The sequence below is a fragment of the Myzus persicae genome, unplaced genomic scaffold (assembly GCF_001856785.1).
Source record: "Myzus persicae strain clone G006 unplaced genomic scaffold, MPER_G0061.0, whole genome shotgun sequence".
In the NCBI taxonomy this organism is placed as follows: Eukaryota; Metazoa; Arthropoda; class Insecta; order Hemiptera; family Aphididae; genus Myzus; species Myzus persicae.
In genome coordinates, this window is record NW_019102620.1 from 524,272 (window position 1) to 596,360 (window position 72,089).

Below are 72,089 nucleotides of genomic sequence, written 5' to 3' on the forward strand. Positions count from 1 at the left end.
ATCGAACTTGAATAATACTTGATAAATTGGAAAACCAGATAAAGAAAAAATATATTTGATTTATAACATAATACTCTAATTACTCATAAATTATAATGAATATTAATTATTAAACTTTATCAGAGTGAGAATATTTGTATCTACCGTCTATAACATATAATTATGTTTTTGAGTCAAATTACAGAAATTCCACTCTCACTTAGTTGCATGGTAATATGTACTGCCTGTCTACCCATGTAAGAGTCCACACAACAACATATTATTTTGTATTATATTACTTAAAAAAAAGTAACACGATGATAAAAAATTCATTCTTATATAATTATCTCTTACACTTTAATTAGTGATATGGGATTATATTTTAACTCTCTACAAGTCCTTTTTGGATTTTTGACATTGTTTGATTATAACTTGAAGATAATCAATTTTATTATTTATGTATTTTTTGCATTTATAAATAGGTAATTTTTACATTTTAGTTTCGTTACTTCGTGAGTATAATAATATTTATCTATCACCTATATTACGTAGGTACCTATTCTTTTTTTTTTTTTTTATTTGAAATAAGCCTCGGCAACTATGGCCATTGGCAACAAAGCGTTTAACTCTAAATTGTTTACACGATATATGTTACATATTAAATATTATCGATAAGGTTGAATTTAAAAATAAATGTTATAATGTGTTTTATGTTGTCCGGGTGGAGGGCTTCTGACAGAATGTTTAAGATGCCTGCTTCTCGTCTATCCGTTTCGTATGAAAGGCATTCAGTTAAGATGTGTTTGATTGAGAGGGGGGGGGGTACCGCAGCTGGCACATAGGGGTGGGTCTTACTTCTTCATCAGATACTGGTGTGTTATCGGTACCCATTTTTATTTCAGCTTTACTTAGTTGTAAATTATTTGTAATATCCACAGACGCTTCTATAACCTTCATGGATGGGGTCTGTGGAGACGGATAGAATATTTTTAGGTTTTCAATACATTTGGAAGTACGAAGTTGTGAGCACAGTGTATACCTACCACGTTCATGACTTCATTACTATATTGATCGTCACGTTTTTATATAAGTATTACAACATGAATTGATATTTGACGAAAAAAATCCCAGTAACGAAATTACCATAGATATAGGTATAATTATTATAGTTAACTATTAATTTACGATCATTTCAGAAATCACCTTCCACGGTAGGTAATTATTAAAATATAACATATCGCATGTCACAAATCTCGGTATGCAGGCAGCTGCGCCCACCTTTTCACCCCCGTAGAAACACTTATGGACTAATAACTTATCTTTAAATGTATGTATATTGAGCATTGGTTAGGTTCTCGTTTTGGTGTGACGTGTTCTCTAAATTATTGAAAATGCGTTTCTCCTTTGTAATTATAAGCTCCAGTACTCGGTACACATACTGACTTTTTCAAACATCTAAGGTGATACTATAAAATGTTGTATACTTACTTAGGTCTTACAAACGTACACCAGAACCAAATTTGTCCTCAGCGATTTTAATGTTTTTAATGTAAGAGGGTAAGAAATTATTTAATTATCTGTATTATATTGTGGATTTTTAACAATATTACAAATTATGATAATTGTTATCGAGCTGGCAACATTTTTAATTTGTAATATTCTACATACCTACTCATAACTTGATTAAATATTAAAATATCGTAAGAAACTCACAAGTAAACAAAATAATGTTTTTATCTTTAGGTTTTATAATGAGTACAATTAAACTCAAATAAACTCTATACCTATTAAAAACATCGAAACTGCTGAGTACAAGTTTGCTATGTAAGATGGAGACATCACATTATACAGCCCCTTTGGATCAATTAAAAATATAATATAAAAAGAATTTGTCTTACTAAATATTAGTAACTATCTGTTTAAAATAAAATTTAGCGTACCTATTTTAAATAATATAAATATCATGATGTTTAAGCGTTTAAGGGCATTTGAGATTATATAAATTGCCTATACTATAGCTATTATATTAGTACAATATAGTATAATTATATTATAATAAAGTGATAATGATACATTATAATATAATGTATATTATGAGATTATAGTTGAATACTTGAATATACGTATTAGTAGGTGTGCCGTGTGCCTACTATAGAATTATAAATTATAATACACTAGTAGTCATATTATTATAATTATTATTGTTATAATATTATGCACTTATACATATTGCATTAGGTTCAAGCGGCCGTGTCAAGTTGACGCGTGTGCGACGCCCAGTAATTCAGTTTACCTACCTATTTGGTAAAGGTGACACTCACGCCTTACACACTCACATATTATATTATCTACACGTACTATATATATATATATATATATATATACATTTACTGGTCGGATACGGTCACCGGTAGGTATAGCAATATAATTACGTTTCTATATTAATTAATGATTCGATTGGTGTACCTACATTGGCTACATAATATGGAGTACCTATCACATAGCGCGGCTTTGTGACGTTAAAATATATATGCTATATTAATTAGCTATATATTTATGTATTACCTATATATATATATATATATAATAGTAGACTGTAGTATGCGTATATAGGTTACTTATTTATCGTGAAATGTCAAAATACCCCTCCCCGACATCTGACAATCCATGACGATATGGTTGAGTAAGTATGTATAAGTTTCTATACGAGTCACAAGGCATATCATATGCACTATAGTCATATATAAATAATACAATATATACTTATAAATATTATATATATATACATCGATTATAGCCAAGTAGGAAACTGGTAATCAAAAAAAGCAGCTCGTATAAATGCAATTCAAATCGTATATGGCATATCAGGTTACCAGATTTCGTATTTACATTATCCAATGCTTATATTATTATAGAGTATAGACTATACCTAGGTACCTAAATACTGTAATATTGTAAGCGTGCCATTAACTTCGGGTATAATTTAATAATAGCATAAACTTAATAGAATCTTTTCATAGGTACCATGAATTATCTATGGGTAGGTAGTATTACATGTATTAAACTCTAGTGAGATATCATCGAAGTCGGACAATGGTGAGTAAAAAAGTTAATTTTATTTTTTACTTTTTAACTTAACTAGTAACAGTTAATTGTTTAATAGGTAGTACCGATATAACTTTTAATTAGGTATAGGTAGTTAAAAAAACCATTGTAATTTGAAACAAATTAGATTTTCCAAGTTAATTTGTTGAAAAAAATAATAAGTTACCTAAGTTAAAATCATGTTTTATACAAATAATATCTATTATCTATGATTGGAGTTAAAACGAAGGAATTGATTAATTAATTTTCTATTTATAGATTTTATACAATGTTTTTAAAATTTAAAAAACACCAAATAAATATTTCTCCGTTCAATAATTTAGTTGATAAAAAAGTGTGACTTCCCAAAGCCTAAGCCAATTCGGCAATGACTAAGGTGATCTGGGTGTTTTGAAAAAAAATTAACATGGGCCAAAAAAATATTGCACTTATACCTATGTTATGAAAAATGATTTTGAGCAAAGATGCTATTATAACTATATAACCAATAATACCAAACAATTATTTTTATAACATAGCATGTTTGAGTTTATTTTTTTTCTCGATTATTTTCAAAAGTATTGATACATTTTTATTTTTGACCCACCTAAGTACAAACTAGATTCAATTTTCTACCAGAAACCTTGATGACGTTGATAATCGGAGCATTTTCATTACTAGAAAAAGTGTCTTTAAACACAAAAACAAATGAAAATAAAATACACGTTTATTTTAAAACCTTAAGCCAACATCTATTTTCTTATTTCCCCTCAGAATTTAAAATTCTTTTAAAACTAGTTACATAGACATTAGATGTTGATAATAATAATAACTACATATTATTTATTAATAATTTACTACTTATAATATTATAATGGTGCTTGTACCGTATACTAATTTAAACCACAGTAGTATGTAAGCTACAGCCCGAGGCGCAAATGGTGTTTGAGATTGCCCTATACTATAAAATAATATTGAACAATCTTTAAAAATCTTTAAAAAAATATAATACGAGTAAATGTCTATGGGCGCGCAACAGTCCTAAATCGTAAGTCTGAAAAGGTGAGAAAGGAAATTGTACAACAATATATTGTATCTTATAGTATAAAAATCAGGCTTACTTGCACACTTGCACCCAATAAAAACTTATTCGCGATTTCACTCAAATGTGTGACTATTAGCACGCGGATGCAGCCAACAATACATTGCACCTATAGCTGGTTAGGTTAACCTTAACCTATAGGTCCTAGACACCTTGTCGCTTGTAAGTTCAAACGCTATTATAGTCACTATTCGAACGAGTGTCAATATTATGCTAACCGCATTACACGTGTCCTTATAATGTTTATACCGAGCAAGTATTTTTTAATTTTTTCATACCTAGGTACATCTATTCACAGTTTCTAATCCACACTCGGGTATATGAATGGGAACGTCGTACCTATTCCATTACACAGTGGCGCATATACTGAGATGGGTGTTGGAGGTTAACCCCTCCGAAATTAAATCCTTATTCGTCACCGATATTATAGGAGACGTCTCGCGGTGAAACAAAGTGTGCGCGCCAATGAGGCGACGTATGCGGTCCCCCGACGGTTCGCTCGCGTATAATAATATATTAATGTACGGTTGAAAATTCTATTTTCGGCGGATGCCACTGCCCGCTTATTATACGGACAGGATGGAATAAATATTTCCGTGGATATATTATAATTACGGCAGTGCGTAACTCCACGATGACAGCTCTGCAGCGTCGACAAATGTACATGATAATAATAATAATGCGGTTATACCTATACATGCGTCATGGGCGATGGGCGTGTTTTCGAACAGGATTTTTGGATTACAGAGAGAGGACACGATGAAGTATAATGTGAGCTTTGAACTTCAAACGGGACGAGACCAAGGAAATAACATACCCATTTTCCATGCACACAGCTGTTCAAATTCTGTTTCCGATCTGCAGTATCTAATCCCCGTGCGTGGCCGCACCCTAAGTTCCTGACCTAACAAAAACGTATTTTGTTGCTATCAAAAATAGATGTATTAAATATTTTGTACAGTTATAGTCTTATATCATACATTTTGAAGAAGTATAAAATATCTCTTGATTTAATATTATAATGCCATTAGGTACCATTGGATTTAGGTATATATATAGGAAGTTTAATTTTTATTTGTAAACGAACGCAACATGCATTATGCTAAGTTAACTTTATATCAAATTGTATATAACATTGAATAATAACATTTTAGAATTCACTAAAAAATACAATTTAATGGACCAATCGTGGGCCACTAAATCATGTTTAAGAGATTTATAGCTCATTACTGCATTATATTATACAGGTTTAGTGATTAGGTAATTATGCATCACGGCCAATTTACAAGATAAAATCATCATTGCTGAAATATTTGTTAGGTAATAAATATTTGTTGATAGAAAATGATAATTTAAGTAATAGTGCGGAATGTTTTGAAATAATTAAAATAATATTTTGGAAAATATAATCCCTATGACACATTTGTTTATTAAGGGGTTTGATGTAGGCAATTTTAGTTTCACTTTGAGAGATAGATTTAAAGTTTATGTAGGGGGAATTAAAATAACCGACAATTTAAAATTAGTTAAATACAGAGAATTTCTTAATAGCGTTTCCTAGTCGTATAAATGTTTAAGCAGTAAATGGTCATTGCTTGTATAACAACTTTAATTGCGGAACTATTCCGAGCACTCGTATATAATATATATTTACACTTTTTTCTGGACTTTTTTTAACTAAGAGGACTGTCGTTTTTTCTCTTTATTTTGTTTCTGTTTTTTTCGTTCATGTTCCTCATGTTGTTCGAAAATAACACACATGGCTTCAACTTCGTTAAATATTTCCATATTAAAAATAAATAAATAAACGAAATAAAATGAAAAATAAAGTACAACGTGAAGTACAGTAACATCAGGACTAGTATCACGAAATACAAAGTATTCGATCACTTTTTATCTTTGGGATTTGAGAAACTCGAGGAAATGTGGTTAATGTGAAAGCGAAGCGCGTTTGCATCTTAAAATAGTAACGTTCGAAACCGTTAACGAATTTCGTTCGGTTTCTTTTTTTTTTAAATAAATATAACTAGCGTTGTTCCTTGTTTGATATAATATATTATAAATCTTAATTTTCGACATATTCAAGAATGCATATTTTATTATTTTTTTACATAGTTGCATTTAATAATTGTCATCAAAAAATCGCATTTTGGATAAAATCATATTTAAATATAATAATTGTAAATGTCAGTTAGTTTTCGCTACACACGATTATGTGGTCCGTGTCCCTTATCTTTTCCGGCTGCCAAGGTAAAGCTGCCCATCGGAGCTGAGGTCAGTATTCGGATTTCTTCATCGAATTTCTTCATTGTTTTCATTTTTTGACTGTACTGCTTCCATGCAAGCGACGTCCGTGATATCATTGGACGCATCATGGTACATTTCTGGTGATTCTATAGGCATATGTTGTTGATCACGACACCTTCGAGGTGGTGACGACATGCCGTAATCGATTTCTGGAAGCCTTCGTTTGTTATTCGTTGTTGTGGACTTTGGGTGAGATGGATTACCGAAATCTCGTAACACAACCGACTAGAGCTGTACATTTTTTTCATACAGATTTTGTAATTGTTTATTTTCTTAAATTTTTTTAAATTATTGTTATTTAAACACAAAACACTTATCGACGATACAGTTTTACAATATTATAGTCTGTATATTATTGTTATTATAATTTATAATAATGATCACAGTAAGTTTTTGTTATTATTACTAAATACTTAATATTCCTCATTTTTTTACTATTATTACATACCCTGAATAAGTTGGAAACTTGACTACGGTCTACGTCTACCTCAACTGGTGTTCATGTAAAAAAAAAGAAAAAAATTAAAAAAATTGTTGAAAATGTTCCTGATAGAAAAATATAATGATGGCAGTATCAATTATATTTTGATTTTTTTAAATTTTATTTAAAATTGTATTAGTGTAATCTACATCAACGTAATTGTATTATTTAACATTTTAACTTATAAATCTTGACTTATTTTATTTTATATTATTTTAGTATAGGTAACGACATTTTAAAATATTGATGGTTATCCAGATTATTTATAAAAGAGTTTTTCTAAATTTTTAAATTTGAATATTTTGTTTATGGATATTTTGACCAGTTACCGCACGTCGTGCATCATTTAGTCCGTGATGCGATATCCCAAAGTGTTGTGACCATATAAATAATATATCATAATATATTTATAATATTATGTACAATGTACAGTATTATGTACAAGATAGATTAATTAATTTAATTCTGCACTATAGACTATTGAGTGAGGACACCAACGACAGCCGGTAGGAGAGAAAAAAGTTAGTCCGAATTCGTTGGTACAATCCGCCAGAGTGCACAGGTAGTACTGTTTATACAATATGAACAGTATAGGGTGTTGTTGGATTTTTTTATTTTTTTGTCCTAAACTATAAGACTAATGAACAATTAGTAATACATAACATTATTTAAAGAGCATAATACTGTTTTAAAATTACTTGTTTAAAGTTTCAAATGTCTACATTTTTAAAAAATATAGGTACGAGAAAACTAGAGACCACTTATGAAAACATGAAGTATTACTCTGTTCTCATTAAATATTATGATATTAATTGTATAGATCGAGGCTGCAACGCTAGGTAAATGTTTTAAATGAAGAAGGGGTATACAGTGAAGTATTATTTAAAATTTGTTCTTAACTGGAACTCAATGCCACAGTTGGATGTGATATCCAAACAGATATTTTAATATGATCATTAGATAATTTTTTATAAAACCTAACTTAGAGTACATTTTATTCGTCACCGAAACAATTTTATTGAAAATGCAAAGATAAATCAAAACATCACAGAAAGTCTGCAAAGTCAGTTTTAATAATTGATGGAGTAATTTAGTACGTACATCGCATTATTATATTTTTGGCTATTCATATAAAAATAATTCAAGTTTTGTTACTTATATAATACATTAATTCTTACCTATTGAAAAAAACTGATCTTCATGTGATGACGTCACATATTGTTAGTTGTTCATAAGTCCTACTATTCAGGATAAAATTATCAATAAAAATAAATAAATACAAGAAGGCAAATACTGTGTTACAAGAGCATCACGCCTGTTCTGCAGCACTCTCGGGAGGCCCTGAAAATATTAGTTTGGAAATATTGGTTCAAATGTAACTGAGTGGATGCGATTCCTTTAAATATGAGTATAAATTACTACTAATTTAAAGAAAATTAGGAACAATAGTGAATCTATGTTGCCAAGTCGGTTTACTTACTGTTGCGTAATTACAAGGATATAATATTGAAAATGGTTTTAGGTACGCAATGAAAAGCCACTTAAGCAACAGTTGGAAAACCCGATAGTGATTGTTCAGAAACCAAATTTATGGACCATAAGGAAGACAACATGTTGATGTGTCATAACGGTTTTTAGAGTTTCGATATAAAAAAAAATTATTATTGTTTTAGAATTAGTTATATTTATGTTATTTAGTAACTTAGTATCAGTTTTTCACGTGAAACAGTTTTCACAAAAAATGTAAGCGTGTCGCGTGTGTATAGCATTGTCCTAGAAAATCTAGAAAAAATATCACACTGGACCAATTAATGCATTATACATATTGTGTCGTGTGGTACATACCTATAACATGGTCGTAAGAAACTGTAATGGGGTCCAAACTGTATTTAATGTTGGAATAACCTCAGATTAAAAGTACAGTTTATAATTGTCGTACATAGAATACGAAATACGATTATTATAGCGAAGACAATAGTCTGCCTATATAATTTATATTAGTAAGTAAATATATTTATATCATCATTTTAGCTATTTAATTTATAGTTTGTTAATTATTTATTATTATCAAATACAACGCTATAAAAAATTGAATGGAAAATCCAATTTGGCAAAAACTTCAGACGTTCATAAAAATAATTTGTGGAATTTCAATATTATTCCCAACTTTTTTAAACTAAAGTTATAACCTAATTTATACTTCACCCAGTACCTATTACACTTTCAAATATAAGGTATGAGTATTACATTTGTCTGAATATTTAATTACTTACTAATTAATATCCAAATTTTCACGACTTTTACGAATACTGTAGATTTATATTCAAGTTGTTTTTAATTACACCATTAATATTTGTTTACGAACCTTGTATAACATTTTCAAGTTTTTCGACTAAATAAAAATATTTATCAACATTTAAAGAAAAAAAAGTAGCTCAAGAAGAAACAAAATATTTTTAAAATTATACTACTTACAGAATAATGAAATTATGAAAATTTCAAATAAAAAGTGTCTCCTAATACAGAAAATGAAACATTTCATTGTAAAATCTGTTGTACGTTTTCGCTTCATTCAGAATTCAAAGAGAAGTTAATAAATACTCATAAACGACATAAAGTATAACATTTTCAGTATAAATCGTATAAAATATTTGACTGCATTCTGAAAAATAGTTCCTATACAAATCTAAAATTCGGTATCGATAATAATTTATGATTAATCACACTTTAGCAAGATGGTATTTACGATTAACCTTGATTTTTAATTTGTATGGCTATGCTTCTCCCAAGCTTGTGCCTAATGCCTATTTATTATAATTAATTCGTAGGCACTAAATCAAATAATAATCAGTGTTTCACATACTTTTTGTTTCTTATTTGCGTGATATTTTTGTATTTTACCAAAGTTTGTAGATAAGTTTGGGTGTATTAGAACATTAACTGTATTACTGTACTACACGTGTTTAGTCTTAAAACTTTTTAGGTTAAAATATCATTTAAGTCTTACTCTCCCTTAGTCCCTTGTAATTATTAGCTGTGTACATGATTTTAAATGCGATTAAAACGCCACCGAATGTAATTATAGTACCCGTTAATTTACATCATTATATCATGTAATATCATAAATCATAATCTACTGGTGAATATATTAAGACCAGCTATTCTAATTTTTCGGATTAAGGTTAACAATAGTAAGTCTGTATAAACTACCACATACCTACACATCGTACAACTCCTGGTAATCCTAAAATTCGATTAGATATACATACATGAACTATGATTATTCAGACAAGCAAGCTTCTCATTGAGAGAAACCACGTTTTTCGATTAGATATGAGATTATATCGTGCCATTACAGTACCTATTTTATAAACAAACACGACGCGTATTGAAACGACGGACGAGACGGTTCATATAATAATAATATTATCATCATCGTATTATTATAATAGTATTAACTATATACTATAACTATATTGTTATAATGTTGATATTTTCTAAGCCATATACGTAAGACGTAAACCATATTTTATATTATATAATATGTATTATTATGATGCGTAATCACTCAGACCTATAATACATTATATAGTACCTATGTGGCTATGTATAATAATATATGCCATATGGTATAATATACTACCATATACTTACTTGTCTAGTCTTACAGCTGTGTAAATGGATACAAAAATAAAAATGATAAACAATAATAATATTATATTATGTAGGTGACCTCCGGGCGAGACACGATTTTGCTGTTAAAACAATATAGTTCATGAAAAAAAATTGACTTTGGTGAATTGGATATTATTATTTTAGTGTTGCTATTAGAATTCTCGAGGAGAGAAAAATACATTGTGTGTTATTCGACATTTCTATTGGTATAAACGTAGAGTGTTAAATAGCGATACATAAACTTTAACTTTTGCAGCTGGGTAGAGCTTTCAAAAGTCTGTTTAATTTAGGGCTTGAAACCGATATTGGATACGGATTTTGTTTACTCAGTTAAAACCTTTAAAAACCGAAATCAATATCGAAAATGATAGCGAAATTGAAAAAAATTAATATCCGTAGTCAAACCCAAAATTGAAATCGTAAAATCGTAATAAAATTAAATACCGATGACCGAAACTGAAATCGAAATAGGAAAAAATATTTTCGGTATAAAACAATTGCTTATAAAGTTATTAAGAGCCAAGGAGACACCCATTCAGAAGTACCTATATATCGTTGTAGGGAACAGGATGGATGATTTCCATAAATACCCGAAAGTAATGTGTTGTAGATATGGAAATTTGAATTTTGTTTTGTTTATCGATGGACAAAATCAACCCTTGACAGCAAAGGGGCCATTGAAACCATTGATACTTTAATATCAATATCATAAATAACTATAATTAGATTGTAAGTAATTCTTAAATATTTCCCCGGAAGGGATTTTTTCCTGACTTTGGTTGACAGTCATGTAATCGTAATTTATTTTTAACAACATTTGAATTATGATTTAAGAGTGTTATGAAGTTTGGCATATATAATTCTGGTCGACTAATAAACGTCGCGGCGATAGTGGTTACAATCGGACTAATTGTATTTTATACACACCAAAATTATCACTTCAAAGTCACACCATGGACATTAAACATAATAAAGCATAGGTACATATTATAGAACCACAAAACGCTTTATTATAGCATTTAAATGTATTACTCAAAAATAAATTTCACACACATTTTATAATTCTGCGCTATACGAGAACGTCGAGAACGCACATTAACTTTTTAAGGGGCTTAAATAGGCAATTTTGGCAATTTAATGAAAAAGCAAAACATTTTATATTTTAATTAATTTTAAAAGTAATTAACAAGTGTAAACAAGTCCCACAAGCGTCATAATATATTCGTTGTCATGTAATATTACAACATTTAATAGACAATTTATTTCGCATGGAAAGTAGAAAATATGCTTAAAAAAATAAAAATTATTAAAACAGTGGCATTTTGATTCTAATACACATATTTCGACTCAGTCGAATTCAAAAATTAATAGTTTTAATTAATATTAGTTGTAGGGTTTACTATACTGTATAATTAAAAAAAATATTTTGGCTCTTTTTGTGGTATAGACAAATTGTCTACTTTTTTTTGTTGCTAATTTTTTTATTGTGTAAGTATATTATAATATGTATACTAGTTGTTGTCGTGATAATAAGAAAAATACATTAATACCCATGTAATTCTGTTCTAAGTTTTATCTAATGGTGAAATAATTATAACTATAGTTCGGAGGACTTGTAGCATTTGCATATTTGTTTTGAAAGATCACAAAAATAGCAGGGTAAGAAACAAATGTGTTTCATGCAATCATGCTCAAACAACGCTAGTTTTGAAATTTTATTTTGCATATAAATGCATATTTTGAGTTTTTTTTGGTTTTAGTTCATATTTCTTCGATTCTGTACTTTAAGATGCATATTTTCAATAATTTACCAATATTTATCAATATTTTTACCATCGACGTTTTTATTTAATTTAAATATTTAATATACAACTAAAATAATGTTGAATTTTAAATTATTTTAAATTTTGATCATATTAATATAGTTGTTGACTGTTCCCACACGCATGCTTTTACTTACACGTCTCGAGGATTGCCGATTAGATTTATTTTCCGGTTATTAATTTTATTTATGAACAGATATTTTTCACTGCATAAGTTATTATCAATACGGGTCATGGAGACGTCGGTCGCAGACATTAAAATCTAAATAAAATATATTCATACCTATAATCTTATTTTTTAATGCATATTTTGCACATTTTAGTGCTAATTTGTTGAATTTTTTAGAACAAGTAATGTGCTCTACTTATAACCAAAAATTAAAATAAATTTTGTTCAAATATTGTTATAAACACAATCGGCTTATCTTGATTAAGACATACTAGCTAAATAACACAGTTTTCAACAAAAAATCTGGCTTTATTTCCGAAATGAAAAACTGTTGTAACAACCTTGGCAAAAGGTGATACACAATAAAAATGGCACAATATGTTATGATATGGGAAAATAATGTTTAAGCATGGAGTATACTCTATATACTAAAATATATTATATTTTCTAATCGTCTTAAGCCGACTATATCGTAGTCCATATTGATATCACTAGTGAAAATATGGTTTAGCACACTGCACTCATACAGTGCGAATAAAAAAAAGAATATTGACTATACTCAATTCCTTAGAAATGGCATGCTAAAAAAAATCACTTAAAAAATATAAAATACTTTTATAAAAGCATGATAAATAGTCAAATAGATATACCTATAGGCTATAGTACTTAGTAGCCGTAGATATATTATACGCAATATTTGAATGAGAAAGCGATAACATATATATAATATTAAACAAAAGTTCAAACTCTTGAATGCGTTTTCATATCAAAAGTTTTAGTTCAATAATATTAATGTAGTATAAATATACATTTATTATATACATATTATATACTCAATAATATGCAGTGTACTATAATCCTTCATCCTTGTGACAATCAGTTCTTATTTTGTTTTACCCAACGCTCGTAAAATCCTCGTATAAACAAAAGTTTGATTACTTTTTTTAAAATTGCTTTTGACATTTTATACTTGCCAAATAATAAAAATTGCGATGTTGTGATAAGGTATAATATATTATATTATATTGTATAAACAAAAAAAGGTATAGGAAGAATTTATGATGATGGTAAAGTTGTGTGTCTATGACGTAAAATGTGTAACGTTGTTTTTATATGTTTGATTCTTAAGTGTTAAGGACGTAATATAGGTATAGAATATAGAGTATAGTGTGATGGGTGCCTATAATATAATAATGAGTGTGGTACTAAGAATTTTTGATTTTTCTCTTAATATTCACTTCATATTATCATCTTCACTAATAGGTACTATTTTAAAATAAACATTGCATTTTATGGTTTTGTTTTAAAGAATTTTTATATCAATGAGCTTGTCGACCTACAAACAATTTATTTTAGTTCTACAAAAATATAAATAATAATAGCTCCGACAGCATCCACTTCAGTCGGACACTTGGCCTAATATTAGAACAAAGAAAGAGGGTAAGTGGGCGACTGTACATTATGTGTCTAGTAGGAGTCTCAGTAATAGATGCGTTTTATTTGAATTCAATGATATAAAATCATTGTATATGAAAAACGATTCTAAGCGAAGACGGTCCGTTAGACTATAATATTATTAAGTAGGTATATTGTATGATATTATTGTGAATAAAGTAATTAATTTTACTATACAATATAATAGTCATTAGTACTAATATATTGTAAGTTAAATTAATTTTTGTTGAAAAAATTGCATTTCAAAATATCATTATGTATATTGTATATAAAATATAATAATATACCAACTCTAAAACTTTCAAATACCTACCCACGGAAAAATATTTTTAAATTACAACAAAGTAACTAAAATCTTAATTCTTGGTTTTAATATGTAATTTCGTAGACATTTGAACTTCAAATAATTACAAAATAAAACTGTGTTTATATTTATTTTGCGATTTTTGGTAACGATTATTGGGAAAAAGTAAGTAAATACAATATTCAATAATAATAGTAAAAAAAAGACCATATTGAATATAATATAATTATGTAATTATATTATTATTTAATTCAAAAATATGCTTTCTAACATCAGTTCCTCCTCCGGTTATCGATAACAAGGAGAAAAAAAAGGGGGTAGAGGGATGTCCTATTTATGTTTATTTATGGTATCTACGGTTATTCATTTTTTAATAACAACAAAATAAGAAAATCATTCCAAGAGAAAACGAGTAAATACCTAATGTTGCAAACATTTGAACTTCAAACGCTCATCAAAATTTAATTTGAGTTTCCAGTTGACAATTTTTGTTTAAGTTAGTTAACTTATGAGGAATCTTGTAATAAATTTTAGGTTTAAAAATACATTTTTTAATAAACTTCTAATTCAAAATAATTTGAACATTTTTGTAATTTACGAATTTTGTCAAAATTCGAAGTTCAGACGCTCATTTACAGTGGATTTTGGCTCAACTTGTCTTAATTTTCTCTAACTACGTATGAGAAAACATATATTACATTTTACAAATTTTTGACGGAGCGAAAATTTTGTAATCGGCATTAGTTTGGAAAAAACTGATAATAATCGAAAATTTCATATAGGCTTATAAATAGTTCAATATGAATCAAAATATTTTGAATATGGTGTATATTAATACTATTATAAACATTAATTTAATAATTATTTATGTATCTACTGTCATTTGTTTTAGAGTTATACCAAAACCGATATCGATGTTGTCAAAAAACTGATTTTGCGTATAAATTACCATTTTCTTTAATTCTTTTTTTCGTTTTCCCGGCGTTTTTAAAAACTACTTTGAATTTTAAATTTACAACTCCTAAATAGATTCATATTACCACCGGAAAAGATACTGAAGTTAAAAATCTAATCATTAGTTCGACTACTTATCGTTATCGTGTACACAAACACAATCGAAAAAAAAACACACTATTGTATATCAAATACATTCATCGCTTCTCTCAGAATCTAAAATAAAAACATATCTACCGAATCGCTACTCGAACACAGGTCATAGTTTACAAATAATTCATTCGGTGTTGTAAATTTGATCATAGAATTCTCGTTGGTAAAAAAAAAAAGACATTTACCTACAAATGTTATGTCCAGTTGTATACATACAGTTCATATTTTATAAATCAAATTGCTCACGATACAATTAAATGAGACAATATTATTTATAGTTTAGTGATTTTAATGAGTGACTATTAAGTGTTTAATAGTCTGTTAAATTCCAAAATGGATATTAATTGTGCTATCAGACACCATCAATATGCATTTCACTGTTTACCTATGTGTTAGGATAATATGGTGTCATTGCGACAATATGTCAACCTTTTAGGGCATTACAGAGGTGAAACTTAATATCTTGTGATGCGAAACATTCTCGTAGGTCACCATTATTAATGAAGGTCATAAGTCCGGCGAGAAGATATATTATGTGCATCTCTTAATAAAAATATACTTTCCAAGACAATATTTTTGTGTTAAAATTAAAAAATATACACATACAGACATCAAGCAGTATACTTTGTAGGTACCCACGAATTATAATTTGACATAGTGTATCGTAAAATTACGACAGCGTTGTTATGTGAATAATAATTAATATATTATTAAAACCATGGTTATGGGTAGTTATTAATTTCACGACAATCGTATGCTCGAATACGGGGACTAGCATATGCAGCATATGTTGCATCCCAACCTTTATCGAGGGTCACCGTCGTCAATCACGGAGCTGCTACGCATTTTACGCAAATGAAAAATTAAAAACAATCGAAAAAAATCACCCACAACATTTAGCAGGTACTGTTACAAGTAATTTGTCGCAATGACGTTGTATATTTTAACTTCTATCGATATTGCTTACCTACGCATTCTTTGTTTAAACTGTCCGACAGTATTATTTTATGACACTGGATAAGTGGTTGTAATTTTTAAAAGAGATTGATTTATGATTAATGTTCTGTGTTTGAGTATTTGTATTTCTTTATCTGAGTATCAGACCGGAAACCGAATAAAAGGTTGGTTCTAGACTTTATAATTGTATGCAGGCGTGCAGTATACGATGTATGCATAATATTACGACTTTTGCGATTAAATATTACAATTTTATGTTATCATAAAAGTAGAAACTGTTTATTAATTTTTTAATTTATGATTCAGAAACGATAAAAACTTCAGAATTCCAAATAAAATTGAAAATAAAGTCAATATAAAATTTACTATTGTTTACTATTGTTTGCTATAGTACAATATTAATATTACATTATTTCACCAAATTACAAGTTAACAGAGTTATTATAAAATCTACTTAGTGATATAGGCTGACAGTCTGTCTTCGCTCAGGACCGTTTTAGTTATAAGCAATGATTTATCATAGAATTCACATTTAATAGACACATTACAAAAGTAATTTACTCCTCAGTCACTCGACACCTACTGTAAGTCAAAAGGGTTACATATTTTCCCTCTTTTTTAGGGGTGCAAGTTCATTTAATGATTAGGCAACTGCCACCTATAGGTCAGTCGAATATTTCTAGTCTAGGATATAGTATCAATATATGTTTACGCTTGCGTGATACAGTGTATTCAGTGTCTTCAGATGATCATCGTGTTTGTCTAAGTGATATTCAAGACTCAACCCTCTCTTTAATATTTATTTATATCTAAATAAAAAAAGAAACCTATTCGTTTTTATAATTTATAGTTTAAATAGCATATTTGTTCAACATCACTTTTAATGGGCAATTATGAATGTTACAGTTTTTTTCTTTTACTTGCAATCGACATAAGTGTATATAGAACGTATAGTATATATTATAATCACCCAACCGTGGTTTGTCGAGAGGAGCTTTGTGAGCCAGAAAATAATATTGTATACACAATTATAATAACTGGGTTCAACAGTTCAAGTGTGGAATTATAAATAATAAATGTTGGTGGGGGGATAGTTGACCACTAAAAATATTCGGTATAATGAGGCAGATAAGAAAATTTTGCATGCAACTCGTGGATATGTAATTCGTATAAAAAGTTTTCCATCTAATTTCCAATGACATTAACAAAGAAATCGGAATCGATAACATTTAACATTTGACATTTACTATTTTTCTTAAATTACACTTGGCTGCGTCTATATATGTATAAAGTAAAAATTAATTGCTTTAAATATTAAAAACATACGAAACGATTTAAGCCATAATGATAATAAATAAAAATTACACAATATAATTTAAATGGTTATTCAGTATAAACTAGTGTGGTAAAATTACTCTGTAAATGTCACTGTAAAACAAATTTAAACTAAAATATTATATTCTTGCGACTTATATACAGGCTCTCGAAGTCTCATCCTTATATATAGGAAGGTACTGAAGAGGTCTGTACATAGAAAAAGTCTGCTCACTTTAAATATTATTTATTTCTAAGTAATAATATTTCATATAGACCATATTTTAAGTAGTTAATATCAATGAACTATTGATCAGTTGTATACATAATATTATACAGCAGTACAACAGTATCCACATTAACTTTTATTACACTTTTTAAAACTTTTTTTTTGAAACACAAATATTACATTGTGCCTATATACCTACACTTATACTCAATAATAATATTTAAACAAAAGCATAATGTCGTAAAGAAATTGTTATCTGAAAATAAAAACGATTTATTTAGTTCAGTTACAGACTTCTATTTATTTGTATTGTTGTGCTCAAAAAATGGTACCTATGTGTAGTGTGTACCTATTACTTACACGTTAATCACTGGTCAAAAATATCTCCTAATCGGCTTCTATGTGGTTATATTTTAGAGCATGCTCATAATATCTATAACGAATTCGATTATCTTTCCTTGAGAATTAATATAATATTGTGTTTTGACAGTTTTTGATGAGTTAATTACAACAGTCAACTTCGGTATATTGACATGTCATGTGCATGCACGTCAGTAAGTTGATTCCCTTTCCCTAGACACGCGTACGACTCATATTGTCGTGGTACATAATGTGACAATAACGATAAGTCTATGCGAAAGTCACTAGGGATGAGTTAGAAAAACATTTCGGTGCTGGAAAACCGTAAATAATGTATAGATCAGCGGACGGTCGTCTGTTAACCTCTTGATGAACATATTTTTTAATTTTCTGATCATTTTTAAATTTAATTTTTGCTCCAGTTACAGAAAAATCTTACAAAGAACTATTTGTCTATAATGTATATGCTATCTATCTATATTGGGTTTTGAGTAATAATAGTATTTGAGTAAATATGTTGTTATTATTATAATAAATAGCTTCCACATTTTCAAAAATGGTTTAAAATATTTAATAAATAATAATAATAATAGCTTTAATTTATGTAATCGCGTTTAATTTTTACTTGAAAAATATAATATTCTTAAGCTTGTACAGACACTAACGGCAGGTAAGCAAAGATAAAATAAATAAATATTTAACTTAAATGCTATTTCAAAAACCATTCTGGAGAGGTTGAGGTCGTGACATTTTGTTAAACTATATTTACAATAAAATGCATTAAATGACATAAGTTAATCACATGAAAAATAATCTTTAATAGTATTTTCAATAATTTATAAATTACCTGCATAAATTATATATTATAAGTATTTCTATACTATTAATCGTTTCATACGCTTTGCGCGTCCGAAATTGCAATTAGTGGGTTAAAAGAGTCAATTTTCCAAAGCTGTATGCTAACGTTAGAACAGGTGACATATAATTACCCTTCCGAAAAGCAAGGTTTTTCCAAATAAATATCGGTAAACTATATTTATATCAAGTGTCGAAGACAATTACCAAACATAAAGTACAATACTAACATTTTCATCCAAACATAATAAATATTATATTTTCTGTAGGTAACCACTAACCAATGACAATCGCCAACCATACATATCACCTATATACATAGAAATAATTGAATTTTTATTCGCCGATACAAAATGCCCGTGTGAGGAGTTCTCAATAAAATGTGAATTTTTGAAAATCCTTCCTCAGTGTGCTCCTACATTGTGGTATAGGGGGTACCACGAAAATGTCAAGTCTCTAACAATCATAATAGGCGTACAACCTACGTGTATTAACCAGTCAGGACATCTTATTTTGTGTATACAAATGGTATTATAATAAACCTTAAATATATTATATCGACGTTGCTCCCTAAAATGTGCTATACCCGGCGAATGCAATTATTCCGCAGCTGCCTCGCCGGGGTTCAATTATTGACCCTCCTGCCGGTCGAGGGTGCAGCTAAATTCACGGCGAATACATTATTACGAGGGTTGGTATCGCCGAGAACCAGAGTAATAATAATAATAATAATAATAAAATCAGTCGTAATAGTTCCGAAACATCGGGGAACCGAACACGAGACACGCGTAACCTGTTGGGTAGGCAAGCGCGTGTGCGCGCGGCGAGTGGGAGGCGAACACGCCGTGGGCGCGTCAAGGCCGATCTAGGGATCCGTCCGCAGCGATATCGTTCGACCCCTCTGACGGCTGGACATCTACACCCTGTTTAAAATGTCACCGCGCAGCGATGATGCGGTTTCAAGGTCAACGCCACCTAACCAACCGGGCACGCGTGTGGACATGGGTCAGTCTTATCTCATCTCGTTCTGCGCGCCGAAAAATAATATGTTTCCGGTGACGCCGACGACTGCGACGACGACAACGACGACGACGACGACGATGGCGACGGCGACGACGACGCTCTGTGCGGCGCGCGCCGACTCCCCGACATGACCGCTTCCAAACACCACCGATTGCCGTGTTCCTATATTCTGTTATTCTGTTCGGCACCGCACTGGCAATCGCGCGCCGTACGCAGCACGTTTTTCGTAGTCTCGCTGCCGACCGCCGTCGATCATCTATCCCCGCTCGCATTCCCTTGCGGCACGATGGCTGCAGTGTTTGACATTTATTCTTCGGACTCGGATGAGCCGCGGCCCAACATGTCGGCTTTCTTGAATCGCAGACGATATTGTGAGTACGACATACCGTCCATATACACCGGTGTTGTCGTGGATATTTTATTGTATAAATAGTATTAGTATAATAATTACGTAGTATAAATAGTATTAGTATAATAATATTATACATAGTATAAATAGTATTAGTACAATAATTATACATAGTATAAATAGTATTTGAATAATAATTATATAGTATCTATCACCGACGAAGTCGGGTAAGACAATAATTCATAACTATTTTTGGATCACCTTGTATTCTATACCCGGTTGGTTATTGTTTAATAATTTTGTTACAATATTATTGTTTAGCACTCTCGCGATAATGATATAAGCACCATGGTACCCAGCTACGACAATTTATTGCGCGTACTCGTACACGTTTGTTCATGTTCCCGAACAGATGTTTTTAGGTAAATAAGCATGTCGGAGACTACCACGGTCGACTATAATAATTCATCATTATGATCACTGTATAATACTTATTATATCATTTTTATTGATCCTGTATATTGATTATTCCAGATTTATTGCATATTTATGTTATTTTACTTAAGTTGGACATTGGTCGACTTGTCCGTGACATCGTGGCTTGCGTACTTCTAAGTCTATATTATTGTTATATTATGGACTCTAATATTAACGCATTGGCTCAAATAGGCAAAATTCTTCTTAGGGGAACCAGTACCATCGTATTTTTTATAAGTATAGTATAGCTCTGTAAGACCAAGTTAGGAATAATGTACTTATTAAGTATTTATAAATACATTATAATTTGTTACTCTTATGTCTTATTGTATTGTTTGAGAGGGCTTGTTAAGATTTTGTGACCGGCGCCTAGCCCTCCGTCTTTCCCGCATTCCACATTGTGTATATTTACTATATTCTTCTATTACATAGTAACTTCATGTTGTTTTTTTCATTGCAAATGTTAATATAAATTTTATTTTCAATTTATTTTCAAATGAATTAAGTCAATTTTGTTATTTAAATCAATGTTTAAATCGAATTTCTTCATGCGTACTTTTGCGTATCCCAGAAATTTGGGTCAAACAATTTTAAATACTTAGGCATTTGTTTTGATGTGATGGTGCAGGGGCATTCCATTTTCATAAAATGTTACAAGCTTGTGTCAATCTAAAATAGACGGTAAATAATAATGGATGATCTTTTAATGTTTAACTTCATTATCTAAAAAGAGTTATGGTTTCTTAAAATATAATCTTTTACATACTTGCAACATTTTTTATTGTTATAATTTTTATTTTTAAATGAATTCATGCATTTGTTATTACAAAGCAGATGCAGAATATTATTCTGAGAATCTTGTTAGGTACATAAAATCGATTTTGAACCTGCAGTAATTACTTAATTTAAAGTATTTAAGTATTCAATATTAAAATCAGTGTATCCTGTTGGAAGATTCTTCGTCCTATGATGAATGCCTTTTTTTCACTACATAACTGATATCAATGTATCATTGTATCACATTCCTTATTATTATTCTTGTAATTGTAACAGATTCCGACGTAAAAATGAAAAGATGAGAGGAATACCGGCAAGTTTTACAAGTGAGACTGATGGAGGGTTTCTTAATCACGTAACTTTAATTACATGTTTCTTCCCTCATTATCAAATAATATGCACATTGCTGTGTGTTGACACTAGACAGTAGACACATAAATTATATAATACAATTTCATTGAAATAAATAATAAAAAGATAACCGTAGTTGTGAACAAATATTTTGCTGTTCCACTCTATCTAATTTTCATATAAACATTCTTGGAAATACAGTAGAGTCCCGCTAATCAGGTCATCGCTAATCCGGACAATTTATGTTTTGTACTTAGTACCTTGTATAATATATATATTCGGGAATACCCATAATTAAGATATTATCGTTTCGATTATATACATATTGTGATATTTTTTGCTAATATTATGAATTCGTATAAATACATGAGGTGTTTTTTGACAGTATATTTATTGTGTTATTATTTATAGTGTTTATTAATGAGTAAGTTAAAAAAAACGTCATTTCGTTTAATCCAGATTTTCGATAATCCGGAGAGAGTCTGGTCCTATCTAGCCCAGATTAGCAGGACTCTACTGTAGTATATTGTATATCAAAGGTGGAAGTGAGCTATTTCACGAGCCGCACGCGAGGGCCGCTTTTCACCAAAGACTTAAATTGCCTTCCTGCACGAGTCACACATACGATATTTTGCCATGCCTCTGCGTTCATCGATCACGGCAAAGGTGATGCAGGGATCTATGCAACAGCCAAACTATTTGACAAAAATAATTTCACAAAAGAAAAATGTTTACGCGTCATGCAAAGTGATGATTTTATGAACATACAGGCGGATTCACAACTACGTCATGTGTCGTGTTGTGCGAGAGAGTGGTACTTAATGGTAACAACTGGTGACCATATTGATTTAAGTTGAGATGTAGTAAATTCTTGGTATACTTGGTAATTACATGATACCAAAAAAGTGACGTCCAATCACAATTCACGACACGACACACGACGTAGCTGTGAATGCGTCTTAAGATGTAATCAAAAGTTTATGTTTTTTATAAGGACCGTGGTATAGATTTCAGTGTCGGTTGGGCAGTGAATATCGTAGCACTTTTGAGATTTCCATTTTACAGCTCGAAATTGTATAGATTCCCACTTTACCGCCTGCTGGACGGAAAACGTCGCTTTCCAACGCTTCAACCGTCACCAAAAACTTAACTTTCGGTACAGTCGTGACAAAAAATATTTTATCTAGGAAAAATAATTATAATGAGTTATATATTAAATAGAAGTTTTTTTTTTCATAAATGTATTAACATACAACTTTTCAGGAAATTTATTTTCAACTTTTCGAGAGGTTAGGTTAGGTTAGGTTACTGTTAATAGGATCCTGTAAAACTATTGTGTACCTACATAAATGGTTTAGTTTATTGTTATATAAATTATAATTAGAAAAATCGTACCCGATCAATACAAAAAGTTAACAGGTTACAATTGATTTCAAAATATTCTTTGTATCTTTATTCTATCTTTATCATTATATTATGAGAAAATTCAATATTAGATTTAGAAGTACCTAAATAGTCATTGCGAAATGTAATTTAGTTTTCTAGTTGTTCATTTATTAGATTGCAGCGTAATTAAACCAATTATCAATTCTTACTGTACAAAACCGCTATAATATGCTTTGTATAATATAATTTGTCTAGTGTCATATTGTATGTATTTAATTACAAAATATAAATTTTCCTTATTAACAATTTACGATCCACTGTTAATCTCTATTCAAACATATTTGCATAATTAAAGAAACATAGACTTATATGTCTTTCAATAATAATTATTGAATTTATATGAATAATGAAAGCATATATAGTTTCGAGTTTATATATATTAAAAAATATTTATATGATATAGGTATCTATGCTTGATACAATAGTAATGTATACTTGGTAACAGAAATGAAAAGAAAGAAAGTTATAGTTATAGCAATTAGCAGGTAGCTTATGCATACAGGTGGCTGTAGCCAAAAATGAGATACCTCAGTATACTTCTACTGATGCTTTCCTAAAAAAAAGCTAGCAGAACAATCTAGACCAGCGGTTCTCAAACTTTTTTTTTCGAATATCACTTAAGTATAAGTATATTATCAATCAGTAATCTACCACTGATGATTAAAAATAAAACGGTATAAACTTTATATAGTTAAATACATTTATTTTAAATAAAAATGCAGTAAAATACTACAATATATTATTATTTATTTATTTATACAAATTTATTAGTGTTTAAAAATTAAGATATGAATTAAATAACGTCTAATTATCAATCTAACATGTATTTTTAATTTTCCATTCTACTATCATGCGGCCTTTCACGTACCACCATGTAGTCTTTCGCGTACCACAGTTTGAGAACCGCTGATCTAGACCACTTTCCTCGATGGTCCATGAAGCACCATTTTCAAAATAAGAAATTGCCACCCTCTTATTAATTTGAATATCTACCCATCATTTTCGGGCATAAAATATTTGATGTATCTTATGTATAGCCAAACATCAAGTATGAAATACATTTAAATTAAAATCATTGCAATAAAATAAAATAAAGTAAAATATTATTTTTATAACAATTTCGAACTACAACAACTTCAAACTAAAGTATAATATACTAATTCATCATCGTCAATTTTTTATGTTAAGTATCTAATGCGGTGGGTGAGACCGGCTGTTCGTCCTGGCGCGCAACGGGCATAAACCACAAAGCTTGAAACAGCTAATGCGCCCTTTAATTAAAGAATAATTTTCGATGTTTCACATCTGCAAGATATCCAGCGATGGCTCATTTTTTCATTGTTTATTTACTATAATACTAAGGATTTTATACTATAACGCTGTGTCCAATGTGACGCGGACGACGCGGCAAAAAACCAAACAGCTTGTATTTCGTCGTTCGCTCGCGTCAGTATAAAATTCGCTCGCGTTCGCCGCGTTCACCGCGCGTGTTCACGTTGGACACAGCGTAAGAATACATATTATATAATTTCATAGGTACCTACATACATTATTAATTTCCAATGAAAATGTAAAATCGCACCGCCATTTATTTTCTGACTTCCCTAAAAGCATTTAGTACGAACACCAAATTAATATAATTCTCTGTAATTTTTAATTTTAATATTGTGGAATATACTCAAACATTTTTATAATACAACTCGTGTTTATAAAATGAATGTAGATACACTTTTTTTTTAACTGTAATAATTATAAATTCACTTATAATTAATATAATTTTTCAGATTCGAAAAGAAATGCGGCAAACATGACTGACTTCGATAAAAAGAACGAATTAAGGTAATAGTTAAAAATTATTTTGTTTTTGGATAACATTTGTAACATGATCATATGGTTATAAAGTTGTTTAAAGTTTTTTTGTTGGTTTATAAGTAATTTCTATTGAAAGAAAAAGAACAGTTATCTAGCGACTTTTTAGTCGCATTGTGGCCAATAATGAGGTACATTTAAATTTTTTTTATAAAATATAGGTATTGATGTATTAATTTTTTTAGATGTTATTTTCGTAAATCAGAAAGAAATAACCGTAAAATGACCTGATATACTAATAAGTATTTTGATTTGTTTGGGCTATCTTTAGACGTATGAAATTGTTTCTTTGTGTTAATAACATTTTTGTTTCTGAGTTTAAAAATTTAAAAATTGTATATAATACTTCTTATAAGTAAGTTATTCCTATATACACAAATATAAGAAGTTTATATTTTCATCAATTGAACATTCGCTAATGTTCAGGAAAAAAAAGCGTGTGAGTGGATGTCACTTTGCTGTACCTACAGCATAGGTTCAAGTGGGTAACTGTCATGGATGGTTTTAAATTTGAATTCAATGATACGATATGATTATTGATTGTACACGAAAAACGTTTCTGAGCGAAACGGTTTGTCGGAATTGGATATTTTATATTTATATTGTTATTATTACGACTGTATAGCCGCCAGCCGATTGGTTAAATTAATATTATTTGCGTATTATCATATAATTCGTATGTAATAATATATTTTAGAAGTTTCAAGTACCCACGAATAATATTTTTAAATTACAATAAATAAACTTAAATCGTTATTCTTGGTTATTTCAAATGTACTCGTAATTTCGTCCTAATTTAAACATAACATAATAGATATATCTAAAAAATCTGTTTATATATTTTTTAGATTTTTTGGTTACAAAATAACCTACTTATGCACCCCTTGTTATTAATTTTCAATCTTTAGCTATATAAGTGTTCAGCTTTTATTTCATATATACTTAATTACAAAATAATTTTTACATTTTTTCAAAATTTGAATTTTAAGTGCCTATAAAAAAATCGTGCCTAAGCATTTTAATACTATACATATTTTAATAGATATATTTTTCAACTGCCATTGTAATAATAAATCAGAAACGTTGTATTCAGTGTTCAAGCTTTTCGCCCCAACAAATCAAATTGTATTGACATTTGCAGAAAAAAAACTAAAAAAATTGAAAATTGAAAAACAGTTAAAAACAAGTCAAAATATTTTGAAAATATTATCGAGTAAAGTATATTATAACATAAACATATGGTGTCGATTTCAGGTATCTACAGTTATTTGTTTTTGAACCACAATGAAATAGAAAAATCGTTCCTTGAGGAATGTTGTATTCAATTTTCGAATCTCAGATTTAAAAAGAAAATTTTTTATGAATTTCTTATTCAAAATAATTTGCAAATTTTCATGATTTTTAAGTACTTTATCAAAATTCAAACTTTAAATGCTTATAAAAATATTGTGACATTTGTATTTTTAATATTTTGCAACTGCCATTGCAAAATTATATATATTATATAAGTATGATTGTATTCATTTTTCAAGCTTTTTGACCAAAAGAATACAATTTTATTGACATTTATAGAAAAATAAAAACTTAAAAAAGGATACTGGAAATGTCCCTAAACAGCTCAAAACAATTCAAATTGTTTTACAATGTATGGAAAATTCTAATATAAACATTTAGTGAAAATTTCATGTATGTATTTCATGTAGTCATTTGTTTTAGAATTACACCAAAAATCACTGAAAACCGGTTTTGAGTAAAAATTCCCAATTTTCCTTATTTTTTTTTTGTTTTCCCGGCGCTTTTGAACGCCTACTGCTAATTTTACATTTTGACCTCTACAATACATCAACTAGATCAACGTTACCATAGAACAATATACTGAAGACGATAATCGAAGTATTATTTCGACTACTTATCACACATAAACAAATTTAAAAAAATAATACACATCATTGTAAAATCAATATATTCATCGCTCCGCTCAAAATCTATAACACGTATTGTTTCACGAATGATTAAAATACATATGCATGATTGTGCTTGATTATTGAACTTACGATTGTATACATATACCTATACAACTTACTGCATAAAATCAAAACGGCATGATCCCATGAAAGCAATACTTTGCGATATAACTGGCTTAATGGCCGTCTGGAAATGACGATGTGTTCGTTTGGTCTAGAGACACAAGTATCCGAGACAAGTTATCGATGGTATTGTTAATAATCTATTTTTAATCACTTTGTACAGGTATAATTCGACTTTGATGGCCTGGTAGTAATGATGGTCACAACACATTTTTTTTAAACAAATATGACTCTGCAGGTACCTAACAAAATAAAAACAAAGCATCATAGTGCCAACACTTCACAGCGAATTCCGTTAACATGTTCCATACACATACTAAATTCTAAGAACCATCTAATTTCCAAACGTAATTTAATTATTAATAAATATCAATTTTTTGTTGTATTTTATAGTTTTACATACGCCATGTAAGTATGTAAAAAGAAAATAGTTTAGAAGAATAACAAAAAAAAAAATATAACTATTCATTATTATTTGTATATTTAATTAATTATTTGATTATTTATTAGTTTATCCGAACAGATAAATGATTGGAATATCTTAAGAACCTCTATCGAATCTACAGTACAAAAGTTAAACCCAGGCAATATAAGGTACACGTGTACAAAATTGTTTGAATTAAACATTATACGTGGTAAAGGCCTGCTGTGTCGGGCTATTATGGGAGCACAATCGAATTCACTTCAATTTACACATATTTATGCAACTTTGGTTTCCTTTATCAACTGCGAAGTAAACAATTTTTATTTGTCTATTAAAAAAACAATTTCACCCACTAATACTTACGATCGTTTTTATGTACATTTAGTTTCCTAACATAGTAGAATTGCTTCTGGTGCGATGTGTTTGCTTATTTACCAATGCCTACAAAAAATGCGAAGAAGAGAATAAGCATGTACCGCCGGTGATATTCATTGCACATTTAGTGGATAACAATGTTGTAAGTTATGTTAATTCACATAATAATATTGGATTTAAATAATGTATACATTTTCCAATGATGCATGTCCATTGTTCATCTAGGTCAAAGACTGGTTGGTATTAGACATACTAAAAGTGTTAATAAAAACTCCGAATTTAAATGCAATTTCCATGGTTGACAAAATTATGAAAATATGTGGTAAAAAATTGAATTCGAATCCACACAATAAACTGGACTTAAAAAACATTTTTGATACTTTGCAAAATATTTCGGAAGATGAACAGATCGATAAATCGGTAAATTAATACTTTTTATACTTAATATTTAAATGAAAGATAATATTTTACCTAATTCAAATATCAATACATTATTACAACACATCAACATTTTTTACTTATAGTTTTCAAGCTTAATTTAAAAATGTTGATTCCTTATTTGTGTATTCATTTTTGAAACTAATATTTTTTTTTAATACATATTATATTTTAAAATATTATTACCTATTTACAACACGATTTCATAATATACCTATTGTAAGCTAGATATTATAAATTAAGAGAATTTCGAAGTGGAATCTACTTTATTTGTAATCTTTAATACACTTACTTAAAATGATTTTATATGTATGACCTTTAGGAATTTCTAAAAAAGAAGTGGTGAAGTACGCCAGTTTATTTTAAATAATATATTCGTATTTTAGGTCCAATGTTTAGCAAAAGTTATTTTATTGACAAAAATAAATTACTCCGAAGACGAACCGGAGTTTTATTTAGTAAATCCTAATAAACAATTCAGTCATTCATTGCATTTAAATCATAATTATAGTCCACAATACGAACTAGGTAATTATTTATTATTCACATTAAAATAATGTTATTTTCATTTTCATTTTCATATTTTTTTTTCTTTAGATTTTTTCGTGTATGATCTAGACTTCAAATCTAATGAAATAATTTATAAAACTTATGCCAAGCAAATATTAAAGTTAAAAAGTAAAGTTTACTATTTTGCAAACAATGATATTGATGAAATGGCTGATGATGAAGATGATTGTGGTAAGAGTTTAAATAATAGATAATAGGTAGTTATACCCCTAACATAATATATTTAAAACAATATTTTTGTTTCTTTACATTTAAAATATTAATTTCTACAAACATCATATTTAAATCATATTATACACATGGAATAAGGCTCATTTTAAGCTCATATAATAATCTTTGTGACTTAGGATTGACAAAATAGCAGTTAACTTATAAAACAGTGTAACCGATTTATTAGAGAGTTATGTTAGAGATTGTTAGAGAACTTTCTAAGTTTCTAAGTGTGTTCAACTTTGTCTTCGACGGTACAACATTTTAACTTTTGGGCTGCTAGTTTCACGCCACAGCAGTACAACAGTTAGGAAAATTGATAAAGTAAAAAAAAAAATGAATATTTATTTTATGGTGTGAAGATTAGTATAAAACAATTGCATAAGTTTCAGATTTGTTGTAGTTATATGGTATATTTCGTACGAGTTTAGTGAAATGAGTCAATATGCATATCACGCATTAATGGCTGGTGGATTTTGGAAAATCTATGATGACTTCTAACGTAAAACTAAACGAATGCATATGATAATCAAAACATTTTAATAACACCACATTTGATATTTTATACATCACTGTATTTATTAAAATATTAACCTTAAAAGATCAATATAACTTTAAACATGTTAACATTTTTAAATATTTAACTTAAAAAAAAATTTGCTTTCCAATATTAATGAGAAAAAAGTAACTTAAAGATCGTTTTTGATATTTTAAATTTATAGTTTTATACTTTTGTGCTGGTATAGTGAAAAAAGTATCTTATCTCTTAAAATTTTTTGAAAATGAAGTTTAACCAACATTAAAAAATGCCTAACTATCTTTTACAAACCTAGTTAAACAGTTATATGTGATACACCGATAACCTTTACTCCTTATAACTACTTTAATTATACTATATTTTTTATACTGTATACATTATGTATAATATATAGTTAAAAATTATAAATACTACTTAATGTTTAATAATTCTTTGTTACACAGAGGCAGAGACAAACATGTTATCAGCAATTGATAATGTATCAATAAAAAAAACTATTAGTCTACTAGTAAATTTGAAATTACCTCCATCTGAGATTGCTCATGAATTAATGCAATTTAAATCGATACCGAGTGAAGAATTGGAGCTGTGCATTGAATATGTGGAATGCTGCTTTGAAAATAGTGCTGTCTACAATAAGATTTTTGGAGATATCATACAAGTAACAATTAAATTAAAAAATACAATAATTTTATTAAAATGTGCACTAATATTTGTTGTATTGTATCTACTACTACACTCACAGTATAACTATATTATTTATTTTCAGAGTTTTTGTCAAATAAACCCTTCTATAGTGGATTCAATAGAATTGATTTTCAAACGTTGTACGCCCGTCATTCATCTTGGCAACCCGAACAAACTACAAAACCTCGCCAAATTTTTTGCCCAACTTCTATGTTCAGATTCAATTTCTTGGAAAGTATTTTCAGCTGTATACCTGACTGAATATGAAGTAACTTATTCTGGCAGAGCATATTTAAAGGCGTTGTTCAACGAATTGATTTCACTTATGGGACGAGATGATTTAAAAAAACGTATTCTGGATCCGTGAGTATTTCATTTTTACATGCATAAATATTTGTGTTCCATATATTATGTAAATATTAAATTTATATTTTAGTTCTCTACAAAGATCATTCAGTGGATTATTCCCGTTAAATAATCGCGATAATTATCGACTTTGCGTTCATTTTTTCTCGGATATTGGTTTGTATGACGTAGTGTAAGTGTTTATCATTCAAATCGTTTAAATAATTTATTAATAACCCCCTCTATTTCAGTGTTGGATACAAAGAATCTTTATCACAAGGCGTTGCCGTTTAACTATTCTTTACGACTGAAGACTTTTTCCTATTGATTGCAGTGAGAGCAATCCTATCAATTATACATTAAGTACATAATTAAATATTGTATTCTAATTTTAAAATATCATGTGAATTATTATTACACGTTATCTATAACATTTTTACAATTCATTTAATTTATATAATTTAACAATATTATTTTGCATTGAAAGTTCTTTTTATAAATGTTGCATCGATTATTTCAATTAAATTTAAGTAAATTGTAAACAGGGATCCACATTTGTTATTTTTTATAGCTATCGAAATAATTGTTTTTTAAACGGGAGCTATGACTTAATACAAAACGTATCCATTATTGATTATAACTTATAATGATTTAAAAAAATTGAGGTTTATAATACTATCCAATGTTATGATAAATGTAATGTTCTACTAATTAATGACAATATATTTAATTGTACATATTTTATAACATTATACATTTGCTGTTTTTTTTTTGTTATAACAATAAACAGTTTTACTATTGAAAACTACAAGCTGGTTTTTATTTTAATCCCCATTATTAAACAAATGTGTAGTATCGAGCAGTAACTACTCCAATATTTCCAGCTTGGTTAATGTTAATGGGGCAACGTTTGCTATATCATGCTGAGGCTAGGGACTAATTTATGGGTTGGGTGACAAGAGGGTACTATTTTTCTGGTGGTACATAACATTATTTTAAGGATTAAGGAGCTGCAGTATTGCTGACTCAGTGGTGAGCTGACTATTTTTTGTCAAGGATGGAAAATTAATGAGGGGCTCATACATATTTTTTTAAACTTACTAAAATTTTGAAACAGTTCTACATTACAATAAGAGTTAAGTTTAAGGAAGGTTCGACATAGGTAATTGTGTCAAGGTCATAAATACGAAGGGAGTCCCAGGGACCAGGGTGTTACTTGGTTCATAGCACCTTGGGCCAGTCCACCTCTGCTTATCGTTCACAACTACTTTTTTTCGTCTTTCGTCAATCAACGGACATCATATCATAATAAATTGTATTTAAAATTCAAGATTATTAAATGTATAAAATACAATTAAATTTTTGTTTTGATCTTCGTGATCAATTATTATTGATATGGTCACAAATATTATACAATATATTATTTGATATAATCTGCAGTGATATCGATGTTAATAACTCAGAAGCAGTTAATAGCTCAAAAATTGAAACGAGATTACTGAAGAAAATAAAACTATAAATTGTAGGCAATTTCTAGAAAATGAGTCGTAAAAAAAAATATATAAACTACTTATTAATTATTTCAATACAATTTTACTAAATCAAAAAATTATTTAATGATTTTACGTATTGTACATACATATCAATACTGAGTGTTCAGTGCTGTTAGTTCTTGTAATATATAGTTTCTTATGTAAATAGTTACTGGTGACACTTCTTTTTGGCCTCCTTTATCCCACCGAATAATAGGGCTGGCATCAAAATTTGAATGTAGTGTGTCCAAAACTATAGATATGTTTGGTAATTGAGAACTGATGATACAATTTCTATCTCAAACTATAACACAACAACTATCTAACTTATTATAATGTATTTTCTTTAAAATGTCCACATATTGAACGTTCAAGCGATGAGTTTCCACTTTTTCGTGATTTCAGAGTTGAATGTTTGTAAACAACCCATCAATAGGTGATCCATATATAAATAGAAACGAAAACTATTATGAGACTAGATCCCTGCTTGATAATATGTGTAAATTATGTAATAAACTAATAAATGTTTCGTTACTCACTGCGACACTAATGCACTTAACACGACGTTACACTGAAAACTTAAGCTACTGCGCAGACGCTTATCGATCGGATTCACAGTTGTCAGACGCCCTCAGCACTACAGCGAAAACTCGGAGTCAAATACCACTGCCATCGCCATCGTTATCGTCATTTGTTGTCGTCACCAAACCAATGACCAAGTCCAAAAAGGTAACATTCAATGTTAGTTTTAAGCATTATATACTATAACAATATGTCAATATTACACTACAATAATATAGTATAATATAATAATAAACTTGCGCCGGTTGCGTGATTCAATCAGCCGAGCACAAGCACGATTCCGGTTCACGCACAAGCTTATAATGAGTTATTAATAACTATTATATTAATAATGATAATTGATACAAGCATGCATTGAAAACTTTATACTTTGTAACTTGTTGATTTGTGTTTATACCGGTGTCACGCCATGATTTCATCATACATTTAATTTACAGGAAAATAATAAAATTGATCATAGTAGAAGTTTACCGAAATAATATTTATCGTAACTTATAACAACCAACAGGTACTCATATAATAACTATTTTAATATCATTACAACAAGTATAATTAATGAAAAAATAAATATTAGTAATCATAATATTTTTATTTATTTAAGATTTCTTTAAAATATACATATGTTTATGTATAAAGAACATATATTATACTCCTTTAAGGCTGAATTTGCGACGAAGTAGAGGGTTAGGGAGTTCAATGATACAAAAAGAGAACAGTTTTTTTTTTTAAATAAAATGTTACCTAGCACAGTTATGATTGGTAGATCATAGGAAAAAATATAATACAGACAAGAAAACAAATATCATCGATTATTTATTCAAATTAAATATGGATTATTTTTATTTGTATTTAAAACAAGAAAGACTTACAAATAATTTCTTAGTAATAAACGAATAATTATTAATAATTAATAAATGTACAAATCTGAAATCAAGAGTGAATAATTACATAACCCAACTATTGGTATTAATATAATTAATAGATAGAATTATTATTATTTTAGTTATTTAGTATTCACTATTCATCATGTTGTTACATTACTAAAACAGCATTTAGATCAATTATGCTATGGTAAGTCATAAGTACCAATTAAACTAATCTACAAACAAGGAATATTGAGACTACTACAATTCAGATAAGACGTGATCAGCCATGTAAGATCCCTATGAAATAACTGTGATTGATATTCATGCGGTGAATAATTTATGACCAATAATAATTAGCACTTATGCCAATCAGTCTTAATAAATTATCTAAATCAATCAGTGGCGTACATAGGATTTAATTAAATTAAATTAAATTAAATTTGATACTGATTATTGTCTATTAACTAATGACAATATACTTAATAATTGTGAATATTTCATACATTACTGTTTTATTATTATTTGTTTTAACAATCAAAAATAAAATACTAGGAACTGGTTCATATTATGCATCTCCTTTATTAAGAGGACGCTATACCCGCATGTGTTGTCTCCGTCTTACAAAGCGTAACATTACAAATTTTACGTTCGGCAGATCACGTTTCGCTCAGTTAGCTTCAAAATTATAGTGAATTGACTTCTTATTAAAATTAAAGGTAAGATTATTACGGACGGCTTTTCATGGGCTTTTTATTATATTTTAATTTTTTAAGAGAGTTATGAGTATTCAAAAATTGTAAATTGTTTGTACAACTTGAAATATTCATAACTCTCTTTAAAATAAAAATATAATAGAAAGCCCAGTAATTATCCGTAATAATATTGCCCTCCGTAATAATCTCACCTTTAATTTTACTAATGACTGCTAACTGAGTGAAGCGTGATCTGCAGAACGTAAAATTTGTTGTGTCACGCTCTTGTAAGACGGAGACAAAACATGCGGGTATATCGTCCTCTTAATCGAATGTGTATTACCGAGTTATTAGTAACTGCTTAATAGTGGAAGTTAAAGATTAAACAATATTTAATTTATAAAAAAATACACCAAATAAGTTTTTACCAGTGTCATAATATTAGTTTAAAAAAATGTCAACAATTTAAATAAAAATTGCAAAACAACATTTTTTACCTATACCTGTAGTAATGGTACAAAACAATAATGTTTTTGTGAAAAACCGGTGTTTCTGAATTGGGTAGGAAAATCTTTATCTAGGTGAGTAGATTTTTCGCGACTGAGTCTAGTTGCTCGGATTGCTAAGGATTGCCTTAACCTCGGTCAGATTTCAAAATGTAGAAAACAATTTACTTTATACACAACATACAAATAGGTTATTTTGTTCAAATTATAATAAGTTATAAGTTGTAAGATATATATATAAATAAGATAAATAACAATGTATAGATAATATAACGAATAAACGCATTCATACATAATTAAATTTTTCTGTTTTTATAACCAAAAAAGCGGGTAAGTGGATGTCGCTCTGCTGTACAGTAGGTTACAAGTGGGTCACCGTATAATGGATGAAATTAAATTTGAATTCAATGATACAATATCATTGTATAAGAAAAACGATTCTGAGTGGAGACGGTATGTCAGTCTTGGTTTAAGACATATTAATACCAACATATCTGAGTCAAAATTCGAATTTTAAATGCTTATAAAAAAAAATTGTGCCTATGTATTTTAAATATTTTATAATTGCTATTGTAAAAATATATAAAGAGCCTTGTATTAAATTTTCAAGCTTTTTCGCCCAATAAATAAAATTGTATTGGTATTAATAGAAAAAAAAACTAAGAAAATTGAAAATTGACAATGTCCGTAAACATCTCAAAAAGAGTCAAATTATTTTCAAAATTTTATAGTGTTTAGAAAATGCTAATATCAACATTCAGTGAAATTTTCAAGGGTCTACAGCCATTTGTTATTTAATTACAACAAAAACAGAAAATCGTTACATGAGAAATCGAGTGAATATCAAATGTTGTAAAAATATGAATTTCAAACGCTCATAAAAATTTAATTTGACTTTCTTCTGAACATTTTTTTTTTTGATAAAGGTAGACAAACTTATGAGGAATCTTGTATATAATTTTAAAATCTTAGATTTAAAAACAACATTTTTTATGAATTTCTAACTTAAAATAATTTCCACATTTTCGTCATTTTTACGTATTTTGTCAATATTTGAACTTTAAATGCTTATAAAAAAAAAACTGTGACTAAAGATTTTTAATTTTTTCCATCTGCCTTTGAAACAATATACTAGGAGCCTTGTATTAAATTTTCAAGTTTTTTAACCAACAAATAACATTTTATTGATATTTATAGAAAAAAAAAATTTAAAAAATTGAAAACTGACAATGTCCGTAAACAGTTCAAAAAGAGTCAAATTATTTTCAAAATTCAGAAGGACTCGGCCCCCCTATCTCTGACGGCGGTTAAAAAGCGTTCCCTTTAACAAATTAGGATTTTATACATTAGACACTATACATACAATTATATGTGGAACACTTAAAACTATATGGAGACAATAGTCCCTTTTGGAATTTTTTCTCACTCTAAACGCTACATATTTATATATAATAATCATTTACTAATCTATCCTCATTTTCCGGAGAAAACCCAAGATACAGTAGGTATATTTAATTTAACAGTTATATTTACAATAGTATTTTTACGGTATATGTGCAAGTCATTGAAAACCGGTAATCTGATCAAATTTTTAAGCACATTTTAGCTTTTTAATTTCAAGCCTGTCCTGAAAAATACTCGCACTCAACTCCGCTCTGTCTCAAAAAAATAAGCACTCAATCATCCGGCTGTTGACCAACACTGTTCATATTTTTGGCTCTCAATTCGGATGCGGCCGTAAAAACAGGAAGGAAAATAAAGATCCATAATGTAAAATGTAATTTTCATGTTTTCAATCAGTGTGTACCAAAAAAAAAAAAACATGGCCCATAATTTGTATGTATAAGAAATTAAGAACTATAACTAGGGTCGCAATTAGATTATTGTAACCTAATAAATACTAGGCCGCAATATAGAAGTGATTTGTTGACCTGATCCTAATGTATGTATTGATTTTCCTCATACATGGTTGTATAAGTGTATAATTATTAATTATATTTAAAATGTTGGACTAATGGCAATTTTTTTCTGTTACCCAAGGATTTGATTTTTAACCACGAGGGCCTAAAAAATAAAAAACAATATGGCTTAGCACCCTAACGTAGTCCATAATATTATTATGTGGTTACGCCGATAAACCACTCACGTATTTTATTATTATCGAAAGTGAGTCAGAACGGAGCTACAGCCCCCGATCCACCGTTTCGGCGAAGCAGCTGGTCGGCCAACGACCTCAGTACGGCCGCGATGACGCGTGTACACTTTCGCTTGATCCCGGGCTGGATCAATACATTTCCCCGTCTGTCCGTGTCCCCGTATCTCCGGCTTTTGTCACGCACGCGTCAAGTCCTACACTCTGGTCGCACCCGGGGTGAACCTGTGGAATGTGCGTAGGAGGTGGCTTCGCCAAAAATCCCCTCGAAGTTCGATGCCCATACACGCCGACGTGAATGAATTTAGCGCTAACGCCGTTGCAGACCTGGATCCTTGAATGTGATATTAGAATACTATCGACTTTCACTGCTACGTAAGCAGGTCTTAAGTGCAATGATTGTAGATATCTGTAAAATTGTAAACATTGGTGTGGAACCAGAGACCCTGTATGTAAGTGAACTTATTTGTGTCACGGTAAGTACGTTATTTTCAATTTATTGAATCGTTTACAAGTAGTTATATTAAATTGTATAAATGTTGTATTATTATTATCGTTAACTTGAAATATTAAAATATTAATACCTCTATCAAACTTATATGGAGTGTAATGCATGTTATGATGTCCAAAATATAAATATAGTTATAGTAATTAGTACAATGTACGACAGGCTCAACATGCTTTTGCTTTACTTTGAGTGGCCTGCGTTTGGGCGAGCTTGTAAAAATTGCAATGTTTTTGGGCAATTTAGGATAATGATTCTGGATGAGTTATTTTAATAATTGTAATGAGATTCATTGTTTAGGTGACTTTTTATCCTGTAACGTGTTCATCAAAATACAATTGTTACAATATTATTAGATTACTAGGTACCTACTTCAAATTTACAATATAAATTATTATAATGATGCGTTTATTATGATGTATTGGTGTTGACAGAACCAATAAATTAATAACTGGTGTTAGTAAGAAGTAAGAACCAAAATTTAAAAAAAAAGTCCTTGCAGTACAAAATACATCCAATTAGATTTTAATCAATAAATGTCAACTCTTATAAGTCATAATGTAAAATATAATTAAAAGGTTAAGTGCATGCATTTTCTTTATACATATAAAAATTATTATTATATTATTAGTTATTACAGACTAAAAAAATGTGTTTTTCGTTTGTATTCAATATGTTTTTATTTTTAAAATTGTATTGTATTTTTGTTTTTCCTTTTTTAAAGTTAGTTTTTAAACTTAGTTTTTAAACTTGTATTATTAATAGTCGTATAATTTTAAACTGATTGCACAATATTTTCAAAAGTACTACAACATCTATACAAATTCGATTATTATCTTCAGAGTTATCATACATTTTGTTAATTATTTTCCATTTGAATAAATGATACAACGGATTTTTAAATGGTTGCCCTGAACAAATTCTGAAAAGTGGGCTTTGATATCTTGTTTTTGCACTGAGCCTTTCAATTGTTTGCACCATCTTAAAATATATTATTGTTATAAACCGTCTGTTATATGATTCGTGCATTGTCTAAATTCACCAAAAATAAACGTTATTACATTCTTATGGTACTTTGAAGTACATACAACCAATATAAAACATAGTATTTTAACAGTACCTTAAAATTTAGATCATGATTACCACTATAACTAGTGTAATTATAAACGATTTATACTATAGTACGCTGTGTGTAGGTATAAGTAGTGCCACGGCGCGGTGCTGGGGTTTATCCTTAGGCTAAACTATATTAAATTAATTTTTCGCAAGACTGATAACAATATTCCATTTTTTTTTTTCATTTTAAATTTATCTCTCATAGAATTTATATAATTATAGTACTATTCAGCTCATAGTTAATGATCTATTACTTTTAACAATATACAACATTATGAAAATCTATTTCATCAGCCCCCCTAAATTGGAATTTTGAATTTTTATTTATTCCATACATTTGTAAATCATTTGCAAAGTTTTGTAGAGATATTTATTTCATTTGTAAAGTATTCTTTGTGCTATAAAATAAAACAAATTCAATGGGGGCTGGCGAAATTCCCCAAGTTTTCAAAATTCATATTTTTGTTTACACCAAAATTCGATTTTAATCCGTCTGTAAAAGTTCGTAGAAACATTAAACAAGCATTAAATTAATAATTATTAATAATATACATTAGGTACCTACTAAATAATAAGTGAAATTAAAAGTTGTTATATTCACCTATATAAATGTATAATAAACAATTTATTACTATTCAAAATAGCCATAAATATGAAAAAATAGGAGGTACCTACTATTTATATACTATAAAATAATAAAAATGTCTATATAAAAAATGTATATATTTAAAAATAATCATTAGATACACAAATGTTACAGTGAATTATATAATTGAGAATATTATTCCACCTTTCACCGTACGAAATATGTAGGTATAGTATCAATGATTAGATATAATATTGTATAAATAACAATTATTTGCTATACTTTACTTATTTATAAATTTATAATTAATGTTATAGTGTATATGTATCATAATATAAAATGTACAAAATATTATAGAAATTAGAAATACGTACTGAACTCGTATTGTAGCGGTTATTTTGAGTGTCCCTTGTCTATAGAACCTCAGAATGATATTAGGAACAACCTTTTAGAAAAAAATATTATGTTTAATTTATTCATTCAAAATTATAGCTTCTTTAACACGTTTTAATTGGATACTAATTAATTTTAAAATTTTTATTTGCAGATCATTTTTTATTATTTTTTTGATATTTTTATTTATTTCAGTAATATGTTTGAGGTTACTTGGAATGTAACCGGAATAACATCTCGTGGGTATTAATTTTTTTTTTAATTTTTAGAAATATATTTTACACTTTTGTACTCACACCGTACTTAATAATTGATAATATCATTATTTTTGTATTTTGTATTTTTTTATATTGTTCTTTTGTATATTTATAAATTTATCAGTCAATCTGTACTGAATTTTTCGAGATTAAAGTACGTACTAAAATTACTTAAATGCATTTACAAATTATTGTTCACTTTTGAGATAGAGTGTTATAGATAAGTAGCTAGTGCCTACTGAACGGCCACAGCCGTATTCATATAATATTAAAACCACTTTAGTACCCCGTTATACAATACTAGCTGCGAATGAAACTCGCTGTCATTAAACTCGTTGGCTTGTGAGACTCGGTGATGCAAACGACAATGTCGTTGAAATGACTTAAAGAAATCACTCCTGTTAACGTCATATGGGTGGTTGAAAAACAAAAATTTAAGTGATAAAGATTTTTGATAAGTCTTGGATGTCTCGTTTCGAGCGCGGGAATGTTTGAAATTCCAGTTTCAGTGTCTAGAAATCTCACTTCACCGTCGAAAATCGGTAATTGAATAATACAGTTCCCCGTCGCATGTCCGGTGCTTTTCCGTATGTAAAAAAATGTAAATTCAAAATCTGTGTTGGAATGTCTAGCAAGTCCGTCACCTCAAGCTAAAATCGTTTATCATTCAAGTTAGCCACCTAGGTAGGCAATACGACTTTGTCGGATCGCAGACAATGTCCTACAGCTAATCAGGTAAGCAATCTACTTGTGGTGGATGGCAGACCCGTCGTTCAACGTCAAAGAGTGAAACTCAACTAAATTGGTCGTATATACCTACAAAATACACAACTGTAATCTGTAAGAAACAGTTTGTGGACGGCTCTTCGAGATTTTGAAGAAAAAAAATCCCTCCGTTCTACGAAGAGGATCGGTTTGGGTACAAACTGCACTCCCAAAGGTTTTAAAAGAATACATTTTACGGACGATGTGGTAAGAAAAAAAGGTCGAAAAGTCGAAAAACAGAGGGTAATAAATAATCGTAAAATCTTTCGAAAAACAACAACGATATCAATGAGTGATAAAAATATGCGAGATAACTCGTCTACGGCTAGGCCGCCCCGAGGAAACCGAAGAAACCGGCGGCCCGCCGTAGAAATTGCCGGGCGGTAGAAACTCCGGAAACGCCTAACTGGTAACACTGGCATCCCCTAACCCGAGTGACGTTAGAGTTCCGATTGCTTGTCATTTTATATGTTAAGATAAAGATACCGTGGTTGCATATGGTATATCGAAAACAACTCTGAATTCCCTCCAGATAACCACCGCCCACTTGTAAACAATTCCGACCGACGCGTCTCAACGCCGCGATTAAGTGACTCGATGCATATGGTGATAATAGACGAACAGTGGTCACTTCGTAAGGTTCTTCGTTACCCGAAACACGTGCTTTATTCTTAAATTCTCAACTCAATACTCTGTATGTCTTTAAAACCTACTGTCGATTTTTATATCATTTGCATCTCCGAGAACCCTCACTTGCGCACATCACAAAACAAAAACTAGAGGTCTTGCCTGCTCAGACATCTAACGAAAATCAAAACATCATTCATTGTTCAGTAAGTATAAATCTTATTTCAAAACCACACCGCAATGGCTTTCCGTTATCGTCGTGATGGGCGTCCATGTCCATTTGTTATCTACCTTATTAAGCAAATCTCTGATACACGTATTATTATATCATTATGTAAAAAAATAAACCTTCCCCTTATTTTTTTTTTTTTATTGTTCTTAAGCTTCGGCAACTGAGATCATTAGCTGTAGTAGGATTTGTAGTGTATGTTTGTATTGTATATTTTGGGACGGTAGGGGGGAACACGTGTGTGTTTGTTTTTGGCAGAATTTCGAATGGGGCACCCGTAGGTTTCTGCCATGCCCCGGGGGTGGGGGATGGCAGCACTTGTTCTCCGGTCACCGCGACTTGTCCGGGAAAAATGCCGCCCGGTAGCCGAGGATCGAACCGCGACCGGCTGCGTCGCAGCGGACGCGTCAGACCACTCGGTCACCTCATCCCCCCTTCCCCTTATTATTTAAAATACAGATTGTACTGAACAAGCCTATACAGTGTAAAAAAAAATTTATTTATTTTCAAACCTATTACCTATTTACCTGCATTGGTATGTCTACTAAATTATGTACTTTTGTCAATAATCATAAAATATTATCAGTGATTCGGACCAGGGCTGGGCACGTCATAAACAACTATTTTTTTTTAACTCGTTAAGTTAAATTAATATAGGAACATGTAAGTTAAATTTAAAGTTAAAAGTTACCTTTATTTTTTTTTAACTTGTACAAGTCATAAGTTAATTAGAAAATAAAAGTAATTTAACTCAGTTAATAATAAGTTACTTTTTTCAAATATAAGATTAATAATTATACCAACCTGCCTTTTTTTAACCTAACAAATAACAGAATAATTCTATAAATGTCTTACCATTTTTAAATTGATGTTTGTAACAAAATTAATTACTGTAAGTACTTATATTTGTATATTATTCTTTAATCAATGATAAAATCCTATAAAATAATTAAATTGTTTTTATGAATTTGTTAAGGGGATCGGTGGCGAAAAGTTATTTTAGTCAAAACATACCAATCTTTTGTCCATCATACTTATCGGCCTAGCAATACGATAATACTTTTTAGAAATGATTTGAATTTGTTATTATATCCACTTCAGATTGGTCAGTCTACTTTTCCCAATTACTCCCCCCGACAACAATAAATTTAGTTTAAAATGTTTGAATATTTTGAAATTTTGGAATTTTCAAAAGTTGATTATTCGGAATTTAATTCAGAAATCTTAAAATGTGTGCTGACCGATCTTCAGTAGATATTAAAACCAATTCGGACCAGTTTGCTAAAATAGGAACTCGTCCAATATGCTATCTACCACACGTTTGATGGTTTAGTGTATGATATCCACCATAAATATTTTATCTACCATCGACTTAGTTGATTTTCATCTTTTCGTAAACACCTAGGTTTGTGTTACCTTTATTTGAAATACCCAATACCAAACAAGTTCTAAGATATCGCACAAATTTAAACCATTTTATTTATATTAATATATATATATTATATTACATTTTATTTATTATAATTAATAGATTTTAAAAATTTTTTTTTCACTTTTAATTGTTACACTTCACATTTTTATCCATGTACTTAAAAAGGTTATTATTTTTGCGTATAGAGTTTAATGTTTGGCACCCTTTTTTGTACATTGGTAATAAATTGTTTTCAAAATATTACCTTCCGAATCACGTTTTCGATTATTTTTTAGAACTTTTTTCAACACCACAAATTGTTGGGTTCTTAATTTTTGTACATGTTTGGTCGATTGGTAATAACCGAGTATGTTTAAAAAATGTTCTCACATCTCTTCATTTTGAATTATGTGTTGATATAAATGACACATAGTTGACAAACTCATAATACATAATATGTAATACAACACGACTCGTAAACATACTCTAAACAGTTTTAATATAAAGGTATACCTACTAATCTACCTATCCTACTAAATTATGGTAGATAGCATATTGGACGAGTACCCTGAAATATTATAGCATTATCATATCGATCGGCAGGATTTTTTTTTACAATAAGTGCATACAAATGATCATCAATTGTTTACCGATCACTAGTGCAACGCCGTGTAGATGACTTTTATATGCACATGCGGGAACGCTTCACTATTTCTTTTACACACAGTCAAACACACTAATCATCACGTAGTAAGTCTACGTTGACATTTACAAGACCCGCATATACGAAATTTAAAATGGCCTATTTAAAACTCCTTAAAAATCGTCCACCACCGATCCCCTTATCGTAAATGGTGCACAACTATATTAAATATTATAATAATCAAATTCATTATTATTTATTGGAATATAATTAATTGGTTACACAATATATAATATAAAATATTATTCAATTAATAGTAAGAATACAATATTTCATCAAGCCGTTATTGTATTTTACCATTTTAGTAGACAGTACGTAGTGAGGTGTATTTGGTGTAATTATGAATATCAAAAGTAAAATAATTCAACCAAAAACTAAGCCTTTCAACATGCGTGCTTTAATTATCATAATAAAAAAATTGTACTTTACCAAACATTTCGAAACACAATACTTTTAACTTTCAGTCCATGATCTCTATCCATTCAAGTAAATACGATATACTCCCTACTACGAGTTTAAACTACAGTCAAAACTCTTTATAACGAATCTGAAGGGACCAAGAGATTTCTTTCGTTATAGAGAGTTTTCGTAATAGAGAGGGTTTAAAAAAAACAAAATTTTAATTATTTATCAAACACTTCATTATTTTTACATTATTTTATATATATTTACGTATTATATTAAATTATTATTATTATTATTATACATACTTATTAAATATAATTATTAATTTTTATACTATACATATTTATACTTTATTTAAAATAGTCTGTCATCTTAGTTTGGACTTTTTTATTTGGCATTATTGCCGATTATTTTTATAGTTTATATATGTAATGGATACGATAACAAGTAAATTGTATTATGAAACATAAAATATTGTTTCGTTATTGAGAGTGACTAATACGTTATAGAGAATGAATTGTCTAATGGGTTATATAGCAAACCAACCATTATTATGTAATGTTTACGTTATATAGAGTTTTTCGTTGTAAAGAGTTTCGTTATAAAGAGTTTTGACTGTATTTACATCGACTGGCCAAGTTATTGCTGTAATTCTATGAATGAATAAAAATTTAATAATAAGTAACAATTTTAATAATGATTAGGCATGTATAATGAGATTACAAACGTATATTAATAATTGAGTAAATTGTTATATTTTACTTTTATTGATGACGCGGTGACCCCTGTAACATTTCCGTCTATAATGAAGTTGTACATTATTTTTTGTGAATATGCAATATAATAATAACTATTATTATAAATTATTATTTACTAATTAATGTGTTTAATATTTCGGGTTTATTTTTATAGAATTAATATTTACAAAATTGAATTTATTTTAAATCTTTGGTATAGGAAAAAATTAACTTAAAGCGGAAATAAAATTAATTAACTCGTAAGTTACTGAATAACATATTGAAAAATGTAACTCGTTAGTTAGAAGTTATTTCTAAAAAAAAAGTAACTCGTTAATTAACTTACCTAGTTAAAAGTAACTTAACTTTTTAACTTATTTACTCATTAATACCCAGCCTTGGTTCGGACAAAGGCAGCAGTCGACTGAAATACTTATTATTACGCTTACCTACTGAGTTAATGATTAGAAAAAACAAAAAATAATATTATAAACGTTTATGGGTATGTGCTTAAACAGTAAAAATAATTGTTTACTTTTAGATCACCACAACATCACCTTCCCTGCCACAACCTACACAGCGTCCACCACCATCACCTCCACAACCACCACAGCTGCCACCAACACCCGGCTGACCTAGTGGAAGCGATATTGTAACTTTGCATTAACATAGTATCAAATACGTATTAATAATCCATTTTTCACCACCGCGGATTATACAGAGTGTGACGATGGCGGAAAAAGTGGAATCGATGGACCCTCATCGTTTCGACGACTTGTTCTATGCATTTAAACAATTGTTTATGCACAGAAGTTTGGTTGAAATATTCTGGTCTGAAAACTTCTCCAAGATGAATTTCCAACGGTTGTCTGCGTTCCCCATAGACGTCGTGCGTCCTTACGTGCAGCGAATGTTGCGGGTACACGGATCGGGACCGTTGCTGCACACCATCATCGCAGCGAACTTTGAGTGCAAACCAATGCCGTCCAACACTGAACAGTTCGCTTTCATCGTGGCCAGTAAAACAACTAACAATATTTATTCTAAGATAGATAAATTGGGGCTGATATCTGCGTGTGGCTTGGACAATCAAATGTTGGTAGATCATGATAAGTACCATTGTCTTCGATGTGGAGTTTCCATACAGGGAATGGAATTGGACATTATCGAATCGCTGCAAATGCATGCTATGGTCTGTGAGATGTTGATTGATCGTAGATATCTCGAGCCGCTGAAGAGTTTTTGGGCTGAGTCCGACCAAAAGGCGTACACGAATTTCTTACATAAATCACTGGCCCAGACCATGCTCACGAAGCTGGGCTTGTTAATTCCTAGACCAAGACTGTTTGACCATCTGCCGTTATCGGCGATCTTGAGCAACAGGATCGATTCTTTAAGCATGGTATTGGTGAAACGCAGGCGTCTGCTCTTGGATGACGAAGCGTTAGACAGGATAGCACAGGCCGGATACCACGCGGATTTCAACAATAGATTGCCATATGATGAGAGGAAAAGAGAACACGAACAATTTACACGAACCCCGGTTGACAAAAGAAAAATCACGTGCTTTTATTGCTATCATGAGGTCACTTTGAGCGTCGAATTTGTCAGTGACCCATGGAGGTACCACGCCATGAAGTCGCCTGCATGCTTGTATTTGTTGATGAATAAGGGCTCCGAATACATTAAACAGATAGAAGAATCGAAGTACGACTTGCGCTCGAGAAAAAATAAAATAGATCGATACAAGGCCATAATTGATCCCAAGTTGAATTTGCGGCCGCCAACTACTCCTATGGGGGAGTTGTTCGATCTGCGCGAAGGAGTCATGGAACGAAAAAAAACGTGAGTAGATATATTATTTACGTATACGTGTTATAGTAATTTGTGTGAGGGGGAGGGGAGGCGATAGAGATAAATAATATTGCCTGGCATACGGGAGCTTAAGCATATATGTTTTTGCACTTGATCTAGATAATTTTTTTTTTTTTATTTATTTATATAATTGTTTCAATACACCTGGTATTTTTACAATGTTACTATTTTACAGATCACAGATCTTATATTATATAATGTATAATAGTTTTGGTTAGCTATGAGTCCGGATCAGTATCTGAGGTTGAGGTGTCTTCGTAGGATGTCCTGACGTAGCCGAGGTTTGAGTCTCAGATTTGTGGGTCTCTTGCCGATGTTGTAGTGATGTTATAGTGATCTAGATAATTGATTATCCTTTACATAAAATGTTCAAAACGTGTTGCTCGTTTAGTAACCTAGTGATGTAAATTTGTATGATACACAACATGAAAAGCCAAATAATATTTTAATTATAAACATGCTATATTTTGCACAAAAAAACACGAGTATTATGAATTATGTTTATTAAAACTAATTTATTCAATCATTGGTCTCATTCGATTTAATTTATTAATATTTTTAATTCAGTTACTTATAAGAAGGGCTGGGATTTGTATTTAAATACATATTTTTACTAAAACATGATAAATCAATTGTTGTTAATGATAAATTCGTTTCACGTGATTTGCAGTAAAATTACAAATATTTTATTTTACATGTTATTGCATATTTTGTCATCAATACATACTATTTACAATATTTATACATTTTTTGTTTTTTTTTTTTTATATATTTCGTAAATTTCTACAAAAAATATAATATGTAATATAATTATTTGTCAATTTAAAATTCATCAACATTAGTAGTTTAGTAGTATTATACATGTATACGTCGATAATGGTAATAATAAAAATTTTAGGTGTAAATATATTGGTATATACCTAATTGTATTTTAATTTAACACGTTTACGTATTAAAAATTTTTTTTTACATATTTAAAATTTTTTACTACATAGTTTTAGCGATTTTACTTACATATATATGTATATCTTTTTGGTTTTTTTATTACATATAAATCCCAGCCCTACTTATTAGTTATTAGTGTTATTACCTACTAATTTTTTTGTTAATTTGAAATCTAAAAAACTATACCTACCGGGAAACACTTGTTGAACCCTCTATCAGTTTTCATTGTATCGTTGTTTAATGTTAATGCATAGCCCTTCTGCAATTCGAGAAATATTCTTAAAATAAATTTTTTTTTAATTGTATTTTGTGTTTGTCATCATCAACTTGGGGGCAGTAAAAATGATTCTATTTTCTACTTCACCATTTTTTTCTGGCAGGAAAGTGAATCTAGTAGGTACGTCAGGGGTCAAAACTAAAAAATTCCTAGCAGTTTACAAAAACATCGGAAAAAATAAAAAAACAATTAAAGAAACAGGAAGATTTTTACGACTACGTCTTTACAGCAGAACGATACTCACCTTTTTAAAATGTTTATAACACAAAAAAAAATAATCATGTTATACACATGGTAGGTAGTGTACGACGTTTGATCCCCGTATAATATATAATAAAACTAAAAAACTAACATTATTTGTACACCATTTGCATTGTATATAGTCGGAGTATGCCCGTATAATAATAGTAATCCCGCTGTGCACTGTAAATTATTATTATTACATCATTATCGGCTTAGACCACTATATTAATATGTTTTCCAATATTTTATTTAATAAAATAGCCAATTTACATGTACAATTAACTATTACAATTTACAGGGAGTTGAGAGTGGCCTTGTCGTCGACCAAAGTTCCTTCATGCGTCGTGTGCTTCGTCAAATTGCGCACCGTCGCTCTGATGAGGTGTTTACATTTCGCGACCTGCGGGAATTGTTCGTTCTCAATTCATAAATGCCCCTTCTGCAGAATACCAATCACCGGCTACATGATGCCAGTGTATCAGCCCGACGGTTCGTTCTGGAAGCAGCCCGACTGTGTTGGCGGAAATTATTTTTTGAACCTGCCGTGCTGCCACTTGATAGAGTCATGTGTGCCAAACAACGTCGATCGGTGCCCAAAAGCGGATGCCGTGGAAGAGGACGAAATCTATTGCGTCGTGTGTGGTGACTCAAAGCTGGGCAAATTAAGGCTCTACATGTAAATATTGAGAACTAAAAGTATAAATGCATTATTGTGTAGACAGTGCTCGAATTATTATTGTATGTAAATAAATATATTGTGGACCTTATTATAATTACTATTATACAATTTAAGAGTCCTCATCTCTTCTTACACCACGTAGCACAGTACCCCTCCTTCCATATTTAAATATATTATTATGTAAGTGTTGAATTATACAAAACTAATCTCTAAGCAATTAAAAAAATATATATTTTTATTGCTTTTGGTAAATAATCAATTAAAATTTAAAACGATTATAAGTAATTACTATGACTTATTAAACATACACTTTATCTTGAAAAATAAAAAAATAATGACAACTGCAGATAAATTAATAAACCATATAAATTCACAGATCTATAAAAATGTAGGTCAACAGACTGTTAACATATTTTTTTGGCGATTGTAAACTGCGCTCAAAATACAGGTTAACACAACATCACATATTATTAGATTTTATCAAGTCTAAAAAAGTGACATTTAACTGCAACTGGGTAAATTTTGAAAATGAATAGCTATATTTTTGCAAAAGTAAAGAAAATTACGAATCTATAATTCAAATCCCTTATTTATACTTAGTTCATTACTGCTATATATGAATAAGTAATAGAATAAAATTGAAAATCAAAAAAATTTTAATTTAAAAAAATATAATTTTAGGACAAATAATATCATATTGTTGATACATTTACTCATCAATTGGAGTTTGACCACTATTATATTTATTAATTAAATGTTGTAACGTTTTTCGTTTATTTTTTGTCTTAGAATTTTGGTATTTAAAGGGTTTATTTATACTGCCCATTTAATTTAATATACGTTATAATTAATTTATGTACATGCTCACCCTTCCCCTGGCACACCCACTATTAATTCAAGCACCGAGTTTTAGGTATAGTTTGTGATTGACAACTGAGTGACAACAATTAATATGGTGGATTAAAGTATACAAGTGTTACTTGGTCGTTATTTTGAACCTATAATAATTATAATATCATTATTTAGGGATTATATTATGGATTTGAATATGTTTGTATACAAAAATTGTTACAAAAATTCAACGGTGTGTACCCTTTTACTTTGAGTCCATTTTTAAGTAACGTGAATATCGGTTGTTGTTTGCGCAATAATTGAGCATCACTAATGTTAATTTTGAACCTTTTTTGTTTAAGTTGCGCATCGTTTGATTTTTCGGTTATACATCGTTTGCGCATCAACCGTTTAAAATGTTGTACATCATTTGCGCATCAATATTATTTAACATTAGAACTGAAAAAGGTGTATACCCAAAAGTTGTTTACTAACTTTAATAGTTTAATCTTGATATGCTTACATATCTCTAAATTAAAATTTTTGAATTTCATATAGGTATTTCCGTTTTAAAATATATCTGTACTAGAGTACTATTGTGTTCGTCAAAAACTTGACTACATTCAAAAACATTGTCTTAAGAGGACGCCACACCCGTATTGTTGTCTCCGTCTTATAAACGCGTAACATGCCAAATGTAGGCCCTGCTGTTCACGTTGTATGCCGTTAGCTTAAAAATTAGAGGGAATCGACCTATTATGAAACTTGATGGTAAGAACTTTGTATATGTTTTTTGGAAAGTTTTTTTACAACAATTCAGTTTTTAATTGAGTTATGAGCATTTTAAATTTAAATTTACCATACAAGCATTATATCTCACTAAAAAACTGAATTTTTGTAAAAAAACTTACAAAAAACACAGATAAAGTTATGTATAAGAGTATAAGACCGAGACAACTTATACGGGTGTGACGTCCTCTTAAGTATACCACCGGTGAAATAAACAGTTTTCATTTTGTGAAAATAATGGGACATTTTACTAATGATTGATTTTTATTTTTTAGTGATTAATTAATTGATTTGTATGCAATTCATTTTTTATTCATTTCTATTCAAACTATAAGACGTATACATGTAAATGTATGTATTTTTATTATTTTTAAACTTAACTTATTCATCATCCATAAATATTATATATTCTATAGAATTTTTTTACACCCTTCTATTGTTCGGAATATTGATGCACATATTTTGATGTATAATAATTTGGTGCAGGTAAACAGGCAATGTGCAAATGATATACGGCCAAATACTCCATCAGTTTAATTGCATTGGCCCATTTTAACATTTTTATCGAGTTTTATATCTTTATAATATATTTGCAGTATGAATTGGTATTTATTCTTCAAAAAAATAACTTGTGACTTGTAATACAAAATTACAAAGTATACAATAAACATTTATTTGAAATACTACTATTTTGTTTACGAAATCAATAAAAACATTCAGTGAGTAAAAATTTGTATAATAATATTATGCTCTGTACAATTCGGTTTTTGGACTGATAATAGGCGTAACCTTGTTGTCATAGTATGCAATTATTTCATCGACCCTCTGTTAACCTAATTCTCGTCGTTGCTGAAATTACCTGCCGCCAGTCGATGTTATCTGGTTTTGCTCTTTATTATAGACATAATGTAATCCAGTTCATATCATAAGCGTGAGTACCTACCAATTATAAAAACTTTTATGTCAATTTTGACGCTCGATAACCTGACCTAATGAGTACCTAGTGGTATTCGGGTGTATGTTAAATACATACAACATATTATATTATAATTTATTATGGATATATAGTTCATATAATATGTGAATACGTACAGCGCACAACGCAATTTATGATGTAACATGTGCCCAGGGATGTATTGATGGGGGTAGCCGGTTCTTACTTACTAGAGCTTACGGAGTATAATTATTACTTTTACGGTGGTGCGTGGGTAAACAAAATATTAAATTATTATTTGCCATTTTCTGTTCATGGGGGGCGGCATTAAGTAGACTGCTAATAAGTAATAAATATCAGTAATATCAGGTGGTTTTCAAAAAGCATTTTAAGAACCAAATAACCGGCCCGGAGTCGAGAATACGCGTAACCTACCTCGATATGTACTAATTAATAGTTCTCAATTATTTAAAATTATATCCATCATATTATTTATAATCTCACAAATAATAATGTATGAACACTTAAGATAGTTAAAATTGGTCCTGTAAAAGTAAAAGTAACCTACAATCGTCATGTTTCTTTTTGCACAGTAAGGGTTTAGAAAAAATCTTTTTTTGGGCAAAAGAAGATTAATTAATTATTACTTTTTGATAACGATAAAAGAAAAACCAGTGTGACTTACCTCCGTTACAAAGACGCATCCACGATAACAGCTGAACAATGGAATCATTACCCAGACACTTACACTGTTTAATTTTGAAACGAAACTAAGGGCTTTGTTTTGTGCATATAGTCTGTGCAGATTTGTGCAGAGGCTCAACATTTGTGTTATCGAACTTTATGAAATATAGTTGTCTTTATTAGTGAGTTCTAAGGAAACGGTAGTAGGTACCTGCTTTTTAAATATATAATTATCACACACCGTAAAATTGGGTGACTCCGAGGTAAAATTTGAACTTTTTTTAAAAATTAACCTTAATTTATTTTTTCTAAAATTATGAAAACAAAATATGTTGTTCACTTATTATATTTTAATATTAAAAACAGAAAAATAATCATTACGATCATTAAAGTTCATACTTTTTTCCAAATTTGAATTTTGTCCGGAACGACTCCTCAACATTGATTAATTTTGGACATGTACTAGATTTCATTAAAAACGGACATTATAATAATTTCAACGGTTGCTCCGGACAAAATAAATATTTTTTTAAAAAATATGTTATAAATTGAAATAAAAAAAACCATACATTTTTGCAAATACATCATAATTTATTTAATATTGTAAGTAACTTAACATAAAATAACGCTTTACTTTTTCTATTAAAATGTAAAAACTTAAATTTTTTTTTACTTTTCAAACACAAACTAATTATTATTAAGTTTAATTTTCCAAAATGGTTATATTATGTAAATTGTGAAATTATTTTATTTCATCAATGAAAATTATTTGCATCAATTTCATCATAAATATATAAGGTATATAACTCCATACTTTCATTTTCCCGAATTTGACCAGTTGCGTATTGAAAACCGATATTAAAATTTAAATGTTTTTATTACTCTTATAAAATTACAACACTTAAAATTTAAATTGCGCATTTTATAATAATCTAAATACAGACAAATTAGTATTTTTTTATAATACTCAACACTTAAGATTTTTTTTTAATCACCTACCTATATATGTCGTGAGTCAGTCGTTTTTTTGTACAATACAAATATCTGCGTCCGAATTCTGCAGTTCATCTACATGCTTACACAGATATACATGGTATAGTGGTACATTGGTATATATATAATATACTGATATATTACGAGCTGTTGCAGTGCTGAAACTTCTAAATAAGTGCAAGTGGTAGGTAAGTGCTATTAGTTATAATTTATAATTTTTAAGGAGTGCTAGGATTTCTACGAATTTGCATATTTTTTTCCTCAAATTCAAATTGATTGGTTGCTAGATATTTATACGATTTGGGTTACTCTCGATTAAATAGAACAACTTTATTTTTGCAAATTTCGAATATAATTATTAAATTATAATTCACGTAATTTGATTTTTGAAAATCTTTCGAATTTTAAATGGTATTTATTTAATGAACGTCTATAATAAATTATTAAGTCATTTGTCGATTTGTCGTGAATTCACTATTTAATATTATTTTGGCTACACGAACGATAGGATTTATATGTTACTTTTGTTTTTCATTAGTACGACAAGTTTGAGACAATATAAATCCATTCTTCGTACCAATAAATTGTTCAATTGTGTATTTACATTTAAAAGAACATATATCATTACAGAAATATTCAAAGTAATACTAACAACTTACAGCAAATAATAATTCTATACATAAATAATTATTATTAATTAGTTGTTTCTGTTTTAATTGTTATTTGGTATTTATGTAAAAAATATTAATTGTTTTACCTAGGTATGTAGAAAATAAAATTGTTTTTGCATGTTTTTGCATACTTTGGTGAACAAAATGCACATTTTATAATTTTTAATTGGATATAAATCTAAGTCCTACTTATAACTGTAAGTTTACTAGGCGATAAATAAAAGTTATCGTAAAAGTGCTCGAAAATATTCTCCAAATAATAATTACCATAATAATCATGCCTATAAAGCAACTTGACAAAGTTTACATTTTAATTACACATTCATACTGTTTTTGAACATAAATTCAAAAACTGAAATCAATGCAACAGAAAGTCGTGACGATGTACTCGTATGATACTATTTTTTTAGATTGAATTTAGTATAATAGATTTAATATTTCGGCATGTTTCCATTAATATTTTTATTATAGACAAATGCCTTAAAAAAAAAAAATGAGTGGTGTAACAGACGTTCAAAAAAAACATAGTTATTGAAAATTGCTCAAAAATCAGGAAAAATATTTCTAATATGTTTGAAAAATAGATAAAACTTGAACCTGCAGTATGCAACCAATACAAAATAATTTATATTATTATGACTTAAAATATTAAGCTAAATATTAGCTAACAGAGTCTTAATTTGTATGTACAATTGTTTTTATAAAATACCTGTACCTTATATTTTGCAAATAATGTACATATACCTATACCTACTTAACAAAAGGGGTTGCAGTGTACCTCAACAATATTTAAATTATAAAATATGTGAGGTTGGAATGGTAATTAGACAAAATTACGAGTAGATATTATGTGCTTGCGAGTGAATGTTTTTAAGCTATCCGTTTTGGGCTGTTTACAATAATTTTCATCCCGCATATAGATCCCTTTCCCCACCGTATAACTCTGCTAGCGGTAGTAGGCCGTTATCGCCCACTCGGCACTCACTGCCTCACTATAGCAGTCACTACACACTATTCAGACGCATCGGACGACTCTTGCTCGTCCCGACGCCGCCAAATTTCAGCCAAACAGTTGTACCGACAAATAATTTATTATAGCTGTATACCGCTTTTCCGGAACGTGAGTAAGATATTTATTATTTGTATTATCAATAAGCAACAATCATGATATAATATCCTCGATTGATAACGCAGCCGCGTGCTATCGCGATCGCTCTGTACGTAATAATCATTGATCATAGTACCATAATATTATTATCGTTTATCAGTTGAAATATCTATTGTCGTCTTCCACCTCCGGTATAGGTATATAACGTAATATGACCCTTGAAATACGTCGTTTTCGGTATACCGGTAATAACTGCTGGTATTCAAAAAATATCGGTACCCAGTATCTTTGGGTATTTTAAAATACTGGTATTTCGTGATTTCGTAATTACAGGTGTTTCCGAATTTACCGTGCCACGATATTTACAAACATAATTTTTAATACAGATGTATAATTTTCCTGGTTTGGAAAACACATAAGTTCATCAAAAATACTGTATGATAAAACTGTTGATACCGGTAGTAAACAAATATCGGAATCAAAATTTGAAATACCGCCAGTCCTAGTTAGTTTATTATACAACCAATCTAGCGGTTGTAAAAATAGCAGTCACTTTTTCACATCGTAGTATAACGTTTTTTAGGAATTCGTCGATCAGTATCTTGAATAATAATAAAATATATATTGTAATCTTTACATATTTATGTATAATTGTTAAGTAGGTATGTAGGATATAATTTGGTACCTATCTATTATGTGTTTAACACTTTTATCCATCTATAACTAATAATACCTGGTTGATTTTCTACTAAATCTCATTTCTGTTCGTTTTTCACGTTTCACTTATATAGTTATATCACTATAGGTAATTACGTAATATATTATAATAACCTATATTATACTGGAAACAAATTCTTATTAAAATTTAAAACTTTTCATAAAACATTTAACTTACATATAACTATTTTAAGTGATAAATAGTGTACCCAATACATTGTTTATGTATTTTTTCAGTACCAATTGAAAATGACAAGTAGTGGTGATAATACACAAATCAGACTGAATATGAAACTGCATCGACAAAAACTTCTTAAATTTTTGGAGGGTACTAATGATACTTTTATAAAACCTAAAATCGAATTAGTTTCAAAGTGTGTCGAAAAATCACATTTGGAACCTAAAATTGAAATAATAGACCCTGAACCTTCTAAAGTAGACCTCAAAAAACACTCAGATCAATTACTTGAAGAGACTCAAAATTATGATAGTTCAGATGATATTGATGAAGAAATTATTGAAGGTTTGGGTGATGATGATATTTCTGTTAGATCTGTTGATTGCAATGAAGATTTCACAATACACAATAACAGTGATATAAATGAGAACAGTGATGTAGATGAGAACGACGACGATGAACAATTAGTCTATGACAAAATCAAAAAAACATGTAAGTATCTAAGTTATTGTTCATCAATAAATATAAATAACATAACTATATTGTACTAACTGAATTTTATTTTGTTCTTAGACTTGGATAATAGTTGCCGCAGTCTTATCCCTGTATTGGACGTAAACGGTTCATCTACCAGAACTAAGCATTTTGTGGTTGATAAAACTAAAAAAACATCAGCTGCACTTGCAATGAGGAGACTTATAAAACGTGAATCTAAAAAAAAATCACTAAAAAAATTGGTCAAATGGTATGCCGTTTTGAAATTACTTGAAGTACATTTGAAACACGAATAAAAGTGGCATCAAAAGCAAACGTACTACAGAATGCTAAAAAAGAATGCGAAATGTTAAGACATAATATGGAAAATAAGTTGAAACTATTATCTATTCTAAATTATAATCAAATACTCTGTATGATACAATTATGTCATATAGAGTATTTATTACAACTCTAACAATACAAAATGTATCAATGTTTGTTTTTACTATGTAATTAATTATTGCCAAATTTTTAAAATAAATATCATCAGAATACGATCACATGAACTTGGTTTAGGACACTGTGTAGTGTAATAATGTATCCTGGTTACCATTTGACAGTATTACTATTGTAGTTGGGCCCGAATTTTCTTAAAAATTCATACTACACACTTTTTATGTACCTATCTACAATCGTATGATACATTATTGATTGATAACTACCAATTTACTACTATATTTATTTTACCATAAAATACACTTCTAAAATATAAATTTAAAAACAAATGACACGGTTAAAATTAATTTAATACATTATTCTATGTAAGATATTTCATTTAAAATTGAAGTCATATAATAATCGATTCCTCTCAGTATTTCTTCGTATAACATGGTATAATTATTGCTGTTCATTATTAATTTTTGGTGTGTTTTATTTCTTATTTCTTATTATTTTTTATTGTATGCTAATATTTCAACCATGTCCTTAAATATTTCTTGTCATATAACAATTGGGGTACCAGCCCTTCCTTTCAATAAATAAAATAAATACAATAAACAAATTGTATTATTTCGTATTTGTGTCTATTTTAATCGTGGTAATTAGTTAATAATATTATAATATTTTGTACCTTAGCAATGTATCAACCTACATTATTATTATTACATTGATAACTCTAAAAAAAAATATGACGAGGAATCTCCTTCACAACACAGGTAAATAATAATATTAAAATAACTGGTATCTATCTCGACATGTTCACTATTCACAAGTTAAAGGAGAGAATTAAAGATCTATTTGGTAAAATTTAATTGAAAACAAATTATTTTTGTTATCATAGAAAATTTTATTTTTAAAAATACAAATAAATGTTTGATTATTATGAATTTTATAGCCGTGTAGGTTACTATAGGTCAGTAGACAGTAGTCTTTTATAGCACACAAATTCGTAACACATATTTTCAATTTAAGACTACACCTAACCTAACCACTTTGCGTCGGGTTTACTAAAAAATAGCAGCTGGTTTCACTGGTTTCAGTTAAGTAGGTACATTATACATTCATGAGGCTGATCGATAAGTAATAACTTAATTAAATCAAACAATAAAATGGTCATCGATTTCACCATTTTGGATATTGCATTAAACTATGAAATAAAATCATAAAACAACACAAATAATATGATAGATACAAAACATAGAAAAAATGACGGGCTTAATATTTAATTATAATTTATAATAATAATATATATTTAACAAACAAACAGTTCATATAATACTTATATATATACCATTAATTATAATTGTTTGCACGCCTCCTTTAAGCTAATGCTATAGTTGAAGGTGATGAATTCATAATATAGCTATTAAGTAGAAAAAAAGAAAAAAAAATTTCTATAAATACTTAATTAATACTTAAATAATATTAATTAATAATTATATATACATTGTATTTTGTTAATTATGTTTACAAGGTGGCAAACACATTTTATGCTTAAGACTTTACAGTAAAGTACATTTGGTAAGAAGCTTGTCAAAATCCAAGACATTTAATTCTTTTAAATAAATTTAGTACAAGCAAGAATAGGAACTTTTAAAATAAATAACTAATAAATAATTTTATTCGTAGTCAATTTAAATTTGTTCGAGTGGATTTCATAAGCACCCACCCATATCTCAATATCAAATGCAACAATTGATTGTTATGGAAATATAATAATAGTTCTGAGTTGCTGTTTATCGAAAATATATCTTAGGTCTTTAAAAACATAGAAGAATTTAAGACTTAAATTTATATAATATAGTTTATATGTATGTTGATCAATTTTAATTGGGAATCTATGTATATTCCCAGATATTTAATAGAATAGACTCTTTCAATATTATTAGAAGAACAATTATTCGAAATATAATTAAGACTAGAATTATTTTGGACGCTTAATTTCCATAATATATCATGATTTATATTTTGAATATTAAAGATTATATGCTTAGTTGTATTTAAATTTATCTCTAAATAATTATTATTGAACCAAGATACTACAATTTGGAATATGTTGTTAGATTTATAATATAATTGTCAATACTTTTTCCGTGAATGAGAATGACAGTATCATCCGCAAAGCAAATAACTTTTGAATCAGCATTAATACTTAGCAAACCATTTACTTATATAATATAAAATATAGTTCCAAGAACAATCACATATAGAACACCATGGTTCATTTTTAAAAGGGAACTATATTATGTATCATTAATTTTGACAATTTGTACCCTATCAGCTAGGTAAGATCTAATGTAATCATTTTCTTTTCCGCATATTCCAGCAACAATTTTTTTTTAAGCAACAACTCGTGATTAAACTGTCAAATGTTTTTTTGACATAAAAAAAATGCCATAGGTACCTTTATTACTAAGATCTAAATTCTCATGAATGGATTTATTTACAAAAAAATCAATATTTTATTTTTACTTAAATTTCTCCAGTCCTCATATTCATAGCCATTTTTTATTTTATTATCCTCAATGTTTTTTTTCTCTGATAACAAAGAAAACATTAAATTAATTTGCAATACTGCTATTATCACAATGATCGTGTTATTACGAGCGTAGGTAAATTAAGTCCCTAATTAAATTATACATTTTCAAAAGTGGTGAAATGAGTCCATTGTATAAAAGTTAAAGTGGTAAACTAAGTACCTTGTAAAAAATTACAGCGGTGAATTGAGTAGCTCGTATATTATTAGACAATTTTTCAAAATTACCTATATACGTACAGCCGTGTACCATTAGTTATTGCGAGCATATAAACACACCAATTTCGCGTATTAATAAGATCTTATTTTATCGTATTTAGACTCAATTACTGTAGACTACTGTAATTCAAAATTACCAGTAATTCACTGTACAGTCGTACACCATTTGTTATTGCGAGCATATTATCACATTTGTATCAACATCATAATGGACGTAATGAAAAGTGAACGTAACAAAACAATTTTTATTTCTAAATTAATTCTAATGGTTACAAATTTCGGTTCCATAAAATGTTAAACAATGAAATCCAACGGCGAACTTGCTCCTTAAGTAAATGTAAGTGCTATTTGAAAATCAATAATTCCAACACAGTTCTTGGTAGTTTTGAAGATCACAAACACAATAAACCAGATAAAAAAACTTTGAACCGACAGAAAATAAGCAATTGTTCTCAAACAAAAAGCTGTTGAAGATATTTCAAGGAAGCCATCTAAATTTTTACATCCCGAATAACTGATAGAAAACATAAATACATTAACTTTGTCAGATACGACTCTTATTAAAAGAAATACACGAAATATTCGATCAACTGTACTCCCTAATTTACCAAAAACTGTAATTGATGTGCATGAAGTTATTAATATAATAATAATTAAAACGAATACGGATGAACCCTTTCTAATTGTTAATGATCATGATAATAATACTATCGGGTTTTCAACAATGTTCAACTTAATGATTTTATGTGATACATACGATATATACGGTACTTTTAAAAGTAGTCCCAAATATTTTTTACAAATCTTTACGATTCGCGCACTTGTGAATGAAATGTATGTATATACAGGATCTGTATAATTTTTTTTTATTGCCAAATAAGGATACCAAATCTTATTTTTACTCTTTTAAGGTCCCCACACACTGCAACGTAGCGGTAAAATTGATTTGTCTTGGCGGTGTCTCCGCGGTGGCGGTAAATTGTGTCCGGACTCATTTTGCCGCTACCGCTACAGTGTGTGGGGACTGGGGACCTTTAAGTATACGATGGATCAGTATACAATTGTTGGCTTAACATTTTCACCAAAATATATTTCATTGAGTTTGAAAAATCAATACATAATGCTGCACAGAAATTTTTGCCAGCAATTAACATTAAAGGTTGTCGTTTTCACCTAGGACAAAATTGGTGGAAAAAAGTACAATGCCTTGGCTTAACCATAAAAATATTTTTATCGACTTGAGTTTAAAAAAAAAAAACAAATAATAATCGAAATTTTAATATGCCTATAAATAGTTCAACACGAATCAAAATATTTTGAAAATTGTATGGTGTATTGAAAATGTTTACACAAATATTCAGTGAAAATTTAAAGTATCTACGGTCATTTTTGTTAGACCTACAAACACAGTTTTGCGTAAAAATTCCCGTTTTTCCTTAATTTTATGTTTGTTTTTCCTGTTGCTTTTGAAAACTATTGGGAATTTTAATTACCAGAAAAGTTGCTGTTGAAGAAAATCAAAGTACTTCTACTGCAAGAAACCGTGATGAGATACAAAAAAAAAAAAATGAATATAAAAAAAAACATCATTGTAAAATCAATACATTCGTCGCGCCGCTCATAATCTTAAAGTAAGTTTTATAGGTACGTAAATTACCTTACAATTAATTTGGAGGTAGCATACATAACGATACAACATGCAAAAATGTCTATATTTAACCAAAGGTACCTTTTTAGTAATTAGCAAAATTTGTAAAAAAATACTTTTAAAACGTATTTAAGTAATTACTCAAATAATTTAAAAATACCACCCAAATACTATTTATAGTAAAGTATTTGAAATAACCTCCAAATAGGTACACAAAATTCTAATTAGTTTTGAAATAATTTTAAAAATTAAACCATGTGCAATAGTGTCTGGTCCGTTATTATTGTTAATAATATTTTATATAGAGTTGTTTTTATACAGATCGCAGGATGCGATAGGAATCTAATGCCTCGGAGATTGAACCCGCGCTACCAACCAACCGACCCTTTTTCTCAGAAATAACAACCCTGAGAACTCCGCGGACGTTTCCCGGCCGTGTTTACCGACAGCATCTTTAATTCACCCTCGACAAGTCTACAAATCAATGATGGCGAAAATATTTAATATTGTACATCGGTCGACGGGTACTGAATTTTGGCATCACTGCTCCACCTGAACGCCCACCCGGCCCCTCGAAATCTTCGGGTCTATGGAATGTGAGTACAGCCGACCTCGAAGTGTGTGGTCGCCGTCGCCGGTTTTTAGGGTCGAAACGCTCACCCCTCACCATGCCCGGGCGACGTTTCAGCAGCCGGTCTCCGAGCGTACAACATAATAATAATGTTACAGCTACGCATTTTATTGTCGTTTATATTTTTATTATTATTATTATTATTATTATTATTATGACCTTCGCTGCGTGATATTATTCGTCTCTACAATATTATTTCCTTTTAGCCATCGTGTAGGAATGCGAAAAATATAGGGACCACGACGTACTCCTAACAAAGTAACCAGTCATACACGTTTTTCGAAAAAACATTTTTGTATCGACATTTATATAGGTACTATATCTATCATATACAGTTTTATAGTAATGTTTATATAGAGCGTCCTAAAGTATCTTTTTAGAGCGTTTTGAACAGATAAAAACTACACATATTGTTCGGCATTAAAAACGCACGAAATGAAATATTTTACTGTAAAAAATAACACTGACCAAAAGTGTGGCACTATATGTACCAGTGTTTTATTTCGATTGAAAAAAGGGTTAACCTAACATTTTGTCCCACGCATCATAATGTACGATTGTGATAAATTTACCTTTTTTTTAAGGCAGTAATATCTACGATAATTTAAGTAAATTTAAAATATCTATGAGAAAATGAGATTGTGTACATTTTTGAGAATGTATTCATACTTTCATATACAATATAATGTATAAGTACTATTCTTTTAAATTATTATAATTGTTGACGACGATTATAAAACATCAAAATACCTTTTGTAGTTATGCGATGATTAAATTTCTCCTGAGTACGAAATTACAATATATAAATTATATTTACGATAAGAAGCCATGCATTTTACCCTTCGTTGCAGGTTTATGGTCGTTTTTTACAATATTATAGGTAATTATAATATCCCCCATTGGGACGGCTTTCGTAAGTACTGGCACCATATAGTTCCTCCTCCAGTCCTCGATACCATAATAAAAAAAAAAGAAAAGGTTATTATAATATTATATAAATCAATTATGAAAATTATTTATAAGTACCTAGGTAACTACTTCCTTATAAGTACCTAGGTACTTATGAATAATTTCGTTTTTAACAGTTTGTTTCATGAACTCATTATGGTTTACGGTGTGTAGTAGGATACAGGAAATTATTATTGAGCATAAACCAAATTGAACTATCCGATTCCGATACACTACTGTTGGGCATTTACCAGTTTAGTATTCAAAATCCACACAACGTTTGTCCAAATCGAGTGCCCACTTCTTAAAAAAATACTACGTTTTGGCATTAAAATTAAATAAATTTATTCCTTTTTTTAATGTACTTATTATAGGCTAACTATTAAATAGTGTATTATGCTATCATATTATACTAATTATTGACAATATTTATAACAATTCAAATGCTTGAAAAATGTGTTACGTAAAATGTGTACAACCGCCAATAAAATACTAATTCTATATAGATCCACTACAATCATCGTAAAAAGTCAGGTGTGGTTACGTAGACACGAGTGACTACCCGGAGTTTTTCAATTTACTTATTTTTTTAAATATGTAGTTTGTTTTTACATGCAGTCTTCATGACGAACTCATGCAGTAGCTTGAGAGCTTTTTGGTTGGGCACACTATTCTATTATAGTATTATACATCACAAGTTTTCACGGCACACTCACGCGCTTGGCAACCACAGCAATTTCGCCGGAGGCAATAGTTATCGCCTCACGCCTATACAAGTATATGACATTTCTCACAGCAAACGGGTTGAGAACCATTGCACTAATGGCTTCATTATATTAAGGCTCTTTACTTTTTTAGTTATAATTCATGCTCACATCACAACAAAAATATGTATGTGATTTGTAACTTACATATACGATATACAACTTAAAACTTACTTATATATATATTTATTATATAGTCCATAGTGCCCAAACGTGTTACTAAACCAGAAACAAATTGTTGCTGAACGAAAAGGTGGGCAATGAAAATAATTAACTCAAATCATATACATAGTTAAGTTACTCAAGTACAAGATCGTTAAGTTAAAATGTTATTAGTTAACAAGTAATACATTTTACTCTTTAAGTATAAAAGTGGTTTATCAATTTTTTTAATTTATATAGGTACGTGGATCACAGAAATAGTATTTTGTGTCCATTTTTACATAATATTATTTGATCAAGAGACATATAAGATCGGTTATTTTTGTTTAAAACCTTGTACTATACATAAATAAATTTAGATATAAAATCGTTACATATAAACCTTTAATATTTTAACTTTATGGTTTACTTTTAAATCAAATGATAAAAATTAACTGTTTCAACTGGTTCAATTCTAAAGTTTATTATACAATTAAAACAGTAGTTAAGTTAATGTCTAAAACTTTTGAAGTATTATTCGTGTTTATAGTTATAATAATAATAAGAATAATTAATATTTTTATGCATATTAATAACAATTTGACTTTCATGAAATCGACTAAAAAGGAAAATATTATTTACTTTGACATTTACTTCGAAACATCTTATTTCGAAATGGATATTTTAATTAGGTTAGTGTTACTCTATCCGCATGACAAAAAAATGCCTTAATAATTTATTTTTGACATTAAACATTTGAAACATTATACCACCATACCGGTGTCACAGGCACTCGCGTTATAATATGAAATATTTAATATTAGGTACCTACCTACTTCTCGTGCAATTTAATGAAAAAAGGACGTAATTTGATTTCTAGTAATTAAAAAAAATATATTTAACATGATGACACATAACTATAAACTATTACCAATACCTTACTTTAATGGAATAATCAATTGGGAAATGTCTGCAATATTACAATAAAATAATAGAGGTTATTCAATTATTATGTTTATATATGAAGTGATGTTTATTATATTTTACATATATTGTATTTATGGTTATATAATTAATCAAGTATGTATTTATATTTTTGAATGATTTTACAACAACTTTCGTCATATTATATTTGTGAATTTAGCCCAGAACACTTTAGGGTAATGTTGTGTATATTGTATAACCCTCCAAAAAAAACAAAAAATGTCCGACAAAAGGTGATCATTAATAATTATTATATTAGGTGGTTATTACTTATTTATTATTACAGATTTGCTTTTGATGAAATAGTTAGAATGCAATTTTTTTTTTTATTATAAATCCGTAAATTTGTCTGTAGCAGCTCTGTAAAAAAAAGTCTGAAATATAGTATTATAATAATAACAGTAGAACAACAAACATTATGAATTATGAATACCTACAGCAAAACGAGTTACACGATTTTTTTTCATTTTTAATCCAGGGTACAATAATTTTTGCTAAACATGTAATTTTCAATTCATGCAAATAACACCTATCATTATAATATCTTCAAGCTTTTTAAGATATATCTATGCAATATTTAACAACATTAAAAAATAATTCATTTCATCCATATAAGAAAAATAGAAGAATAAAATATCCCCTATATATTTATAAAGTATTATAATACAATCATCATATTTATTTGTTCACACATTTGTTCGTCCTATAATATGAAATTTACGACATATTATGTAAAGAACCATATAATATTATAAGCAAATGCGTGAAAAGGGTAAATAATAGGTGTATACAATTGAAACTTTTGTCATCTATCGGTAACACTATATCTATTTTGAAGATTCATTAAATTAGTAATATTCAATTTTTATTTATTCAACTTCACGGAGCTTGTTTTTCAGAACTAATATAATTTACATAAATAAACAAGCCAGTTATAGATGCTTGGTGTTTTTAAATTAATGCGATTTTCATACGCACACGCGTTTCCGTTTAAATTGAACCTTTGGATAATGTTTAACCCTCGATAATAATGAAGTTTATTAATGTATTAATATAATAATTAGAGAATGTGCGGTTGTTCTAAAGCCTAAACGATAACGTTTTATGTTGCTCCTGATAAAATTGTGTAGTTAGATTAATGGACATATTTTATGGTTCAATAAATTAAATATTAATCAAACCGTTCAATAAGAATAAGATTATTCAGACCTAACATCAGACTTCGATTAGTTTAGAAACATACGTTGTTGTTATTTTAATAATAATGACTTGTTGCTTTATTTTCATTAATAAAATATGTATCTGTTATTATTTATTGACGTGTACCGTGTACCTATTTAAATTTTTAATTGTGCTGAATAAATATTATTATGATAAGTCTAATCATGTAGTATATCGACTGTGTTACCATTGAACCAATTAATTAATTAAATGGTAATATAGTAGTTAATAATACCACCCTATTAGAATTAGAATTTATTCAGCACATATTAAAATAGTTTCGTACGCTTATATAACTATCTACAAAATTGGGATATCGAATTAAAATACAATACACACAATTTTAGTGGTATATAGTTGCAAACATAATATTGAAATCAAAAATGAACTGAAAATAAGACCGACACTCAGTGTCATGGATAGGAATTTTGTCGGGGGGAGGGAGGCTAAGTCTCACAACAAAATACAAAAAATACAAATGCAATATTTCTTTTATTTACACTTTTTTGTGCCTAAAATAATATTTGAAATAAATTAAGGAACAATAATTATATAGGAGTATACACATTTCTAACGCTGCTGTGTGATTAATTCACAATTAATCACGATAATATAATAAAGATTATTGATTTAATAAGTAGAGCTGTACATTTTCATGAACATTTTTTTTTCAAATGGATTTTGTAATTATTTATTTTTTTAAATTATATTTTCCATTTGTTAATTATTTTAATTTAATTACATTTATTCACAAAACACTACACATACAATTAAAATGTTAACTATTTAGTATATTTTATTACCTAAAAATGTATTTGCTATAAATTTAAAAAAAAATCTAGGATAATTCTTTACTAGGTACATGAATTGTATAATACATTATTTATATAATATTAAAATTAATTTAGGCACATCGAGTACCTAACTCCTGTAGGAAAAAAAAATTCAAAAATTGCTAAGAAATTAAACAATTTCAACGATGCTGAAAATGTCATGAATATTGCAATGAAAAAAAATTTCATTTGAAAACTTTCAATTTACAGCTCTAGATTTAAGTTATTTCTGATAAGGATTATTTATAATATTTTTACTAGACAATATTTCAATATTTTTTTTATTACAAATTATGATACACGGGCTATAATGGTTAAAATAAACACAGTAAATGGAGGGAGGGGGGTATAGCCCTAGCTCCACTGATGGACACATCTATTTACATATAAGTACTAAAGTACATGCGACACATCAATACATCATAGGCCATGGACGTAGTTAAAACCAAATAAATTGAATCATTTCAATATCATGAGTTATGAGTTAATTGAATTAATTGTTATTTGTGTAAGTGTTATTGACCAATTTTAATTTTGAAAAATAATTTCAATTCGGAAGTCACTAACCATGTTTTTTTTTTCGGAAATGCATTTTTAGTGGAATAGAAAAAAATCGAAATTCCATTAGCTCCAGCTAGATCCTATAATGCAGAATATTCAAATTTCGAATACGTCTTAATATGTTTTCAAAAATATGTTGATTAATTTTTTTCGGGCGGTCGGACTGGAAACATTTATTTTCTACTTTTGGTACTTTTTAGTTTTTGAAGTCGTGTCCGAGTATATAAATATATAATTATATGTATAAAGTTGCTTGTGATGCGTGCGCGTATAGGAGGACTACAATATTTCAATGAATCATTAATGATAATAATATGATAGTTCTAACTTCTAGGAAGTCAATTAATGATAAATTACTAGTAGTACATAGTATAATATAATGTTATTATACCCAATGATAGCATCTAGTATCTACCCACACGCTCACACGGACATATTGGCTATTTTCTTCAACATTAAATAGATTTAAAATAATAATTTATGTTTTACTAGATAATTTATAAATTATTACTATTATCTTATCTGGAAATATTATTCAATTGTAATAGTTCTAAGTATTTTTTATAACCTATTTATTATTTTATATTTGTCCAGTACACTTACGTATAATTTAAAGAATGATATTTAAATTTTAAATATGCATTTTTCAATAGCTTTGAAAATTAAAATAAATTATAAATTATGATGCGAGTCAAAATTAAGTAATTAGTATAACCTAAATCTATATAATTTGTAGAGGCGTTGTTGAACATTTAAACAATTAAATCATATGAAGACCGTGACCTCGTGAGCCTAAATAGCTTAATTATACACCGGTACAAAGTATGTACTCATTTACTATATTCTTAATATGATAATCATCCATAATTTACCTGTGTATAACCTACCACGTTAATTTGTAGGAAAGAGGGTGTTAAAAAAATTTATAATTACCTATACAAAGTACAGAGTTCAAATTAAAAATCTAATTAAGTAGGTAAAATTACATGTATATATGAGCGCTTATAGAGATTGTATTGTAATTTGTTACTTGTGAACTCTTATTATATTATCCAAAGTAAAATTAAAATGCAAATTAGTGTAAATAAAAAATATAATCACATTTTTAGCAGAACGATAATTGGTTTTACTATGATCTGTGTTTTTTATTTAATTTTCTCATCCATTTAGTGTAACAGTAACCGTATATTTTATGAAATGGATATCCATTTCGAAAACTACGGTCTTTTCGTGTAAGTTTATAACTTTGGTTCGTGAAATAGGCATCTATTTAAGCTATTTCATAAAATTGAAAATATTGAAAACCCTTATTTTACAGTTTTACATTTTTAATTAATTTTATCATAATTGGATAACTTCTGGAAAAGTTCCATACATATATTATATTATTTTTTAATTATACCATTTAATAACTTGATAAGAACGGTTATTCGGTATTATAAAACAGATGGACAATTTTATTGGTGCTATTATTTTATGCCGTTTTACGGTTGAGTAATATTAAATGTAACCTAACCTATAATCAGAGAATGTCAATGATATTGTATGATATGAATGGTTTTGTGCTGCTCGATAAGAACATATTTTTTACATGGATTATAAGTACGTGTAGGGTACTCTATCGTGTAATAGTATTCTAGAAGTAATTTATAATTCTGCCAACGGTCACCTTTATGGTTCTATGGATCGTAACGCCTCTAAATAGCGGGGATTAATTGTGATCCCTTCGATTCACTGTTATTAATATAAATAATTAGTAAAATATTATGTGATGTTTTCGTCAAAAATAACTACAATTACTACTGTGTTTCTATAACTATACTGAATAGAAAAATTAATTACTTTTAATAATACGATATGAATAAAATATGAAATATCCTCGAAAATATAAGTTAGCACACTTATAGCAGGTAACACGGTCTTAGAATCGATTTTTATGATAAACTATAATTTATAAAAATGCTCCGTGTTCCTTGTTTTTTTTAAGTTGAATCGTAGGAAAAAAATCTAGAAGAGACATAATTTTTCATATTTCCGAAAGACAGTGCATAATACGCTTAACGTAAAATATGTTTGCACATTTACTATATAATATTTAAGATGACATCATTAGAAAACAAATATATGATCTAAATTTGTTGACAAAATGTAAAAAAAACTGTATTTAATTATATTTGTTTATTTTTTGAAAGATTTAATTCATAAAAGTAATACAATATTACATTTTTGTTCAATTATCAATGTCATGAAAGTTATCAAAACATTCTATACATACAAAAACATGACATGTGCTGCATTTTATGGATGTCAATTTATTACATCTATAATCCATACAGGTTTCCGTTTGTTCCTGGAATGTAGGATGGTGTGGAACTCTTCTTATAACTACTTCTTTGTCTTTGAATATGCGAGCTATAAGAATAAAAATAATACAATATGTATGATATTATAAAATATTTACTATGGTAAAAACAGTTTTTTTTATATATTTATTATTATTATAAGAATGTAAGATGTACTGAGGTAAACACCGCAGTATAATTTTAAGTGAACACGTTTAGACTGTAGATAGCTTTGACTTATGACTTATTATTATTTTCCTAAACGTTTTTACTGATTTTAGTTTGTCCTTATATTTTACTCCTCACACCATACACTACGCGTCACCACACTGACATATTCATGTTAGCGCTAACATTATAAATCATAATGCTCGGAAATTGTAACAAATATGTAAACCTTATTTATAGTATTTATAAAGTTATCCGTACTAGTATTTTGTTTTCTACTATGTTTGTAGTATACATTAAATGTTCGTGAGCTTAATATACTACGTAAGTCTTAAGTAATGCACTAGGTTCATATAGTTAACTATATTTGTATTCCTATTCATATTAATAAATAAAAAATCATGATAAGACTTACGGGGATATATAACACTCAATTCAATAAATAGTTGGCGTTTTGTGTAATTATGATTGAAGGGACCTCACTATGACTTTTATTCAAGGGACACCAATTAGACAATTTCTAATCTTGTCGCTGTCTGGTATCTATGAAGTGTTAGCCATAAATATTATTATTTATTAGTGAGGCTATGGATCAATACGGGTACCGATGAATGCCACTCTCGTACACGCATGTACATGACAATATAACTCGATATCAACACCAATTTATCATACGAGTTTAATGGCAACTTACTGTTTGTTTTGATAAAATAAAATTTGATTAACGTAGTCTAATTTTAAAGTTGCAAAAAGATTTGAATTCAGCAGAAAAATGTCAATAGATCATTTTTGGTTTAGATTTGATAAAATCTGTGTATTCGTGTTTTCGATTACAGTCCAAAATTAAATGAGATTGCATTTTTTCAAAGTGTTTCAAACGATATAAAGACATTTTTCTGCTGAATTGAAATCTTTTGTCAGCATTAAAATCAGACAACGTAATAACTACCTTTTTTAATTTTGTCAAATTTGAACTAAAATTAACAGTGTTCACGAGACTCCCCACTTAAAAACTATTTATTGTGTCAAACACATACATATAATGTATGTATTATATTTATAATTTTCCTTACCGGAATCTGCGGAGAGCTTCTGTACATATGGTCGCATTTCAGGAGGGACACAATACATTATTGGTCTGAAAAATAATCTATTGTAATCCGAATACATGTCTTGACGACCATAATCTGAGCGATCTGACTCGTCTGAAAATTCTGCGCCCATTGCCACGTCGAAGTCCGAACTGTCATCGCCATTTTCCGACATTTTGATATAATATTATGTGCCCACTTATCTAGAGTACCGTATGAACAAAAACACACGAATGTGCGGCGATCGACGAACGACCGAGGTCACGGTTTATTTAGCTGCAGGGGATACAAACACCAGTATTATATTATTGTAACAGTGTAGCGTGATCATAATATGATATATTATTTTGTCTGTGATACGTACTGCAGCAGACGATGCCACATGGTGCACGGTGGACTACGTGTTTTTACACAACTTCACGACATCTGGTGACGGGCGATATTGTTAAGATATTATTGACGATAGCGCTACGTCGTATCTTGCGGATAACTCGCCGATTTATTTTTCCAAAAATGTTGATAAACAACACTGTTCAGGAAGTGGAGTGGAAAATAGATGATAATTTATTGACAGTAGTGGTATATTAGATATTTCTATAAAAATATATCATCTTAAAATGTCGAAAAAAATATGATATGACACATTGAAATGGAAAACATAATTACTATAGGTAAATTTAATATGTACGAAACTAACTATTCTTCTCACCTATAAAAAAAATTAATAAATCCAATTAATACCTAACACAAGTTGAATAATTTTTTAATTCATTTTTTTAAATGATATAATTTTTGTTTTTTTTTCAAAAATAAAATTATTGGTTAATAAACTATTAATTATATTTTTTCTGTTGCATAGTACAAATAATTAT

General features: G+C 29.0%; 4 protein-coding genes across 4 annotated transcripts; 3 read left to right on the forward strand and 1 right to left on the reverse strand.

Moving 5' to 3' along the window:
* Positions 1–20,418: 20,418 nt before the first annotated feature.
* Positions 20,419–31,525, forward strand: LOC111032765 (pre-mRNA-splicing factor CWC22 homolog). The gene is made up of 11 exons (XM_022313219.1): positions 20,419–20,595; positions 25,409–25,463; positions 28,091–28,313; positions 28,390–28,521; positions 28,605–28,799; positions 29,204–29,345; positions 29,415–29,558; positions 30,579–30,796; positions 30,905–31,185; positions 31,259–31,360; positions 31,419–31,525. The coding sequence occupies exons 1-11, from the start codon at positions 20,511–20,513 to the stop codon at positions 31,459–31,461; spliced, it is 1,620 nt and encodes a 539-aa protein (XP_022168911.1). The 5' UTR covers positions 20,419–20,510; the 3' UTR covers positions 31,462–31,525.
* A 14,436-nt stretch (positions 31,526–45,961) lies between these two features.
* LOC111032732 lies at positions 45,962–49,251 on the forward strand. The gene is made up of 2 exons (XM_022313169.1): positions 45,962–47,076; positions 48,870–49,251. Exons 1-2 carry the CDS (start codon positions 45,962–45,964, stop codon positions 49,249–49,251), a joined length of 1,497 nt encoding a protein of 498 aa, XP_022168861.1.
* Positions 49,252–55,165: 5,914 nt separating this feature from the next.
* LOC111032776 lies at positions 55,166–57,151 on the forward strand. The gene is made up of 3 exons (XM_022313232.1): positions 55,166–55,272; positions 56,215–56,647; positions 56,729–57,151. The coding sequence occupies exons 2-3, from the start codon at positions 56,227–56,229 to the stop codon at positions 56,944–56,946; spliced, it is 639 nt and encodes a 212-aa protein (XP_022168924.1). The 5' UTR covers positions 55,166–55,272; positions 56,215–56,226; the 3' UTR covers positions 56,947–57,151.
* A 12,695-nt stretch (positions 57,152–69,846) lies between these two features.
* LOC111032734 lies at positions 69,847–71,903 on the reverse strand. Its single transcript, XM_022313170.1, has 3 exons — positions 71,582–71,903; positions 71,200–71,493; positions 69,847–70,028 (listed from the first exon to the last, which is right to left on the reverse strand). Exons 2-3 carry the CDS (start codon positions 71,390–71,392, stop codon positions 69,847–69,849), a joined length of 375 nt encoding a protein of 124 aa, XP_022168862.1. The 5' UTR covers positions 71,393–71,493; positions 71,582–71,903.
* Positions 71,904–72,089: the final 186 nt, after the last annotated feature.

Excerpts from the sequence above, each read along its gene's own strand:
- LOC111032732 (XM_022313169.1), top strand. The coding sequence starts at position 45,962 with ATGGCGGAAAAAGTGGAATCGATGGACCCTCATCGTTTCGACGACTTG. Across the intron at positions 47,077-48,869 it reads GTCATGGAACGAAAAAAAAC|GGAGTTGAGAGTGGCCTTGT; the intron begins GTGAGTAGATAT and ends TACAATTTACAG.
- LOC111032734 (XM_022313170.1), bottom strand. The coding sequence starts at position 71,392 with ATGTCGGAAAATGGCGATGACAGTTCGGACTTCGACGTGGCAATGGGC. Across the intron at positions 70,029-71,199 it reads GAAGCTCTCCGCAGATTCCG|CTCGCATATTCAAAGACAAA; the intron begins GTAAGGAAAATT and ends TTATTCTTATAG.
- LOC111032776 (XM_022313232.1), top strand. The coding sequence starts at position 56,227 with ATGACAAGTAGTGGTGATAATACACAAATCAGACTGAATATGAAACTG. Across the intron at positions 56,648-56,728 it reads TGACAAAATCAAAAAAACAT|ACTTGGATAATAGTTGCCGC; the intron begins GTAAGTATCTAA and ends TTTTGTTCTTAG.
- LOC111032765 (XM_022313219.1), top strand. The coding sequence starts at position 20,511 with ATGGCTGCAGTGTTTGACATTTATTCTTCGGACTCGGATGAGCCGCGG. Across the intron at positions 25,464-28,090 it reads GATAAAAAGAACGAATTAAG|TTTATCCGAACAGATAAATG; the intron begins GTAATAGTTAAA and ends ATTATTTATTAG. Across the intron at positions 28,522-28,604 it reads ATTTAGTGGATAACAATGTT|GTCAAAGACTGGTTGGTATT; the intron begins GTAAGTTATGTT and ends TTGTTCATCTAG.